The sequence below is a fragment of the Lemur catta genome, chromosome 15 (genome assembly GCF_020740605.2).
Source record: "Lemur catta isolate mLemCat1 chromosome 15, mLemCat1.pri, whole genome shotgun sequence".
In the NCBI taxonomy this organism is placed as follows: domain Eukaryota; kingdom Metazoa; phylum Chordata; class Mammalia; order Primates; family Lemuridae; genus Lemur; species Lemur catta.
The window spans coordinates 53,110,344-53,178,526 of NC_059142.1; the positions used below are offsets into that span (position 1 = coordinate 53,110,344).

A 68,183-nucleotide genomic window follows, 5' to 3' on the forward strand; every position below is an offset into this window, starting at 1 on the left:
CTCCCCCAAAACCCAGCTTCCAGTCTTTAGCCCTGTGTTCCTGATCAAACAGGAGAGGGGCCCACAGCCGTTCTAAGCCACAGTTTAGAGAGGGGCCCAGGAGTGGCGGAGACACAGGTGAGGGGCTGCCCTTGGGGGAGATTTCGAGAAGAAGGGCCGAGTCCAGAACTAGGGAGGGGAGACAGGTGAGGGCAGGTGGCGGGAAAAGACCAAGTGAGTGTGCACAGGTACAGCAAGAATGGGTCTGTTTAATGACACAGCTGGGTCTGGTTACAAACATCAAGATCTACAAAAGGACAGGCAGTTACGTGGATGGCGGCATGGGGATGGGACAGGGGGCGGGGGACACAGGCACAGTAGCCACAGCAGCAAAACATCCTTGAGGACGATACACGTGACCAAGGGGCACACGTAGGGCATCCCTGGCAAGGCTGACACGGATGGATGGACAGAGGAGGGGCGGGGAGGGCAGGGTGCTCGGCCCCCAGCGCTGAGGGTGAGACCCAGGCATCCGGTCCTGTCGTCCAGCTGCCAGAGCAGCCTGGATACCCCCAGGGCTGACTTCGTGGCAAAGGCAGGTGGAGCTGGCATTCGAGGTTTCTTAGTACTAAGTCCCCTTCTCCAGCGTGGCCACCCTGCCCAGAACTTCTGGGCCCCCTCTGTCTGCCCTGACCCATGCTGGGCAACTCAGTGAGCCAGATCCTTCGAGGGAGAGGGGGGAGCCAGAGCCTTTTGCCTGGAAGCGCAAAGTGGGGATGTGGGGAGCTGGTCAGAGAGGATGGGCTGGGTCTGGCAGGCAAGCCGGCTCACCCCAGCCCTGTCCATCCAGGCCAGACCCTTTCTGCACTGCTGTGGGGCATCCTCCTCTGCCAGAACACTTGGTTCTCTGCTCGCCCGGGACCCCTCTCTGCACCACACGTGGGTGGGCAGACCGAGGCTTCTGGGCCCCGCAGATACACATTATAGATATGTCCGTGTGTATATGTGTGTATATGTTTACATAGAGACTGTATATAGAATATATCTGTATATACGGTAGATGTGCGCGTGATGCTCTAGATGGTGACATGAAGACCTGCATGCTGGCCGGGCACATAGAAACGGGGCCGGTCTACCCCAGAGTGACTCCTGTCCCCGCTTCCCGCCAGCTGACCAGCGCTCAGCTAGGTCTCTCTCTAACAGTGAATAGAAAAGCTAAGAAGAGTGGGCCCGGCCTGCAAGGAGGAAGGGCCCCCGCCCGCCGCGCTGGGTCAGCATCCAGGCAGCCAGCACCGCCTCCCGGCAGCTCCAGGGGGACGGCAGCGTGGCAGAGGCCTCCTTCCGGGAAGTCGAGTCAGGGATTCCTCCAGCTTCCTTGGCACCCAGAAATGGAGGGTCAAGGAGGGTCTTCAGAACTCGGCCTTCTGCTCAAGGTGCTGCCAGGGAGGGGGTTGTGGGAGGGGCCCTACGGCCCCGAAGAGGGCAGTGTGGCCGGTGGGCTGTGGACGAAATAGGAAATGGAGGAAATAGGTTACGAGGAGCTGGGAAGGAGACCAGGGAAACTGGGGGGCCAGGGAGAGGGATCTGGGGATGGTGGGGCAGAGGCTTTCTGCTGAGACTTGGCACAGTGCAGTTGAAAGCAACCGTTAGACGGGAGTCCTAGGTCCCCCTCCTGCCACAGACCTACTGTGTGGCCTCAGGCACGTCTGTGGCCTGTCTGCGTGAGAATCAAGTGACATAAGCTGTAAAAGTTTAAAGTGTTTCACAAATTGCAAAGCACCATACAAATGTGAGCTCTTTTTCTACTAAATCTGGAATGTGGTGCCTTCTGTCCGGCCTCCTACCTCCCCTGGCCACCCGTCTGTCTGTCCATGTTCTCTGCACATGTACTTGCCACCCCCCGCGCCCGCCCACGCAGAGGCGCACACACCCTGAAGCAGAGACGGTTCTACAAACAGCGGCGCCGGCCCACCACTGCTCCCCTGATAAGACAAGCTGGACGGGGCTTTCTAGAACTCGGGTTTGTAACTCCATCCCACCCTCCGAGCCCATTTGGACCCTGGTAGTAGGTTGGGTCTGCAGGCCCAGGCCAGAGAGACACTCCTTCTTGGAGCCTCACCCATGGCCCTGGGAGGCCAGGAGTGGGGTTGAGGGTGCAAAGGGGTGAGGAACAAACCCAGGACCGGACAGCTGGGGCTCACCCCTGCGTGGGAGGCAGCTGGGGCTCACCCCTGCGTGGGAGGCAGCTGGGGCTCACCAGTCCCCTCTGTAGCCCATTCAGTCCACAAGGAGCAGAAATGGGGTGGAGGAGACTTCGGCAGTTTCCACACGTTTGGGGTTTGGCGAGCTCTAAGTCCCGGGGGTCCCGCTGGGGCAGAGAGGGGCAGGGTGGGGCGTCGCCTTAGCCATGTGTTTCTGATTCACTGGGGCTCGTGCCCAGCCAGCTCTCTATCCGGTCCCTCTAGGCCCCTATAAAAAAGCCTTTTTCTCTAGAAGCAGGAAGTCTTGTGTCCTGGCTGTAAACAAACTCTTCTTTGGCGGGAGAGCCTGCCCGGGGAGAGGGGTGGGAGGGCGAGCCCCTTCCTCTCCCTGGCCCTCCTCTGTCCCTGGCTCCTCTGGGTGACAGCTGGCGGGCAAGGGGTGGTAAGCCCAGCTCTTCAGGCTCTGCCAGTGCCCTCCTCTGGCAGGTAAAAATCTCTGCCTATTTCTCATCTACTCCAGGGTCTGGGATAGGCCAGGGCCCAGCTGTGCACATCTGGAGTTGGCCTCGCCACAGCCAGCAGTTTCCGAGGACTCCACTCTCTGGGGGCGGTGCCGATGCGGGGGAGGGGAGCAGGAGCACAAGGGCCAGTGCGGTCGCAGCAGGAAGGGCAGCTGGCCTGGCCTACCCGGCTGCCCTTGGGGGAGGCCCGTGAGCAGAAGTCCGGTAGCCCTGGGGGCCCGTGCAGAGCCCGGGAGGAGACGCCGCCTCTTCCATGGGAAACTGCTGGGAATGTTTCTCTACAACGCGTGTCCTGAGCCGCTGGCTGACCCCTGGTTCCCATTCCCGCCCCCGCTCCTCTCTTTTCCTACTCCAGCCCTGCCTCCACCCCTCCATTCAGCTCCCAGAACCAGCTGCCCCTTGGGGGCCCAGGGAGGCCGGAGCGTTTCCAGCTGTCACGTCTGGGGCTAGCCCTCCCCTCCTGCTCCAAGTCGGCTGGAGTCACTGAGGCCGGCCACCCTCCTCGAGCCATCTCTGGGCCCAGAACTGGAAGCCTGGCCTCCGGGTCAGCCTGGAAGTAAACAATCCCTTGCTAGCGTGCATGCGAGTGACACCCATGTAGGTCCTGCCTGGGCTTGGGCATGAGTGTGTGTGTACATGTCCTCGTGATCCTCCTGGCTCTAACCCTTGCTGAGGCAGAGGGCGGGCAGGAGCATTGGTCAGCGTCGGATGAAAAAACAGCCCCGTGTAATTGGTGCCCAGGGAGGAAGTGGCCGGAGCTGGCCCGGCTGCCTCTGAGCCTCATGGGCTAGCCTTCCCACCAGGAGCCTCTGGCGCCTCTCTGCCTGGGCAGCTGTGGCCTTGGGGGCTCCAGGCGCTCCCTGGCTCCCTGTTGGAGAATTTGCTGGGACTTTCGGCTCTGGGCAGCCAAGAGCAGAGCCGGCCTGAAGTCGGCGAGGGGGGGGGCGCGTCTCGAAGGCCTTTTCCTATTGCGCCTGTTCCTAATTGTCAGACCCCAGAGTTGGCCTGCCCCAAGTGTTCCTGCCCTGGTGGTCAGCCCCTGGGCCCCAGGAGAGATGGGAGACCTGGGGGACAGGAGAGGACACGGCAGGGAGGCTGCCCGGCCCACCCTCACCCGCCTCCTCACGTGCTGGCGTTGGGGACCTGCTGTACCCAGCCCACTTCCTTGTAGGCAGCAGTCACGTGGCTGTAGATGAGGCCACGCAGCTTGGTCCAGGCTCTCTGAGTCTCGGGTGGGAAGTCATTGGCAAATTCCTCGGCGATCACCTCCAGAATGACACCAGAGAGGATCTGGGGGCCAGGGGGGAAGGGGGAGTGAACGCTGGGCACCCTGCCCCTTCCCGCAGCCCCCAGGACCCCTGTGGCCAAGGGGATCATTCATAACACAACAGCCTGGCAGCTTTGGGACCAGACACTCTCAAGACAAGAGCTGTTCCGGACCCAGCCCCTTCGTCAGCTGCTGGGCATTGCCTCCCTCACAGACGGGGAAGAGGCTGGGCAGCCCAGTGGTCACCTCTGCTGCCCCAGGGAGCCCCCCAGAGCCTACAGGCTGCAGGTGCCTGGGGTGTGGGCCCTGTGGGGCTCTGGAACAGAGCAGGGCAGGCAGGGGGGGCCACAGCACCCATCCAGCGACATACCTTGAAGTACACGGGCTCCACCTTGTGCTTGAGGGCGTGGGCTTTGCCCACAAGGGCGAGCACAGAGGACACCTTGTCGGGGTCGTGCAGGTTCTCCACCACCGTGTTGAGGGCCCCCATGACCCGGCAGGCGTGCTTCCGCAGCTGGGGGCTCCGCTCCATCTCCAGGGGCTCCTCCATGTGCTTGAACTGGCTGAAGTACTGCTTGGCGGAGGGGAAGTTCACAAAGAACCTGGCAGGAGGGACGGGGTGGACACTGAGGGTGGGGGCTCCCTTGGGCCCCACCCTGATGCAGCCAGGATGGTGGTGGGGGTTGGGAGCTGGTGCAGCAGGAGCCGCCCCCCATGATGGTTTCCCTCAACACAGACCCCGCTCTACCCAAGCTGCTTTGCACAGGCCCCTCCCCGGCCCCACCACGTCTGCCGGCCAGGCGTGCTCAGGCTGCGCTTTCTCTCCCAGGCTCAGCCTTCCCTGCTCCTCACCTCCTTCCCAAACCCTACAGGCCCTGCACAGCCAAGAGGGTAAGAGCTTTCATTTGGGAATCACAAGTTTATCTGAAATTGTCAGATTCCCCCCCAGTGCTGCTTTCATTAGGTCACTCTCATGCTCAAAAACATTCAGTGGCTCCCCATGGTCTATCAGACAAAGTCAAAACTCCTTAACCGGGCATTCCGGGCTCCTTACAGACTGTCTGTCCCATACACATTTCTCCAACTTCGTGTCCACGCTCTTCCCTACACCCAAGCCCTGTCTGCTCTAGCTGAACAGCTTCACTTGCCATTGGTAAAGCATTCCTCGGGTGGGCCACACAGTGGATGCCTTCCTTACTCATTCCCTGTGTCAGACTAGTCTCTCCCTGGGTCCCCAGCCTGGCCTGGGGATACTACTTTCCCCTCAAGGCCATAGTGCCACTCAGGTGGCACTACTTGCCACCCTTTCAGTCTGTCAGACTGGATCCCAAACCCAAGTGCAGAAGCCAGGTCTCATGTACCCTCTGACCCCTGCCCTGGCTGAGGCCCCGCAGTGTGCAGAATGACGGTGACCTTTGTACCTCCTCCCCCAGGCGGGGCTGGGCACCATATGAGACACATGCACGGACTTAATACCTCGGAAAACGTACGGAGCGTATTGGACCTATTTCTTTGAGGTTGTTCCACAACTTTGGCATGTCCCCCTCTGTGTTCAGACAGCTGATAATTTGCCAAGCTAGCCCTTTGGCCGGGAGTCGAGTCTCAGATGTGAGGGCTGGAACGGATGCAGAGAGAGCATCTGGCGGGGCCGTCCCTCCCGGTGATGGGGCTGCCATTGGCGGGGGAGGTTCGGACAGTGACCGGGCACAGTCCTTGTGGAGACTTGGGAGGGCCCCTCTCAGAGGCCAACTGTGACCTTGGGCAAACCACTTCCCACCTCTCTGTCTGCAGAAGTGTGAGAGGAGTCCCTGCCCTTGCCGCTCAGCAGACACACTGGTGAGAGGACAAATGAGGCAACGGGTCTGAAAATATATTGGTTCTTTTCTCAAGAAGCATCGTAATGAGGGACAAATGGGAGAAACTCTTCTGAACTTAGATGAGCATCTCAGACTTTGGGGATTTTACAATAGCAATAGAAATAATGATATATATGTGCCTGGTATTTGAAAATTTGCAAAGCATCTCCACCTCTGTTATTGTATTTAACTGCCACAACTTAGCAGGTATTATGTCCATTTTACTGATGAGGAAATAACAGGGAACATTTATTGAGCACTTAGTATATGCTCTCACTAATCTTTGCAATATGCTCCTGAGGTCGACACTGTTTTTATCCCCATCTTATGGATAAGGAATTGACGCCCAAGGTTGCCCAGTAAAGGGAGGAGCCCAGGCATCTCTGCTTTGATGGCTTCCCCATCCTGCCTGGAGAGACTGCTGTGCCAGGGGGACCATGGCCAGGACCCAGGTGAATCTCCTGCCCCCATACTGAGCACTGGGTTATGGCCCTCAGGAATGACAGTCCCAGGGAGCCCCTACTTCTGGGCTGGGGAGCCTGGGGCCCACGTGCTCTTCTCCCTCCTCCTGGCTTCCACCCCCATCCCCCACCCGTCCCCTCTGTGTTCCCCCCACCCCACCCCACCCCACCCCATCTCAGCCTGTGCTGCCAGGGAGAAGCCTCAGCCCTGGGGAGTTTCTCAGCTCCCAGAGGCATCTGGGCTTCCAAGAGAGCCTGAAATAGGCTTGTCTGAGTGTGAGGGGGAAGGTGTCAGAGTTACAACCAGGAGGGAGGGTGGGTGTTCCCTCTTGCTCGCCTCCCTGGCAGGGAGTGGAAGTGTGGGGTCTGCCTCAGACCCCGAAGGTAACTCCTCCTCCACCCCCACCAACTTCTCCAGGTCCGGGTGCGGGGTGCGGCTGCCTCCTCCTTACCCTGCAGGCTGATACAGGCTGCCCAGGGCCTGGCCCAGTGCAGAGGGCAGATGTGAGAGCGATGGGTCAGAGGGCTGGATGGGTTTCAGGCTCTAGCTGGGGCCTTGTCCTTGAGGATGTGTGTGTCGTAAGTGGGAAGACAGGGCATTGTGACAAGACTGATAGGCCCAGGATCTGGGGAGGGACTTCGGGAGCCCTGAGAAGCTAATGCGTCCTGCCCTTACCTCCCTCTCCACCCCTCCCTCACTGGCCAGGCCCTGGGCAGGCAGCAGGAGGAGGGAAAAAGCAAGGCAAAGCTGTGGGACTTGGGGCTGAGACTATGTTAGGCCATGCTGTCCCCCGGGGCTGGGCTCTAGTCAACACAGAGGTGGGGTCAAGTGAAGTGTGGCGGACTAGATCTAGTTGCTAACGCAAACCTCAGGTTTTGGGGGCCTTTCTCTGAGCACAGAGCACATTGGTAAATACCTCCCCCAGCCCAGGCCCAGCCCCCTCTAAAAGTGAAGAACAGGGAGCCAGAGGGGGTGTAGAGGGAGAAAGGAAACCTCACCAAGAGCTCAGACTACCCAGAAACAGCCCTTCCCTCAGTGTTTTTCCTCTGCACACCCCCCACCACCCCGTCCCATTCCTGGGGAGGTTCAGGGGTGCCCAGGAGATGGATTGTGAACACATCCTCTACATATCCTCACCGGTAAATGGCAGGGGTTGGGGCAGGGAATCTCCAAGGTTCTGCGGACCCTGCCTTGGTTCCCCTTGGTGACCCATGTGTGCACCCCGAGGCCTGGGGGCCTGTAGGACACACATGGCTGCAAGCGGCTCTCCGAGGACGCAGTCTGGCGCGTCTGTGACTGCGCTGCCCACTGTGTGGTGTGTGGGTGCTCGAGTGTGTGGGGCTTCAGGATCCCGATCCCCTCTTGGGTTCCCGCCCCCCACCCCCCAGCTGTGTTTCTGGGCCTGGGAGCTGCTGAGGTAGCTGCCCCTTCCTCAGGAAAGCTCAGCTAACTCCTCAGAAGTGCTTCTTGCTCTTTTTCCTCCAAAATCTGTTTCTAAGTTGGAGGAATCAGGGCACATCAATAGGGAACTGGGTAGGTCCCAGGCTTGGGAGAGGCAGGAGTGGGGGTGGGGGGGAAATGGGAGCTGCAGACAGTGACCTGGGAGCCAGGCGTGCACTGAAGCTGTCCTTCCAGAGGCCAGGTTTCGCCCCATCTTCACAGAACAAGACTGCCCCGCTCTGTCCTAGATTTGACAGCTTCCCTCTGCCAAGGACAGGGGCCTCAGGGTGAGTGTGGTCTGGGGCCTCTCCGGCTGCACCCCAGGGACCAGCACGTGTGGGAAGAGCACGGATTTGTAGCTAGAGTCAGTAACTCGCTGGTGGGGCTTGAGGACATCGACCATGTAAGAGTGGTGTACGTGCACCTGTGTGTAGGTGTGTGAATAACAGTGCCTCTCTGTGGGTCCCTCAGAGGCATGTGGTGCCTGAAGGACCCCTGAGCCCAACACACAGCATTTCCTTCCTAGGTGGGGGTTTCAGGGCTGGGCCCTGTCTCCTGAAGCTTCTCTCTTCTCCCTCCTCCACCAAACTCAGCAGGGACTGTATCCTAGGGGACTGTTTGCTTCTCCACTCACCTGTGCCTCACCTGGGAGCTCCCTGCTGGCCCACCCTCCTGGCAGGAAGGCTGCAGCTGGGAAATCCGACCCCAGCGGTCTACTCCTTCTGACCTCTACTCTCTTGCTCTCTGCTCTGTTCTTCCAAGAGGCTTTGAACAGGGAAAGTGGCTGAGTTGGAGAGAGGGGTCTACTCCTCTTTGTCCCCCTTCTTGGCTGAGCCTCAGTTTTCTTGTCTCTAAAATGGGGACCCCCCACTACCCCCTTTGAAAGGGTGGTAAAACGTGTGCGCCTGACGACTTGGCGGGGTGGCTGTGGTCGCTGGTGAGGAGGGAACGGCCGCTGAGCCAGGAGTTCTGAGGGAGAGGAGAGGTGGGGGACCGAGGTGCCCTCCCGCGTCTGGCTCCTACTTCCTAGGGATCCCCGCGCCCGGGGCCAGGAAAGGTTCCACGGGGGCTTCGCCCACCCCAAGGCGCCCCGTGCCCGTGCCCGGCCAGCCCCGGGCCGGCCCGATCTTAGCTGGGGAGGTGGCGCTGAGCTCGGACCCGGGCCCAGCCTGCTTCTGCCCGGAGCCGCTGCCGCCCTCCCTGCCCTGGGCCCGGCCGGGCTGGGGCGACACCTACCTCACCAGGATGGCCACCCCCACGTCCTCGCAGTTGGCATAGAGCCGGGCCCACGTAGCCTGCACCGCCTTCCTCTCCGCCTCGGACAGCTCCTCGCTCCGCTCCCTGCGCTCGATCTCCATCTCGCCCGGCACTTTCTCCATGAGCGGGTGGCTCGGAGCTCAGCCCGGCTTCGCTCGGCGGCGGCGGCGGCGGCGGCGGGGCGCGGGGCGCGGGGCGCGGGGAGCCGGGCCGGCTGCGTGCGCGGCGGGCGGGCGAGGGGTAGAGCGCCGGAGGGAGGGAGCGTGTGTCTGTGCGCGCCGGGTGTCTGTGTGTGTGTGTGTGTGTGTGTGTGTGTGTGTGTGTGTGGTGTGCAGGGTATATGTGCGGGGGGCGGGGGACCGCGAGCGGGGGGCGGAGATGTGGTCTGCTGAAAAAATGTTTAAAAAAATAAATCCGCTCCGAACCCCCAAGCTCGTGTCGGCGAGCCGATTCCGGCAAGGTGAAGGCTGGGCGGGGTGGGGGCTACACGGCTGCCGCCCGCCCACCGCAAGGCCACGGCGGAGTTGGACGGCGGGGCGGGGCTGGGGGTAGGTGTGGCCGGTGTGCTGGGGGTCCCGGGAGGAAGGGGCGGTCGCGCGGCGCCGGGCGGCGCGGGCAGTACAGGAGTGCGCCCGGCTGGTGCGGGTCTAGGGGCACAGTGTCCCGGCTCCTGGCTGCGTGCGGTGTCGCGGGTGTGCGGGTGTGTACCCTTCACGCGGCGGGGAACTGACTCAAAGTCACACTCCTAGGCATTTGTGGCGCGGCTGGCCGCCGCCAGCCCGAGGGGGCGAACGCGAGCCCCGGCCTCTGGAGCCAGCCGCTGGGGGCCGCGGCGCCACTCCCAGAGCTCCGGACCCCTGGCTCTGGAGAAGTTACTGGGGTCGTCACCCTGCCCGCCTACCTCTCCCGCTGTCGGAACTTGAGCACACCTCCAACCCCCGGCGCCAAGGCCCTGTGCCCAGCTTCCCTTCCGGCCAACACCCCTTCCCCTCTGCACGCACGCGGTGGCGGCGGCCAGAAGTCCCTGGGTGGCTTTTTAATGACATAGATAGGCAAGAGCCAGGCGCTGCCCTGAATTCCGGCCCTGGCAGTGGCAGAGGGAGGTCCGAAGGAAAGGGCAGAGAGGACCTACTCTGGGAATGGCAGGGACAAATCCATCCTGGTGGGCCCTGCTCAGGGAGGTGTGAGTGAGATTGGGCAAGAGGCTGGGACTGCCTCAGAGAGCCCCAGGGTGCCTGCCCTGCAGCAGCTGCCTGGTCCACAGAAGCCTGAGGGCAGACTGGGCCTGCAGTGTCTGAAACACAAGTCACAGGACAGGTGGGGTGTGTCTGTTTCTTCCTCAGGCTCCCTGGTAACACTTGTCCTGCTCAAGACTTGCTGTCCCACTGCTTAAGCATTGCCAAGGGTTAGCTCTCCTCTTCAGCTTTGGCTCATGTATTTATTTTTAAAATCCAGTTTTAAGGTAGAGAACAAGGGAGGCAGTGAGAACCTGTCCAGGCCCAGCCCCTGCCCCAGCCCAGGCCCTTCCTGGAGCTCAGGGTTCAGATGCCTGCTGGGACTCCCGGGGCAGTTCCTCTGACACTGCCTCCACGTCTGTTAGGGAAGAAAAGCCTAATGCCTTTGGGGCTCTTGGAAGGGATGGAGGTGAGTGGATGGTTCGGGTTCTTACATTATTCTCAGACCCATGTCCCGGCGGCGTGGCAGTTGCTGGCTCCACTGAACTCCCCTGACAGTTTCCCAAAGCTGGGGTGGCAGTCCCCCAAGCTGCTGCCCAAGAGGTTTCCCTGGGATGTGGAAAGAAAATAGGAGAAATCTTAATTCTATTTCTTTTCATCTCATCCTTTACAAATTTTATGTAAGTCTTAAGGTGTAGGAATGTATTTGTGTCGTAGTCTGGCATCTAGTTTCTAAGTAGGTGCATGTATCTATTTTGTGAGTGCACACTTGTGCCTTTCACAGAAGAGGGTGTGTACTCGGAAGTTTGGAGGGATTGTCCACAGTAACTGAGCCAGCCCTTCGCTCTCTGGTCTCCCTTGTCTTTCTGCCTTCATCGTCTAATATTCTTCCCCTTTCTTCCTCTTCTCCTGATGCCTCCACGGTGACATCATTGTCCACTGCCACTCAACTTTCAGGTACTGGAAGATGCCACGTGCTCTCATGTCAGCAGCCTGGGCAGAGTCTTCTGCCTGAGGGTCCATCCTTCCCTGAGCACCTGCACATTCAGATGCCCCCAGCTCCTCCTTTAAACCTTTACCTGATGCTTGCAACTCCCAAAGTGCTCCTGAGTTACTCTATTGCAGTCATTTATTTAACCTGACAGAGCATTTATCTAGACTGTCAGCTCCTTGAGAGCAAGGCTCAGTCTTAACAACTCTGCGTTCTGAATACTTGCTCAGTGCCACGGTGCACACCTTGACCCTGCCACTGGAGGGGAGAACCTGGGCCCGGTGAGCTTAATCAGTCTTCACAAGGTCAGGCTGCTGACCCTACTAAGAAGCTTGAGCCTCCTAATCCATCCCCAACAGGAACCTCAGGACAGACGGCAGTGGCTGCTGAGAGCTGGCGGGGCCATTTTGGCCCCTCGCCTGTGGCTGTCTTCTGCAGACTTGGTCTGGGAGGGGATGGGGCAGCTGAGCCATGTGCACCACCCTCCTCCTGCTCAGCACCTTGGCCATGCTCTGGCGTCGCCGATTTGCCAACCGCGTCCAACCGTGAGAAACTGACTGGGCTATGGCTGGGGTGGGGGAGCAACTATTGAGTTGGGCTCCAGCCAAGCTGAAGGTGGGCAGGGGTTGCCTAGACCTCCAGGGGGCTGGGAGGGCACTTGCCAGGAACCCCTGCGAAGCTCAGAATGGAGGGAACTTGGAGCTTCCGAGACACCGAACTGCAGCCTCCAGTCCCATAGCTCAATGTGGCTAGGTCCCATGGAGGAGCAGGGAGTGGCTGGGCACTGGCCACAGCCCTTCCTGCCTGTTCTTGTCTCCCACAGAGAGCCCAGTGGCATGGATGGGGCAGTTATGGGCAGCAGCTTGGACACAGACCTCCAGTCCTCAGTCAGGTGAGGCAGAAAAGGGGTGGGGGTTGGGGAGGGAGGATGCTGTCAAGAAAGCTGTTACAAAGCTGTGCATGTCTGGGGGTGCATGTGTATGCGTGTGTGTGTGTGTGTGTGTGCACGCGCGTGTGCATATGCACTGTATCCTGGTCCTCGCCCTTGTTGCCCTGTTTCTGTATGCCTGGTAGGCAGGCTGGATGTCTGTTTTCTCCAGTCGGGAATGGGAACCCCCAGCCCCCTCCTCTGGACCAAAGCTGCTCTGCCTTGCTCCTCCAAGTGCGGGTGGTCCCCAGAAGCACCTTCTGTTGGAGGGTGCAGGGGAGTGGAGAGAGGGACAAGGCTGACCAGCTCTGCGGGCTCTGCTTGCCTTTCCTCGCCCTTCCCTTCCCCCTCCTCCTCCTCTGCCCCCACCCGCCTCAGCAGCTCCACTGCCTGAACCTCCAGCAGGATTCGCTGTCCAGTCCCCAATAGAAGGCGCAGGAGCAGCATGACATCATCAGTGTTGAGCGCCATTGGCTGGGCAGCCCCTGCGGGCAGGACGCTGTCTCCAGTGGCCAGGAAGTTAACTCTTCCCTAGGTTGAAGCCATGTGGCCTTTAGGGGGTGAAGTTGTGGGAACTTACAGAATTTTCCCTCCCTGGGTGACCAATGTCATTCTATGATAGAGGCTCCTATGCCCAAGGAAACACTGAAAAGAATCAGCCAATAATTTACTAAGTACCTATGTGTGAGATGTTCTTTTTGTGCCTTGGGACCCACCTAGCATGGGAGACCTGTCTGAAAAGTGACTCTTACTCTTTAGACAAGAGCAAAAAAAGATCCTGTGATGTCCTTGGGCTCCAGGGCCCACTGGCAGGAGGGTGTCTCCACACAGGGTGTTCTCAGATGGCGGGTACAGTAGCATGCATGCCTGTGACCCTTTATGTCTCTTTCTGAGGGGGGACCTGCCTGCAATGTGTCCCTTAGATATGTGGAAACTGCCAACTGAGAGAACTCAAGAGTCTTTCTGTTTCTTGTTGTCTTGGTCCTGGGATTCTCCCGGATTCTGTCAGAAGGCCCAGCGGGAAGCTGTGGGCATGCACAGGACACAGAGACATTTCTGGGACACCCTTCCTCAACTCGCTAGGCTAGCTGAGATCATCACAGTAGTGGCTGATTGATATTACTGATTAAATGGGCTGACATACAGAATGACTGTCACCGGGCTTCACCCACAGGAGACACTCAAATGCTGACTGGTCCTCACCATTGAGTTTGGGTCCAGGGTTGGGTGGCCAGAATTTAAGTCCTGGCTTCCTTCTCACTGAGAGACTTTGGGTAAATTGCATACTCATTTTATTTCTATGTAAACTGGGGTTAGTAACAGAGTGGTTGTGAAGTTTCTGTGAGGGCACAAAGTAATTGCTCAATGAATGCTAGCTAGCCGTTCTTTTGTTATTTTATACTTGATTGGTGCTTCGTTCTTCTCCAGACGGTTCTCATTTGTTAACTCACTTGGAAGTCTCCCTAACCCCTAAGGTTTGGCAGGATGTACTTTTTATCTCTTGTTAATGGTTGAGGAAACCAAGGGACTGCGAGATTTAAATGACTTGCTCAAGATCGTCCATCTAATTTGCAGCTTATGTGAAAGCATCAGGCCTCTGATTTTCAGGCAGTGTCTCTTCTACGTGAAATGGGCTGGACCTCCTGGCAGGGGAGGAAAGGCCAAATCAGAGGACCATCTGGCCAGGCCTGGCCTGGTGTGACTTAGCCAGAAGGAAGCAGTTGCCTATTAACTCCTTGGGACCCAGTTAACTGGAAAAATTGGTCTGACATGGAGGAATCACCTGCTGATTGTGGCTGCCAAGGAGGGCTGGCTGGGGGTGGCAGTGGGGTGACATTTCTGCTCTCCAGTTACACTGTCATCAATTCCAACTGGTTTCTTCTGTGCTCCTGCCCCTCAATATTACAGTGAATCACTAGGCATGGGGGTAGGAGGAAAAGGAGAGCAAGAAGCATGGGAAGGTCACCCCTTTCATTCCTGACTCCAGTGCTTTCCTCTGTTTAGGGAGAAAGAACCTCTGAAGTAACCCCTGACCTCTGCAGGTGGGGCTCAGCCCCAGAGACTGGGATCAGCTGGCCCAGGCAGGTAGGGCGGGGCTGGGATCTGGGAGGGCAGAGGGCAGGGCTGGGGACAAGGAAGGAAGAAATATTCAAGGCCTGGCCATATGGGAACACAGAAGGCAATCTTCAGCTCTTGCAGTCACTGAGGGACGTTAAGAGCAGGTGGGTGGACTCACGCCTTCAGCTCCTGCCTTGAGCCTGTTGTGTTCCAGGCCATGGGCAAGGGTTAGTTTGTAGCAAACCAGGTGTGGTCTCAACCACATTTTCTAGGCTTAGGGATGAGGTGGCCGTTGTGCTGGAGGCCTGAGGGCAGTGCTTGGGGACTTCTAAAGGAGAGATGGTGCTCTGGAATGTCCACTCTGAAACACAAGTCCCATCTCTGAGCATGAGAGAAAGTGATGGTCTGTTTTGGTTTTCTGTTTCAGCTCAGGTCCCAGTTTGTCCTGTAGCCCAGGAGGACGCTGTGGGAGCCGAATCAGCAGCAACAGGGAGACCAGGAAAGCAGCAGTGAGAAGGTAGACGCCTCCCTCCCAGGCCCTGGACCTGCCAGTCTTCGCTCCCCGTGAGGCCCTGGCTGTGGGGCTCCCGACCAAGACCTGGCTGGGGCTGGCACGAGGAGCAGAGATGCCCATTGCTCTTGGAGGAGTTCCCTTCTCTCTGAGGCTTCTCTGAGGGACTGCTGAGCCGGAGGAAGCCAGGTTAATTCCGGGACAGCCCTGGAGCCCAGGCAAGGGGCAGGAAAAGTGAGGAGTGAGGAGACTCCAAAACCAAGGGACAGCCAGTAACTCACATCTGCTGATCAAGGGCTTCCATGCACTCTCTGATTCAATCCTCGCAGTAACTCACACAGACTGGGAATATTATCTACATTTTATAAATGAGCAAACATGTAAAGAGGTTCAATTATTTGCTCTAAATCGCCTAGCTAGTAAGTGGGGGCACCAAGGCTCGCAGGGAAGCTGCAGAGCCCATGCTCTTAACCACCATGGCACGGCCTCCCTGACACCTAACAGTTTGCAGCTGCCTGGTGAAGGAGGGGGCGTCGGCCTGACTGCCTGTATGTCAGCCCAGGAGCTACTCTGTTAGACCTGGGGCTGGTGGTCCAGGGCTGTGCAAGTGTCGGTTTGCCGTGGTGGTACTCACCTCCTGTGGCATTGGCTTTTCCCCAGTCCCCAGAGCTCATCCTGGCACTGGCTGCTCTGCTGAAATTTTCAATAAGAAATGCCAGTTGGATCTGTGACACGTCTGCCTGCAGCTGGAGGGAAGCAACCAACAGCTTGTCCTCTGAATGTGTTCTGTGTTCGCGCGCGTGTGTTCCAAATGGGCAGTAGCATGTGGGAAGGGAAAACGCATGACACTTGTTTTTGTCAATTTGCTGACTGCTCAGTCACGGTCGCTGCCTCCTTTGCCCCCAGCTGCTCTGCCATTTCTCTGTCTTTACAACCCTGCCCGATCTTGAGCAGAGATAAAAGCAGATTTCCGCTTCTGCTCCCGAGATCCAGGCACAGACCCTGCAGGCAGCTGCTCCCGACTGTCTCACAGCCATTAATCTTGAAAAGCCCCCCCTTGCCTACGCATCTCTCCTCCCCATCCAGCCCCCCACTGCCAGGCCCAGCTGCGATGTCTCTCTGCCTGGCTGGCCCCTGCCCTTGACTTTCAGGCAGTAGGAGACGGAGGAGTTCTCTAGACAGCAGCACCTCAGCCGCCGCTCCACATCTGAAGAAAGGAAGGAAAACGGTGAGAGCTGCAGCAGATGAGAGGGAACCCACTCGGCAGCCACTCAGAATGATGGGGGAGGCGGCGCAGCCTTCTGGGGAGGGGCTGCTGGTACTGCAGGAGCCTGGGGTGTGTGCAGAGGCAGTTCTGTGGGAGCCTCTCAAAGTAGGGCAGGGAGGAGGCAGGGGGAGGTCACACTAGGGCAAGGAGCCTGTCAAAGCCAGGGTGCCCACCTGACCCAGGCCATGAGCCCGTGACCCCCTGTCTCAGCTCCTGTCAGCCTGTCTTTGTCCTGGGAGGCATCAGCCTTCCTGGTGACAGGACTGTCAGGCTGAGGGCCAGAGGGCCCTGTTCCCGGGACCTAGTCTGTGTTCCCTGATCCTGTCTTTGCATTCATTCTCTGGTCTACTTGCCATGTTCCTGTCACCTCATCCTTGCCGCCATTTCCAAGTTGCTCATCTCCTTCCACTGCTCTGAGGACTCCTCAGGCCAAGGTTATGGAGCTGGCACAGGGCCCAGACACACTCCACAAGGCGGTGCCCCTTTGCAGCACCGTAAGAACCTGTGCTGGAGATGGTGGCTCCTCCAGGTGTCCGTTCCAGATGAAGGATGGGGAGGAGAGAGGAAGGGGCTGCTGGGGCAGTGGGAGGATGTGGCTGCCTGGGCTTGGAGGTTGCCTGGGCCCTGGCAGCTGGGGTGCCATGTGGGCTGGGAGGGAGGGGCTCTGTCCCCCAGGGAGCAGGCTGGCTTTGGTGGGAGCAGATTGTGTTTACACCTTCCCCGCACACCCAGCCCACGCTCGCCTCTTATTCCCGGGGCCTCTCCCACCCTGGGCTCTCCGCGCAATCTGCACATTTGCAGCTACTGCTGCAGAAAGTTGCCTCCCTCAGCCTAGGACTCCACTACAGAAGGCACCCAGGACCCAGGCGTCCCTGCTTCAGCCCACTTGCTCCTGTCACAGGGGTTGCGGTGAAGCCTGTGGCAAGGGTGGACCTTTCAGTGGGGGAGTCACTTAAATCCCGACTATGACACTGTCCCCACAGAGGCTGAGTCTTCTCCCCTCCTGTTTCCTTGCAAAGAGCTGCTGCTTGGAAGTGGGAGCAGGACTGCTCGGGGGCTCGGTAGAGAGGGAGTTAAGGGCAACCAGAGAGACAGAGCTGAGGGAAAGAGCAAGGAATCTGGAGTCAGCCTGGATTTGAATCGTGACTCTACCACACCTCCTCTCTGTGGCCTTGGGTAGGTTTCTGAACAACTCTGTGCCTCAGTTTCCTCAGCTGTAAGAGGAGGTAAAAGGAGTACCTATCTCTTAGAGTTGTTGTAAGGGTTGATTTGCTAATGTGCATGAAGTGCTTAGCACGCTTAGTGTCCCATGCATGTGAGCTAGTACAATTATCTGTGAACTGTAAGTTACTGAACAGTGGTAGATTCAGAACAGCTGGAGTTCCTGCCCTCCTTGCCCTGCGGTCCTTCCTGCCCTGTCTCTCTGCACATATAGAGCCGGGCAATCGGCAATTCTGAGACAAACTAGAGCGTGGCAGAGGGTGGAACTGCTGGAGTGGGGGGAACATCCAGCAAGCCTGTACTAGGGGACCACCATGGCCGCTCTGTGTGCCCAGAGCCCTGCCCCAACCTCCAGTAGGGTCTTGGCCTGGGCACCTCCCCAACTGGCTCTGCCTCACGAGTGAGTCTCAGCCCCTCAAGAAGACAGGAGGTGGTTGCCCTGATGCTTTTCCTTCCTCCGTCTGAATGCTAATCTCTCTGCTGGTGGGAGCCTGAGTGACAGGGACAAGGCTGCTGGGAGCTGCAGGGTGGCCAAGGGCAGCAGCCAGGAGCAGGGAGGTGCTGCTGTCTGCTACTTCTGTGACTGAGACTCAGGGCTGCTGCCAGTCTCTCCTGGAGATTGGAGCATGACCAGAGAACTAATGAGGTAGCGGGGGTGTGGTGGGGGAGCAAGGGAAGTAGCCATAGCAGCTGCAGCAGCTGTTGCTGTCCTATGTCGCCCCAGGGTGCAGATGCGACCTTGGGGAATGCCCATCCACCCCAAATGTGGGCTTGCGTGTATGTGTGCACAGCACAGTCCTGGGCAAGGGCGCACAGCAGAGGCCCTGGTCCAAAACTCGATGGGCAAGGCGTGGTGCCTGATCCGAGGCAGACAAAATGTGGTGGGAGAGCAGCTGCCTCGGCTCCCGCAGCCCCTCTGCGGAGAGCCTGGTAGGAAGAAGCCCACGGTCTAGAGCTAGAGGAAAATAATGTTTCTTCATGAACCTCAAAAAAAGAGAATGGCTAAGTGGCTTACAGGGAAGCTTACGTTAATAAAATGGTGATCATACTAGTAACATGATTAATAATGGCTAACATGCATCAAACACTCATTATGACTAGGCAGTGTGCCAACTGCTTTATCTCATGCTTATGAGGCAGGAATGGTTGTTATCTTCATTATCCAATAAGGAAAGTGAAGTTCACAGAACTTGCTCAAGGTCACTCCCAGCTAGCAGTGAAACGAGGCCCTGTGCCTGGGAAATCTGATGCCAAAGCTCAGGGTAGAAAGGGCCTGAGTCTAGAGTCAAGGACTGTGAGGAAATTCTGGGTGTGACCTGCCTATAAGGGCACAAAGAATGGAGTTGTGGACCTGCCCTGGCCATGCCTGTGTTGGCCAGGGTCATTCCCACTGCTCTCTCTCACAAGAGCTCACGTTCAAAGGCAGATCAGACTCTGGGCCCCGAAAGGTTAGTCCTTGCCTGCCAGGTGAGTGGGGGAAGAGAGCTGCCTTTCTAGGACCCATCAGTCCTCCTCAGAGGAAGCGGTGGCCCTGGGCAGAGATGACAGACAACGAGGCCATCACTCACAGTCACTGCCACTGCCACTCTGTTGCCTCCTTTGGCCGGGGCGGGGCCCTGGGGAGAGGAGAGGATGGCAGCCAGTAGCCTGGCTGGTGTGGGGGCGCTGGAGAGGAAGGCTGTTTTATCTGTTTTGTCAGTGGGAGGGTCAGGGCATAGAGACCAAGAGGTGGCTTTGAGAGGGATCCACTGAGTCCTTGTACCTAAGGAGGACAGACCCTCTTTGTGGTACACATGTGCCCCCTAGTGGGGATTAAAACAAAAAAGAAAAAAAAAAAGATTTACTGACATACTCTGAGCCTATGAGCCTGGGCAGGAGGGGCCAGTCCTGTTCTATGTGAAAACACACACACACTTAACATTCATATGCAGACGCAGAAGCCATTCAAACTAAGCATTAAAAGAAATTAATTTGTTCATTTGGTTGTTTATTTAACAAGCACGTATTGGGAGCCTACAATGCGCAAACACTGTGTTATGTGTTGGGAGTGACAGAGTGATGAAAGAGACAGTCCCTGTCCTGCCGGTTGGTGCTGTAGACAGATCCCAGCCCGGGAAACCTAGCTCTGGCAGGTGCTCTGCCTGCTCACGTGACCTTTTGTTCTCTGCATCTCAGCTTCCCCATTCAATACACCTATGTTGAAACTGGGGGGGCTGGTGCCCAGGATGCAAAGGACTAATGACCTCCTCAGGAAAAGAACTGTCCAGTAAAGTGAAGGGGATGGATCAGATGATCTCTGGGGCTCCACAGATCTTCCCAATCAAAAGACACTATAATGGATGGTGTCTGGAGGTGCTGAGAAGCATCACGGAGTGCTTGTGTGCCAGGCACTGTGGTTACAGCAATGGATTAAGACTTTCTGCCACCGACAACCAGAAAACTGGGCCAAATGTAAGAAACAGACACTTGACGATAGACAGCACACAGGACAGCCACCCATGACTGCCTCAGCTTCTGCCTGGAGACATTCCCTGGCTTAGGAGGGGAAACCCAAGCAGACCACAGTGGTCTTGCTAAGATGAAGAAACAAAATGAGAGGTCAAGACAATGTGACTTTCATAAGGACATACACATAGGTCAATGGGATCCAAAAACAGACAGGATAAAGTAACTCAATGGAGAAAGAAAGGTCCTTCTAATAGCATACAAAAAACACTAACCATAAAAGAAAAATTGATAAATTGGGCTTTATCAAAATGAAACTTCTGCTCTTGGAAAGACTGGGGGTAAATATTTGCCAAACAAAAATCTGAGAAAGGACTTGTATCCAAAATATATAAAGAACTTTCACAATTTGATAATAAGAAGACAGCCCAATAAAGAAAGGGAGGAAAGGTTTTAATAGACACTGTACCAAAAGTTATACGTATGGCCAATAAACACATAGAAAGATAATCAACATCATAAATCATCAGGGAAATGCAAATCAAAAGCCCAGCAAGATACCACTACACACCCACTAGAGTGGTTAAAATTAAAGACTGACCATAGTAAGTGATGGTGAGGATGTGGGGCATCTTAACCCTGTAATACACTGCTGGGGGAGGGTAAAGTGCTACAAGCACTTGGGAGACCATATGGCAGTGTCTTACAAAGTTATCTAAGAGGAATGGAAACTTACATCCATAAAAAAGATTTTTCAAAAATGTTCACAGCTGTTTTATTAATAGTAACTCTAAACTGGAAAGAACTCAAATATCTATTAACATGTGAATGGATAAACAAACAGGTATGTTGATACAACAGAATAATACTAAGCTATAAAAAGGAAATGAACAACTGATGTAAGCAAGAACATGGGTAAACTAAGAGAAGCCAGACACAAAAGAGTACCTACAGTTTGATTACATTTTTTATAAAATTCTGAAACAGGCAGAACTAATTGATAGTGACAGAAAGCAGATCAGTGGTTGGCTGAGGTCAGGGTTGGATATGGGGACTGACTGTAAAAGGGTATGAAGGTGCTATTTGGAATGACAAAAATGTTCTCAACCTTAATTGAGATTGTGGTTACATGGAGTATATGCTTATTTAAAATGTGAACACACATTTTAAAGGGTTTCATTGTACGTAAATTATACCTCAATAAAGATGACCTAAAGAGTTCAAAACAAAACAAGAATGAAGATCTGATCCTTGTCTTGCTTACAGTCTAGTGGAAAAGCCAGATGTAAGAACAAATAAACAATGGGATGAGTGTTAGAAGTATGTTCAAGTAACAAGAACTCCCATTTATTGGGCGCTTACTTTGTGCCAGGTACTGTGCTAAGTGCTTGCGAAGCACTGTCTCAAAACAGTCCTGTGATGTTCAGATGATCATCCTCCTCCTCATTTTACAGATGAGAAAATGAGTGTTAGAGAGAGGTGAGGTAACATTTGCCCAAGGTTACTCAATAGCACAGGCAGGGCTGGGACTTTCCTCCAGGTCGGCCTGATGGTGGAACATGTGCTAGACTACCTGCCACAAGAAAGGTGCTACGAGGAAACCCCCTGGGGATTGTTGCAGCAGCCCAGCCAAGACTTCCGTAGAGGAGGCATTAAATATGAGTTGGAATTTGCTAAGCAGAAAAAAGGATGAAGGAGGGGAATTTCAAGGCAACAGGAACAAACAACACTTCAAGCAAAGGTTATGCAACAGTTATGAGAAGGCAGAGGTTTCTGGGAATGGAAAGACATGTCCAGGAAATAGCAGAGGAGGTCCGTGGAGTATTACATATTCTTCAAATTCATTTATTTTTATTTTTAAAAAATCCATTTTTAAGTAATAATCTAGAGGCAATGGCTCTGCCAAGCAGGTGACTGAAATGCATTGCTTTTCTTCCTGGACACTATTGGTAACACACAGAAACAATCCACAACTTCAAGGTTGTCTATTCGCAATAAACAGGGCTTATGCTGTCATATTTTTCTTTCTCTAGAAAGTTAAAGCCATGTTCAGTGATCCTAGATTTTTGAACAGGACTTATGGCACTGTTTTGTGGTCTTGAGAAGTCTTAGGAAAAAAAATCCTCTATGTTTTCATGATGTTGTTTCTAGGTGGATGAATCAAAATCACTGTAGTTAAGCAAAGACGTTCCACTGTCATAGTATAATGTTTTAGGAAACATAGCATAGTGGTTGATACCATTAGTTTTTAGGCTGTATTGTCTGAGTTCAGATCTCAATGCTTCCACTCAGAATTCTTTTAACCTTTCTGTACATTGGTTTCCTCAGCAGCAAAATGGGGGGATAGTGACAGTGTTTTTGTGAGAATCAAATGAGACAGTGCTTATAAAAGGTACTTACAGCAGTGCCTGGCACAAACATTTCATGGACATAAGCTGTTATTATTTCAGAAAGGAAATGTGCACACATCAGCTCATTTTCTGTATTTTGCCACGATCCATTCTTCCAGGCAATTATTATTGTAAAAAAAGATTTGGACAATGTTGCTATCATTTAGGCTGATTTGACTCTAACAGAACAGCCAACTTAAAATGACATAAACAATTAAGGAGATTTCTTTTCTAAATCTGACATTGTGTATTGTACTGAAACTAAGATGCCATTGCTGAGGCCGGGCGTGGTGGCTCACGCCTGTAATCCTAGCACTCTGGGAGGCCGAGGCGGGTGGATTGCTCGAGGTCAGGAGTTCAAGACCAGCCTTAGCAAGAGCAAGACCCCGTCTCTACTATAAAAAAAATAGAAAGAAATTATCTGGCCAACTAAATTATAGAAAAAAATTAGCCGGGCATGGTGGTGCATGCCTGTAGTCCCAGCTACTGGGGAGGCTGAGGCAGTAGGATAGCTTAAGCCCAGGAGTTTGAGGTTGCTGTGAGCTAGGCTGACGCCACGGCACTCCCTCTAGCCTGGGCAACAGAGCGAGACTCTGTCTCAAAAAAAAAAAAAAAAAGATGCCATTGCTCGTAAGATACAGCTCACATTAAAGGATATTAAAATGTAAAAATGTGTCTCTGAGTCAAAACAAGACATCTGAGGGTTGGGGGTTCAGGACTGGCAATTTCTGCCATTCAATAGCATCATGAGGGACTCGCGGTCTTTCTCCTTTCCAATCTGGCAGCCCTCGGCTGCCTACTCAGAGAAGCCTCACGGATGCAGGATGGCTACAGCAGACGCAAGCATCACACCTTCACAGTGTCCCAAAGCCAGAAGAAAGGATGTTGTTTTTAAAAGCAAGAAAATATTCCTAAACTTGACCAGAGTTGCACATCACAGACCTTTTCTTAAAACAATACCTGGCAAACGGAATAGATTTATCATGTTTGGTGCAAGATCTAAGCAAGATCTGCCCCTTGGGGCTGGAGGTGCGGTTTGCCCCTCTTGAAGCAGACCGCTGCTTCATAGCTGAACATAAGCTGAACAGCTTATGAATAGAATCTAGGTTCATAAGATGGAGGAAGAATAGGTGCAAGACGGCCACCAACAGTGCCGGCCATTCCTGTGGTATCGCTGGTGCAACTGTTCCAGATCTAAGTAGCCACACTGCTTGGAATACTACCCACCCTCCTTCATGTTCTTATTAATAAAATGAAAGATTCCTTTCTGGGTTAAGAAATTAACCTCAATATTCCAAAGACTCTGTTTTCTATTACTGTGGGTTTTGGATACCTGTCTTAAATCCTGTCAGTGACCACCCAAACACAGCAGTCCAGCTGAGTAGATTTTCTCCTTGGACTCAGAGCCCAGATCCTCCCTGAATAGCACTGGGGACTCCTGCTCTGTTCAGTTTGTGATCTACTTCTGTCACTTATCACTAGATTGTGACTCTTTCCATGTCAATAAATATAGATCTGCACTAGCCTCATATAATGGCTATATAATGATTCTAGTGTATGTGAAATTGAAATGTACTAGATTTCACTAGTAATGAGTGCAAATGAGATCACAGTAACATTAACACTTCAGTCTCAACAAGCTCTGAGTCCTTGCCTGCTCATTCAGGAATTCTGATGCATTCTTTGAAGTTTCCCCTGTTATTTCCGGATTGCCCACACAGTGTACTTCACATGTGCTCAGGCACAAGGCCTCTTATTGTATTTTGTTCCAGCGTCTTGGCCACTGCCCAACTGCCCTGGGACCCCCATCCACTGTGAGCCTGCTGCTGTTTCACTATGCACAACTGTGCTCTGCAGGGGAAGCAGTGCCCAGCCAGGTGTAAAAGCTACACAGTGGCCCATGGCAGGGTGAGGAGCTGTGAAGAATGGCCCTCACTGCACACTAAGTGGCAACTAGTTTGGGGCCCAGGACGGCCCTGCTGGAGCCCAGAGCCTCGCAGTCTTTCACACGTCAGCTCCTGCAGCCTCTCATCCTCACTCTTCCTGACACGAGGTGGCTCAAAGTGGTGGAGCAGGTGTCCATCAATTCTCCTTTCAACCTCATTTCTGATCTTGTCCCCAGCCACCCCTATGAACATACAAAAATCCTCTTCCTTCCTCTTTTGCGTCCTCCTTAAGGACCTTGTCTCAAGTCCTTAGATATAAGATCAGTTTACTCATGGTGCATTACAACTTACTGGTAAACATGTGAGCGCCACAGGCTGGGATCAAACCCTGACTCTGCCAGTTACTATTTGTGTGAATTTGGGCAAGTTACTTAATCTCTCAATGCTTCTGTTTCCTCATCTGTAAAATATGGATAGTGACCGTATTTCATGGTACAGTTGTGAGGATTAAATGAGTTCATATACATAAAGTAGTAACTGATGTAGTGAATGGCACCAAGTAAGTGCTATGAAGTATTAGCTATCCTTATACCTTGCCTAGAGCAGGACACCATCCCACTAGTTTCACAAGCAGTTTTTGGAAAATTTCACACTTAGAATTCCGTCTACAAGTCTCAGGTGAGAGGAACTTACTTTGCAGGGAGAGAAGACATTCTTCCTTTCAGTATTACACAAAATAATTTGTCTTCAAGGGTAAGATAGAGAAATCCAATGACCAAAGTTACTGCTGAATGATTATTTGCTAAATACTGACAGCACAGAGCAGGCCAACAACAAACCCAACACTGTAAAGACATTAAAAAGAGAGGGAAAAACAAAAAACAGGAAAACAAAAAAACCAGCTGGGCTTGATGGCTCACACCTGTAATCCTAGCACTTCAGGAGGCTGAGGCAGGAGGATGGCTTGAGCCCAGGAGTTTGAGGTTGCAGTGAGCTATGATGACACCACCGCACTTCATTCAGACTGGGTAACAGAGAAAGACTTTGTCTCAAAAAAAGAAAAAAAAAAACTAAAAGAGGTACCTCCTGTCTTTTAAGAGCTTTCAATCAAATTAAGGGAAGTAAACATAAATAAATGTGATAATTTGAAAATAAGTACCTGCAACATATTACCAAACACAGAATAACATAATCCACACCAAATGCCAAAGAGATCTATCTCTGCTATAATAATAATGGGTGGATGAGAATGGGGAGCGGGGAACGTAAAAAAGGCTCCATGGCCTTGCAAATGTAAAGTAACCTCCAAATAGGTGTAAATTCAGGCTCTGACTTCAGTTGTCTTTTGCCCTATTGCTATTAACATTTCAAAAACGAAGCCAGTGCGACTGCCTGAAAAATAACACTCAGAAGAGCAGTGGGTGTTGCAATGTTTTCCGTTCTTTTCACAATGTAATGTGTTACTCTTCCCGGTTTTTCCCCTTCTCAGAGTTACAGCCACACCCGGGCGGTGGGACACAGCGCCGGCGCCGGCTCCCCGTCGCGTCCCGGGTCCTCTGGGCGGACGCGGAGGCCCGGCCCGGCGCTCTCGGGCGCCCCCCGCCGCCCGCGCCTGGGCCTCGCCCGTCTGCCCCCAATTTTACCTGAGCGGGGCGTTGAACGATGCCCTCGGAATCTCTCTCCCCTTCACTAACCCGAACAACCACCCCAGTGACCCCTCTCAGCACCAGATAAAATCCGCAGAGTAATAAAAATGAAATTCGGCCGGGCCTCAGTTTCCTTATCGGTCCCTTCCCCCTCAAACTTTCTGCGCCTCCCCAGCGTCGGCCAGGGACAACTTGTTCACTCCGAAGCTCAGCGACCTTCGGGCAGAAGTGACCCTGCAGTGGTTCTCCACAATCAGGCTTCCCACCCCGAACCCTCTACTGCCCCTGGTGGCGGCCGCCATCTTACCTCCGGCTCCAGAGGCGCGCCAAGGGTGAGGCCAAGCAGGCTCCCCGCGGCGGTGGTTTTGAACTACACTTCCCATCAGCCTTTTCTTAACATCGCGGGAGCTCCAGCGAGACTGCCGGGAAGACTTGCGCGCAGGCGCAGTCTCGCGTTCTTTTTGGGGTCGACCGCGTGGCTGTTAGTCGTGGTGGCTCACGTCGGTTCTGAGCTTAGTTGGCAGCCTCGGCCTGCGGTGATGGTAAGGCTGTGGAGGTGTGGGAAAACGGGGACCTCCCCGACATGGCGCTGACACACTCGGCCTCCCCTTCGTCAGAGGCCAAGTGGTGACAGTGAGGCCGGTTTCTTTCTCGTAGGGTGGTTGGGTGAGAGGATTAACTGAGATGCTGGATGACAAAATGCTTTCCAGACGGCGAGAAACTGTACTGTGTGTGGGGAGAGAGCTCAAGCCGATCTTTGGCGTCGAAGGGCCCCTCCGGGCGCCGCCCGGCGCGCCCCACAGCCACGCGCGTGCTGAGCGAGGACGCCCGGGGCTCTCCCGTGTCCGCCCACGGGCAAACTATCTGACAGTGACAGTTCTTAATTCAACGTCAGCGCTGTTGACGTGTGCCTTGGCTCCACCTGGGGTGCCTTGAGGACAGCCCCAGTCAGTGGTTTTCATTTCACTTTATAGATAGTAATCAGTGGGATTGTAGACTTTCTTTGGAAATCTGTAGTTTTAATAACAAGCCCTTTTTCCTTCCCCGAAGGCCTTTGTTTGCCATCTGCAGAGATGGCGAGAAGCAGAGCGGCAGGTTGAAGCTTCAGAGTATGGACGGAGCCCTAAAATGAGTAAGAATGGGTGCAGGCACGACGTGAGTGGTCATCAGAAATGAGAAAACAGATAACTCTGCTGTCACAGACATCTGCCTTATACTTTGTTCTGAAGTTAAGTTCAAGCATATCAGTACATGTTGAAACAAAAGTCTAGTTAGGGTACGACGAAATCTACCCAGAATTCAAAATGCATGGTAAATATGAGGATTGTGCCTTTGTAATTAGGGGCCACTAGGTGTCACTGTTTGTAACCAGCATGGATGTCACTGCACAGGGCTCAAAGGGAGACGTGGAAAATGAGTTTCAGTTGGCTGGCATTTAGGAATATTTGTCACTGGTTGAGCTGAGGATGATTTAAAGTTATCCCTGTCTGAAATGACATCTTTTATGAGGAGTTCTGACTTACTGAGGCTCAGCTTTTTAATATAAATCTCGAGAAAATAAACACTTTAAGGTTGTTTCTGTTAGAATAAAGCATGTTATCCTTTTCTTTCAGATTAGAAGTGTTGCTTGTGGACTTTAAGAAAAAGCCATGTGAAAACTCATCATGAGTTGTTGACTGTCACGGAATCTTCACGATGACATTTCTGTAAATGGTAAGCACAGGTTAAGCTTTTAAGTACTGCTCTGTTAGATTCAGGGTTGCGTGGGCCTTCCAGGATTGTGCCCAAACAATGGAAGTAGTATGGAATTCTTTTTGCTAGGCTCCTTGCCAAGCAATCTCACAAACAGTATTTGTTATAACCACCGTGTGTTAGGTAAGTTTTTTCCCCACTTTGCTTTTGAGTAAATAAATGAGGCTTAGAGAATTCTCTTGTCCAAAGTTACACAACCAGTTATTGAGTTAGATTGGATTGATGGTTCTCAACTGGGGGTGGAGGGTGTTACTGGCATCTAGTGGATGCTGCTAAATACCCTGGAATGGTCAGGACGGCCCTCATGAGAAAGAATTTATTCACTCAAAATGTCGGTGAGGCTGAGGTTGAGAAACTCTCAGAACTGTATATTAGACTGGCTAGAGATCTGGGCTTTAGTCTGAGCAGATAACTTGTTTCTGCATTTGTAAAACAGGGTTAGTGGTTTCCAAACCTGACTGTATGTCAGAACCAGCTACAAAGTGTTAAAATTGTACACATTCCTGGGCCCCACCTTCAGCAACGGGTGAGAGTGGTTCTGGAGTGGAGCCCAGGAATCATGTGTGGCCAGTCCAAGAGCAGGTGTATGGGAACAATTAGATTATCTGATCTGCTTTTGGCTCAAGGATTTTATCAGAGCAAGATTATAGTGCTGGCTATTTTTAAGTAGCTCTTGGGACAGATCTCTAATCCTCTATCTTCAAAAACTGAAAGCCCACATACTTGTTCTGCAGGGTGATTTTGTATTATATATACAGGTGGGTGAACGGAAAGTGACCTTGTGATGTTTCCTCTTAGCAGCTGGTATTGTGTGTTGGCCTTCAGTAGGCTAGCTGAAACAATGAGTGATCTGAAATAAAATAGACAAGATTGAGAGTTCTCCTGAAGGAAGTAAAGCACAATTTGATTTAAGAAAATAGTTTGCGTGTGCTATGGCTGTCAGCGCCGTGGACTAGCAGATTGGTGGGAGCTGAGTGCATGATGATGTGAAGTTATCCCTGTCTGAAGGCAAAGAGAGGCCTTTCTGTGTGGAATGTGGATGTCTGAAACTCAGTTTCCCAGGTTTGTCTTACAGAAGACTTCGGCAATGATTTTAAAAATGGCTGAAAGTTACTCTGTATATCTTCTTGAGTAGATTTTTTTCTTTTTTAATTCTTTTCCTCATTGGGTGCAATCTCAGCCTCAGTTTCTGAGGCTGAAAAAGGATCCTGTAGCAGTTACACCTTGGCAGCTGCCCTGGCCCTGGCCCCGAAGGAGACTGTCTCGTGCGTGTAAGCACGAAAGACCTTCCATACAGGCTCAGGTGGGTGGTTCTTTTTCCTTCCCCTGCTTTGGACTTAAGCCTGTGCTAAGTGACAGGGAAACTTTAGCAGAGTCTTGTTTTCTTCACTAGGTGTCTGCAGTGTGAGCAAGAACTGTGAACTGCTTTTCCTGAGGCAAGTGAAATGATTCCTGCTGTTTGTAAGCTTTATGTTTATCTTTCATGTCCCTAAGAAGCCCCACAAGCCTATGATGTTTAGTTATCCCTGTCTGAAAGTCTTGACTGAGGGAAAATAATCTATTCTGAGGCTTAATGGTTTGGCCCTATATTTTTATTTTTTTTGCCACACCCACCCCACCATACTCTTAAAAGAAATTCAGGTATGTTAGGGGATCAAATTGAATGGATCCTCCCGCCCCAAAGAAACCTTCCCCGATACTGTGAGCCCAATCTAGTGCCTCAGCCCTCTGAAACTTGAATACCAAATGTGTCATTGCCCTGTTAATGCCCTAGCCCCTTGATTGATGGCTGTGAGGGTCCAGGCTGTAAGAGGTGGCTGAAATAGACAAGTAGCCAGGATTTGATTTATGCTCTTATTGTGGAATGAAAGAGTGCTTGTCACATTTCAAGAAAATGAATACGCTCTTTGTAACTGAGATGAGAATGTGAAATGTATGCCAGTTGCTGGCAGTAAGAATGCTTAACAACTTTGACCTTGCCTCTGCACCCGTGTCCTGACATTTAAGGGAGAAGGGGTACGTACTATGGCACTGGCAGAGCCATCTGGTTTCCAGGTGCTTTGTTAACACCAGGGAGCTCTCCTCTTAGATTCTATCTGCCGTGACTGGCATGGGGCTGCTCCTTGGGCAGCAGAGGCTGGCATATGAACAAGAAAGAAACAGTGGCACTTACGGGCTGGGTGCCTGGCTTCGTTCCCATTTACATGCCAGGCTTAAAGTGGACACAGATTGCCTTTCTTTTCTGTCAAAATTGGGAGGTGTGTTCAGACTCTTTAAGGTCACATTTTTGCTTGGTCACCAAAGAAGCTGTATTTGGGGTAAGATTTAATGAGTCTACAAACTGGCTTTAGCAGCTTACAGCCTGCAAGTAAAACAAAGTGAAAGAGCGTAGCAAGTGGGGAATATGTGCCTCCTTGGTTGTCATTTGCTTTTGAGTGGACTGGACTGCTCTACAGAACTCAAGTAAACCTTAAGGTTTGACTTTAAAATGTTTACATCCAGAGTGAGTTTGAATATAAATATCTCTAGTGCTTCGTGGGAATTCTTTTGAATTTTTTGATAGTGCCAGATTGTGCTGCCCACACATATGCCTAATCGTGGTTAGAATGAATGCTTCTGATTGCCTTTCTCCTGAATTAGTTGTTATAATGTAGCTTTCAGTTTTGAGTCACTCTTTTGGGCACATTTCAAGTTATTCTCTTTGGTTTTACAGGTTATCTGTCGGTGATGTCAGATGGGATCAGCACAGCCCTGCCTCTGCTGCCAATTGCTAAGGCCCCTAAAGTAATCTCCCCAAAAGAATCATTTAAGAGTTCTTCATCTTTAAAGGAATTCAAGTGACTGAGATTATCCCAGAAAACCTTTCGCGGTTAGCGAAATTAGAGTCCAACTAAGAATATTCAGACCTCCAGTTTGGGCGATCTGGGTATGATCTCACAAATCAACAGTTCTGCAATGATTGTAAATTGAAATTAATTAACGTTTATACTCTGTTAGGGGAGACTAAAGGGAAATGTATTTCCTATGAGATAATTGTGTGTTGGGTTTAAATTTTGAAGCACAAATAAAAGTTTTTTTAATTGACTCACTGGCATTGTGGATTTCAGATTGACTGAGAATGTCAGAATGATATTTTATTGTTACTCTGCAAACACATTTGTATGAGTTTTAGAGAATAATGCTTAACCCCAGTTATACAGTATGCCATCTGATATTTTCTGTTTTTTAGTTACCCACTAAATTGGTTTTGTGTTCCACTAATGGGTTGTCGCCCACAAACATTGCTTTAGTGCTTTTACTTGAACTCTAATGAAGGATTAATAAACGTTCTACCAGTATCTCCACAGAGTGGCTTCCAGGGATAGATCATGGTTCACACAGAACATCAGTGGTTTATTTCTTCATTTGAAATAGGGGTCAGAAAATTTCCAGTACTGGCTTACCAAGGCAGTGGGGTTTCTTTACTAGATCACCACAGTGTGATAATAGGATGGATTGTGAATGTCAGAGGAATGTCTCGCATGTCCCACATTTGACTATGTTTTTTTCAAACCTACTCTTCTCCATCGAAAGGAACATACCACTTTCCTGGAGACTGAGGGACTGTTTGGTGTTGCCAAGATAAAGTGAGCTGGAAGGCTTTGTCCTGGTGCCAGTAACTCTGAAATATCTCTAATTCCTCCTTTCCAGGCAGCAGGATGCTATGGTTTCCCCATGTAGCTGCTTTAGTAATTAAAGCCCAAATGTCCATTCTGTTGATCAGATGTCTCTGAATTTCTAAAGTAGTATTTTGTTTCTGGTGACTGAGTTAATCCCCATCCCTCTTGTTAAGTGTTCTGATAGAATCAGCTTTCCAGAAGCTAGCTTCTGGGCTCTGGTGAACTTACCAACATGGCCTGATGCCGCCTTGGGAAGTCTCTTGCCAGCTCTCCCTGTGGAGACCGCCCCACTCACTCCGCCCACCCGCCCCGCATGGTGTGGCATCTCAAACTATCCAAAGCCACTAGTTACCGAGACAGTAAATAATGGCTTTTACTGAAGCCATGATGTGAGAATGAGGGTTTATTACCTGGTAATGTTATCCTGTTGGTGACAAGATGGTGATATATCTCTAATAGGACTTCCCTCAGTGGCAGGAAGGCTACTGAGCAATTGTCCTCTATCAAGTACCAGTGTTCTTGGATTTGGAGAGTGATCTCCATCCTGAAAACTTGCATTACATATGATTTCTCTACTGTACCCAGGACAGAAAGACAAAGTGGTCATCCATCATTTATGCAGTTATCTAGTCTCATTACATTCTGCCTTTTCTCCCTCTACCACGGGGCAGAAGTCTATCATGTTCTCAGAAAGGCTCTTAGGAGGTGTCCTGGAGTTGAATCGCTTTGGCCTTTGTGTGGGGTGTGACACAGTAGTGGGCTGGGGCTTGTGTGTTTGCCTGTACTGCTGCTTCATCGTGGTCAACCAACAGGCCCCGAGTTGCTCTGCTGACGTTCCTAAAATCGCCTGGTACAAACCCAGCAAAGCAGTCCCTTTTCCCTTGGCCAAGGTTGGGATGTCTGTCTCAGACCTGGAGAGTTTTCTTGGTGAGCCAAGAGCAGGATAGGGTGTCTTGCATTGGACAGGCCTTGGTGATAGTCACAAATCTACTTGAGTGCCCTGTGTTGGGAACAAGGGGGGGCCGAAAAGTTAAAGGTGTTTGGCCACTTGAGAAGACCAGGGCCACAGCTCTTCCAGAAGCAGAGGGCTTGGTGCTTTGGGGTCAGCGCTGGTACAGTTGAAGGATGCCTGCCTTATGCAGGTCCCTCCACAGGGCGGCTTCCAGGAGCAGGTCATGGTTTGCATAGAATATCAGTGGCTTCTTTTTTCGTTCGAAATAGTGGTCAGAAAATTTCCGGTAGTTGCTTGTGATGAATCCATAGGCACTGACCTGGACAAGGGCAATCACTGGGTTAGTATTTACTGAGCTCCTATTGTGTGTAGACAGACTGAAGTGACATGAATTCACAAAGGTGTGTCCCCCTGCTGGGGTGTCTGGGTGAAGAGCAGATAATGTGTTTGAAAGGGCTTATCCCCATTTAACACATGGGAAACAGGCTCGGGGGGCTGTAACTAAACATGAGCTGGGTTTGGAACTCCAGGATAGAGGCAAGAGCCCATCACTGTAGTCCAGAGACTCCTGCATTAAAATGGGGAAGAGGCACAGGCCAGGGGCATGGCGTGGTGTTTGGCCCCCAGCTCTCGGACTGGCTTTAGCATATGCCTCCCCTTGAAAGCTGCTTCTCAACCTCTGCCTCCTTAAATGTCCATATGGGCACCATCCCATCGGGAATGTCTCATACGGTGATTTCAGAATTTCTGTATGTTTTTGTGTACGGGATGCTAAACCTGCTCCACCCCAGATGTCCCTATAAAAGGATGTCCTAGTTCTGTTGAGAAGATTTTGCTTTCACAAGGTTGATAATTTGCACCTTAAATACCATATTAAGTATCCGCCTTGGGGAAGATGGAGAAGGAAGCAGGTACTGGTGGGAGCCAAGGCAAGGCCAGCCCAGGGCCTGCCTTTAAATGACTGGATGGCAGGCGTGGAAGTGAGTGGCAGTGGCACTCCTGCAGCTGGGGAATCCCCTACAAGTAGAGGCCGAGAGTCCCAGGTCTGAGGGTGGCAGACCTCGGGTAAGGGAAAGCAAGTTTTATATCGAGTTCTGTTCACACCTGTGCTCTGCAGCCATGGCCACCTGAAAGAGAAGCCCTCTTACCTGGTCACAGGTATGCAAAGCTGTCAGCAGCATGAGGGCCCCAGTACTAGGCATATACAGGTCTCCAAAATTTGTGTTAATCAACTTTGATTTTAAAAACCTGGAAGAAAAAAGAGGTTAAAATTCGGGAAAGCTCACGCTTGACAACTACGACTTGGGAGGGGTGGGCGTTCTGGGGCAGGGCAGGGAAAGCGAAAGCATCAGGCTGTTTGTTCCCCAGGCTCCTCCCTGCCACTTGCCTTGGGCTGGCTGTGTTTGGGTCTCAAAGTGATGACAGGTCTGTTTCTATGGCCCCACTATTGCCATACACCTGTGGCTCCCCAGGCCCAGCCTATGCCTTTGTGAACAGTCCCTAGTAAAGAAATCTCCTTGAGTTATCCTGAGTTTCCCATCCATTTCCTGTTGGACTTGACCGATACAACACCACCTCCATCGAGGTGTTAAATAAAATAGTACATGAAAGAATAGAAAGTGCTTCGCACAAAGCACTCAGCGCAGGCGAGCTCTGGTTATTGGGTAGTGCAGGGGCTCTCAGGGACATGGATGTGGGGCAGGTGTGCAAGAGGGAAAGGATGGGCAAGCTGTTCTTCCCAGCACCCCACTTCCTTACCTCTCTGTCAGGTAGCTGATGAAGTCCGGATGTAGCAGCTTGAATTTACTGGCAGAGGCTTCCGGTCCGAAATAGGTGTGAGGCCTAGGATCCACGATAGAAGTGGACAGAGCGCCCGGGCCCATCGTATTGCAAGTGGGAGATGGAGGGGAGGGTCAAGGCTTTGGGGCGCCTGCGGTAGGGGCGGGGTTGGGAGTAGTAGCGGGAGAAGGGTGTGTAGAAGGTGGCCGGCAGCACGGTGGGGACCACATGTGGCTTCGCGCTCACCAGGACTTCAGTGGGTAGGGAGTAGGAGAGTGAGGAGGGGGGTGTGAACAGAGCGGGAGGAGTCGGGTAGGAGCAGTTAAAGTGGGGCTGGTGGGGGGGCGGGGGGAGGAGAGGGAAGTAGAGCGACTTGGGAGGGGGTGGGCGCTCCGGGGCAGGGCAGGGAAAGGAACAGGGAAAGCAGTGGTTCTGGGGGAGTGGTGCTGTAGGGGGCTGGAAAAAGGGAGGCTCCTTCAGAAAGTGGGGCACATAGGGGGCGATGTAGGATGGGATGGTCCGCATTGGCCCGATATAGGAGGCCGAGGTGGCAGGGCTGTGGGAGAGGGGCCTGGGCATGGGCACAGCAGGGGTTAGGGAAGGGTTTCGGGAGAGGGATTTAAAACCGGACTGGGAGGGAGATTTGGAGGCGGGTGGAGTGGGGTTTTGGGAAGACCCTCGGGGTACATGTTGGACATGAGGACTGGGGCTCAGGGAGGAAGCCCGGGAAGAGGGCTGGGAGCCATTCGGAGTCACAGAGTGCGCGGGGGCGCGGGAGGAGCCCCCTGAGCTGGAGTAGGGCTGCTGACCAGGAGGGGTGACAACATTGTTGGAGCGGGACTGGGAGGGGGACTGGGTAGGGGATGGAATGGGGGTGTGGGAGGGGGAGTTCATTGGTGTTGGGGAGGCTTATGTCCACCTGATGTCTCTGGGGCAGCCCCCCCAAGGCCTGGTCCCACCGTGTCACAAAGCCCAGGTCATGACCTGCAGCAGCACCAGAGTGATTGTTGGGTAATCACCAGGGCAGGGTGGTTGGGGGGCAGGGCAGGGCTGGCTTTTGAGGACTTAACCAGTAAGGACCACCTCGAAAGCTGCTCTCTGGGGGGTGGGTGAGATATCCCGAGAGCACCAGGATAAGTGGCTGGTCATCTGGGCTGCTTCAGTGGCATAAATTTCTATGGACTTGATCTCAGGGACAAGAAATTGTCTCAGAATCTCAGGGAGAAGGTTCAGATGAGGGTCAGGACACGGTTCAAAAGAGCTGGACCCAGGCCTGCCATGCAGGAAGGTGGGAGAGAGAAAACAAAGTGCCCTTTGTTCCCTCCCCTCCGGACACAGGGCCTACGGGGCCTGCTGTCCCATTTCCTGGGCATGGCCCTGGGAAGGTGCCCCCAGGAGGAGCAGTGTGGACTGGCCCCTACCCTTGGTTTCTAGAACAGTGTGCTTGGCAGGACAGCAGACTCTCGGGCCTGCGGGCGGCTGGGCTGGCTATGGAGGCAGCAGCCTGCAGCCGAGGAGCCCGCCTGCTGGCTCCATTCAGACACACTGCCCCTCCGGCCAGCAGCCCACCATGTCAGGAGGGTTACCGGGGATCTGTAGGGTCACCTGGGCTTTCCTGGGGGTAGATAAAAAGAGTATAGTTGCCCAAGGCTGAATTATATTGAATAATTGGGGATTATTGAATGCTTGGGATTTTCTTGCCGCTCTTCCCCCGAAACGGGCCCTGGGAGCAAGGGGAGACAACTGTGGCATCACCCACCCTATGTAGCATGCACCACCACCCGGCTGCTCACCTGTCCCCTTTATCACGGCCCTCGGGGACGGGCACACCCAGGATGGCTGATCTCAGCATCACGTAGTCACGTATGTCTGAGGGGATGAAGATGTAGCGCAGGTCCTGTAAGGACAGAGACAAGCCCAGAGGGCCACGAGGGCACGTTAAGCTCCTGCTCAGTGTGGACACCTGTCCCCCCCATCTTGGGTAGGCTGACTGGAGGATTTCCCTTATACACCTTTAATGTCCACTCTGAGGTACTGTGGCGGTTTCAATATGCGTTCACAACTTCTTAAATATTTCTCCCTGCCAGAGAGGAAGCCTATTTGCCATCCCCTTGAGTACGGTCTGGACTGAGTGACTAACACATAGGATTTTCTTAATAAATATTAAGTGGGTAGCCAGATGTGGTGACACACCTGTAGTCCCAGCTACTCGAGAGGCTGAGGCAGGAAGATGGCTTGAGCCCAGGAGCTTGAGGTTGCAGTGAGCTATGATGATGCCACTGCACTCTAGCTGGGCTGAGAGAGTGAGACTGTCTTAAAAACAAAGAAAGAAAGAAAGTAGAAAGTGATGATGTGGGACTTTGGAGACTAGGTCCTAAAAGGTGCTGCGGCTTCCTTGCTCTCTCGGCTCGCTCACTCTGGGTGAAGTTAACTGCCATGTCGTGAGGACACTCGAGTGGCCCATGGAGGGGCCCAGGTGGCAAGGTCTGGGAGTGTGCCATCTTGATGCTGGCACTAATCAAGTCTTCAGATGACCGTAACCCATCACCTGGAGACCCTGAGCCAAAACCACTCCTCCAAATTTCCTGACCTATTGAACTGTAAGATAATAAATGTTGTTTAAAGCCACCAAGTTTTGGCCGGACGTGGTGGCTCACGCCTGTAATCTTAGCACTCTGGGAGGCCAAGGCGGGAGGATCACTTAAGGTCGGGAGTTCAAGACCAGCCCAAGCAAGAGCGAGACCCTGTCTCTACTAAAAATAGAAAGAAATTAGCCAACCAACTAAAAATATATATAGAAAAAATTAGCCAGGCATGGTGGCACATGCCTGTAGTCCCAGCTACTTGGGAGGCTGAGGCAGGAGGATTGCTTGAGCCCAGGAGTTTGAGGTTGCTGTGAGCTATGATGACGCCACGGCACTCTAGCCTGGGCAACAGAGTGAGACTCTGTCTCAAAAAAAAAAAAAAAAAAAAGGCCACCAAATTTTGGAATCACTTGTTACACAGCAATAGATAACTCATATAGCCTTTGTGGCCACTGCCACATTTTGTTCTACCAGGAACTAAGAGAGGTTCTTTTTATGAGGACTCAGTGTGTACATACTAATTCCCTGGTCAGAGGAAGATTCTAGAAACCCAGCTCAGCCTCATCCAACACCACAGAACCCCTTTTCCTGGGATCTCCCTAACCCTGTATGTGACACCCAGAACACTTGAGGGGGGAAGTGTGAATTTATGGCAATAGGGTGTGGTTGAAAGAACCTGAAGGCCAGTCCAGATGGACTCGGATGTGGGCTCCCCAACTCACTAGCTGTCACCTGGGGCATGTCCCTCAATCTCTTTGACCCTCAGTTTCCTACACAGAGCTGTTAGAAAGAATTGGAGAGGTCACACACCATTCTTTGGGTGGGCAGTGTGAGGAAATGGAAACAGACCCTAGCACTGGGGTCAAAGGGGCCTGGATTTTGATGATTCTAGCCAGATGACCTTGGACATGTTCCCAAACCTCTTGGCGTCTCAGCTCTGCCACCTGGAACTGGGCACAATGATCCCATTCAAGGCTGCTGTGGTTGACCGTGTCTATGCCCTGTATGATGCTGGGAACAGAGGAGGTAATAATACCCTTCCCCTGCGCACAGCTAAGACTGGCTGATCTCCCCACGGGATGTGAGCTCTGGGGTGGGCAGTCGCTATTGGAATCCTGGCTCTATTGCCAATGTGCTGAATAAAAGGGCACTGAGCTTTAGTCACCAGTAAAGTGGGTTGGCATGGTACCTGTCAAGTGCCTGGCACACCATGAGCACTCAGTAAACATTAGCCGTTCACACGCCATGCTCCAGGTGTCCTGGCGAGTCCCTGAATGGATCCTCCTTCACCTCAGTGGTGCCATCTTGTGCAGCCACAATCCTGGCACAACCTCTCCATCCACGGGACTGGGGTTTGTGAACCCTGTGGTCCGCCCCACGGTCACTGTCAACCACAACGGCACGCCCACCGGGGGCCTCACCTGTCCTTGCGGCACAGAGGTGAAGCCGAGGCTCCAGTAAGAGATGAGGGAGTTCTTCATCGTGTTCACAGTGAAACCATAGAAAGAAGTCTTGGTGCCCACATCGTGCTCGAAGCCTTTGATCACAGCGCCATTGAGCCTGTGTGCGTCAGCACAGAGACCCATCAGTCTCTTTGTGGTTACAACATACTGTGTTTTACTTCCATCTCCACGGTTCTGCCTTCCTGTCCCCATGCGTCTGGATGGACACTCCTTCTGCCCATGGAAGCACCAGTGCCCGGTCACCAGCCTGACCCCCACTCTTCCAGACTTCAAGGGACAACGCCCTGTGAATAGGTAAATCTGGCCCTGGTGGCTCCTTCCTCCTGGGTCCGCTTGCACATGGGCACCCACACTCTGTCTTCAGGGCCGACTGTGTGCACACGCTTTCATCCATGCCCGTGTGCCCATCATGACTGCTGAGCTGCCTAAGGCCACTACAAACACAGCTGCCTTGACTCCCTGTCCCCAGGGAAGATGTGCCCCCAGGCTGGCTGGCCCCTGCCCCTCGTACCTGAACACATAGTCATGGGCGTCGATGTTCGCACCCTGGCGGGACCCATTGAGAATGCCACCGTTACCCACCACGGCACACCGGATGCAGCCTGGAGGTGGCTCCCTGGATGTGGCAAACAGCTCTGCACTTTCTGAGCCATTCAGAAGGCTCAGGGTGGAGGTGATGACTGGGAGGGGCGGACAGGGGTGGCCATGAGGGGACAGGCGGCAGGGTCATCTGGGGCCTCCCCCAGGCCTGAGCCCAGCCCCTCCTAAGAAGCACAGGGGGTGGGAGGAGAAGGAAATGGCAGAATGGGAGAGGACTGGAAGGGGGACGGTGAGGGAGGGGGACTTGGTGGGCCTTCAGTTTCTTAAGAACTCCAATAACTCATCCTCTCAAGACTCGGTATTTTCCAAAAAAAGAATCCAATGCCTGGGTGGGTAGAGGGTGGGGGTGGGGTGGGGGGAACAGATTGGTGTAACATGGAGAGGCCTCTGGGCCCAAACTGTGGTGGCTCCTGCAGCAGCAACCGTGAATGAGGCTGTTTGAGGCCCCATGGCCTCTGTCCTCAGCCACCACTGGACACTGGAGCTTTTCATGCCAGGGAGGTCCCGGGATGGTGAGAGCCACCGGGTAGGGGCAGCCCCAGCCCTCTCACAGACCCCTGGGTGCCTGGACAGAGGAGGGAGGTGAGGCAGGAGTCACACAGCTGGGAGCTCTGGGAGGAGAGGGGGACACAGGGAGGACCAGCCTGCCCTAGGGCCAAGAGCAGGAAGCTGAGGCAGAAGGCAGGATAGGAGGCAGCAGTGGCCGGTTACCTTGGCGAGAGAGCCCCTGCCAGCCGTAGGGGGCTTTGTGCTGGCTCAGGCTGTCCCAGAGCTCTGGGGTGAAGAGGCCCCCCCATAGGAGCACTGGAGTGGAGAGATCAAACAGCTTCTGGAAGCGGCGGTGCTGCTGAACGGCCAGGTGAAGTGGGTGTCGGCAGAGCTGGCTCTGTGGGTGGGAAGATGACAGGGCTGAGCCCTGCTAGGAGGGGGTTTGGGTGGAGGGGAGTCTCCCTGGGAGCTCGCAGACCCTGCAGTGGGCTTGGGAGAGAAGACCTGCCCTTCCCCTCCAGCTGGGGCCATCTCTGGATCTGCGGGCTGAGCTGGCAGGTGGCGGTCAGAGAACTTTCTGGACTTAGCTTGCCCAGCACTCCATCTCCTGGATGCCAGGTCTCCATGGTCTGATGGCTCTAGCCACATACTTCTTCACCCCACACTTGGGCAAACTTTGGGGCATTTTCCAGTGAATTGGTATGACCTGCCTGCCCCTTTGGCGGAGGAGTTCCAGCCTGGGTTAGGGGATCCGTCAGCCCGGATCCAAATCCTAGTTCTTTTTTTTTTGAGATAGAGTCTCACTCTGTTGCCCTGGCTAGAGTGCCGTGGCGTCATCATAGCTCACAGCAACCTCAAACTCCTGGGCTCAAGCGATCCTCCTGCCTCAGCCTCTCGAGTAGCAGGGACTACAGGCATGTGCCATCACGTCTGGCTAATCGTTTCTATTTTTAGTAGAGATGGGGGTCTCGCTCTTGCTCAGGCTGGTCTCGAACTCCTGACCTCTAGCGATCCTCCCGCCTCGGCCTCCCAGAGTGCTAGGATTACAGGCGTGAGCCACCGCGCCTGGCCCAAATCCTAGCTCTGGCAATACTCACTGTGAGATCTGTGTGTGCACAGGATGGTGGGGGGATTTATGGTCGCCTTTCTTCTAGTTGGTGCCTATGCTGGGTTGAATAGTGTCCCTCCCAAATTCATGTCCACCCACAGTCTCAGAATGTGACCTTATTTGAAAAAAGAGTCTTTGTAGATGTAATTCATTAGGATGAGGTCCCATGGGTTTAGGTTGGGCCCTAAGACTAGATCCTTATAAGGAGGCCCCGTGTTGATGGGGGCAGAGGTTGGAGTGATGCGGCCACAAACCAAAGAATGCCTGGAGCCACCAGGAGCTGGGAAGAGGCCTGGGAGGCTTTCTTAGTGCCTTCAACGGGAGTGTGGCCCTGCCAGCACCTTGGTCTCAGACTTCCAGCCTCCAGAACAGTGAAAGAATAAATTTCTGTTGTTTCAGGCACTCCCAGTCAATCTGTGACCATTTACTCCTACAGTCCTAGGAAAGGAATGCAGCACCTTTTCAATGGGGGGCCTTGAGGGAGGGAGTGGTGACTAAACAAACAGCCTCCTGCCTTGTCTGCTGCAATCCCAGACGTCAGAATCCCGCACATAGGTGACCTGGGTAGGGCTACTGTTGCTACTGAATGGGGCTCATTGTTAAGTCTTTGATAAAGGACAAAACAGGAAGTAGCTGTACAGTAATTTCTGCTATAATGCAACACACGAGTACCTAAAAGGTCAGCATACTATGCAACACTGTGCAATCAAAACCACAGGGTTTAGGCTGGGCACAGTCGCTAACGCCTGTAATCCTAGCACCTTGGGAGGCCAACGTGGGAGGTTCGCTTGAGGCTAAGAGTTAGAGATCAGCCTGGGTAATAGCAAATTGAGACCTATCTCTACAAAAAGAAATTTTTTTAAATTAGCCACGTATGGTGGCCCATGCCTGTAGTCCCAGCTACTCAGGAGGCTCAGGCGGGAGGATCGCTTGAGCCCAGGAGTTGGAGGTTGCGATGAGCTATGATCACACCACTGCACTCTAGCCTGGGGCAACAGAGCAAGAGTCCCCGTCTCTAAAAACAAACAAGCAAACAAACGAAAACCCCAGGGGCCAGGGGCTTGTGGGAGCATGAGATAAGTAAGTGGCACAACACTGAAAAACCTTGTCAGTAATGCATAAAACCAAAGACAAAAACCTAAGAAAGACAGAGCACAGTTTGACACATGTTCCATGGTTAAGAAACAAATACTTGAGGTTTGCTGGTGGAAGTGGGCATTGGAAGGGAGCAGCTTGTGAGCTATTGTGACATGGTGGAAGGAAGGCTGTCTGAAAACCGGAAGGGAAGGTGTACTGCCAGGCTCGGCGGGCGGGTGAGCCCCTAACACACTCAGCGAAGCTGACGGCTATCTCAGGTGTACAAGCGTGTGCTATTGTGTAGTCCTACGTGGCTCTGTTCAGCTGGGCATGGTTTTCTGTGTTTACCTAGTGTTGTCACTGACAAAATTGCTCACAAACAACTGTGAAATTTGTTGGATGCTCAAATTGTTTCCTAATACATTAATCTCATTGGAACAAATTAACAATTTCAAAACAAGAATTATAGCAGAACTGACTATAATGATTTCATTATCGAATTTATCACAGGGGTGATAAATTGGGGGCCTCTTTACAGAACTCCAGGAGAAAAACCTTGAGGTCTGTGCTTCACCTGGGTACCTGGCTTGTCTCTATCTCGTGGATATGGTGGCAAGGTTTCCCTCTTAGCTCTGACCACCAGGAAGCTCAGAGCTAGATATATGGCCCATCCTTCCACCTTGTGGCACACTTTTCCTGCACTTATCTCACATTGTCTTTTTTTCTTACCTTTTCCTCTACTAGTTTCCTTATCCTAACCTACTTTATGTTTTTGCCTTGTTATATGTGTCGAACAGCCACCTCAAATCCTTTCTTTTAAATCAGGTAGGAATATATGTCAGTTAGCATCGAACAGTTCAAGGCGGAAAGGACTTTACTTATTTATTTTTTTTTTGAGACAGAGTCTCACTCTGCGGTCCGGGCTAGAGTGCCGTGGCATCAGCCTAGCTCACAGCAACCTCAAACTCCTGGGTTCAAGCGACCCTTCTGCCTCAGCCTTCCCAGTAGCTGGGAGTATAGGCATGCGCCACCATGCCTGGCTAATTTTTTCTATATAAATTTTTAGCTGGCCAGATAATTTCTTTCTATTTTTAGTAGAGACGGGGTCTCGCTTTTGTTCAGGCTGGTCTGGAACTTCTGACCTCGAGTGATCCTCCCACCTCGGCCTCCCAGAGTGCTAGGATTACAGGCGTGGGCCACTGTGCCTGGCCATGGAAAGGACTTTAGGAAACTTAAAGATAACCTGGTCCAAGCACTCATAAGATGCTTGAGGCCTCTCTTCAGCCTGCCGGCCAAGTGTCCCTTAGCCTCTGTTTTTTGTTTATTTGTTTGTTTTGAGACAAGGTCTTGCTCTGTCACCCTGGGTAGAGTGCAGTGGCATCATCATAGCTCTCTGCAGCCTTAAACTCCTGGGCTCAATTGATCCTCCTGCCTCAGCCTCCCTAGTAGCTGGAACAATAGGCACTTGTCACCATGCATGGCTAATTTTTCTATTTTTTGTAGAGACAGGGTCTTACTCTTGCTCAGGTTGGCCTCAAAGTCCTGGCCTCAAGGGATTCTCCTGTGTCAGCCTCCCAAAGTGCTAGGACTACAGACATGAGCCACAGTGCCAGGCTGAAAATCCTAAGACTTGCAAGACCTTTTCAGCTGGCTACACCCTGCAGGTACATATTTATCCATCCTTCCCTGGTATTGGGATGCAGGAACCCTAGTGCCCCAGCTGAGAAGCCCTGCATGGATGGATGCTCAGCTCTGTGCTTGGAGTGTTCCACAGAGCCCAGCGATCTTGTGAGAATGTTCTCGTTTGTTTTCCTTTCCCCTCCTCCCTGCTAACCTGAGGATGTTCAAAACTGCCACAGAGCAGCCGACCACTGTACCTTTCTGGTCCTGGACTTTGATGCTTTGGGTCCAAAGAATGCTTGAGATGACGTGGTATCCCTGGGGAGGGAGAAGGCAGAAGTAAAGCAGAGGTCAGCAGGTCCAGCCTACCCCTTGGAAGCTTCTGGACTGACTGACTCCCTCAGCTCTAGGGGCTGACAAGTCTGTCAGGGTCCAAAATGTGTTTGTTCTTTTGATCCTTCTACTTCCATGCTCTTATTCTTGCCATGTCTCTTTCTTTAGGCACATGAAATACTGTCAGTTTATTTACTGCATCTATTTATTACTAGAAAGCATTGCCAGGTCCCTGGAATTGTGACTGTCTGCGGGGTCTCCCTGCCGAGGGCCCACAGCAGGCGTTAGGTCTGAGATGACTCGGGTCCCCTCCTCCTTTGGGTGGGCTGTGCCCACCGCTCCTGCGGGACAGTCGTGGTAAATGGCATGGCTCCTGCTGTGGTTTGACTGTGTCCCCCAGAGCTCATGTGTTAGAAACTTAATTCCCAATGCTGCAGTGTTAAGAGTTGGGACGTTTAAGGGGTGATTAGGTCGGGAGTGCCCTAGGCACTCCACAATGGCACCAGTGGATTGTTGCCATTGTCTCGGGAGTGAGTTCCTGATAAAGGCTGGGTTCAGCCCCCTTCTCTCTTGAGCATGCTTACTCTCTTGCCTTTCTGCCCACCACGTGCAAGGATGTGGCAAGAAGGCCCTCCCCGGGTGCAGGTCCTTCCGACCTTGGATTTCCCAGCCTCCAGAACTGTGAGTCAAACAAATCTCCATTGTTTATGAATTGCTAAGTCTCAGGCATCCTGTTATAGCAGCACAAAATGGACCAAGACAGCTCTGAAGCCTGACGCCCTGGGTTTGCATCCTGGCTCCACCTCTTGGCAGCTGTATGGTCTTGGGCCCGTCCCTATATAACAGAGATAATCATATCAGGCGCATCTGCTTGTTGGGAGGGTTCAGAGAGTCTGTGTTATTGAATCTAAAAAGTGCCCTCTAAATGTTAGCTAAAGGAGGAAGGGAAAGGACCTTGTTGTGTCAACCCCTCTTATCAGTGTCCCTTCTGGAGGGAGGTGAGGGGTTAATGTTACTGCCCACCCCCAATTCCCAGGCACAAGGTGGCCCCTGCATCAGGGCAGAGGGAAAATAGGAAGGAAGGAATAAGGGCCTTTGCCCACCCAAAAGGGTGGCTAAGGTTCTCCCAACCCTCCCCTCGCCCAGCAGCCACAGGGAGCAGTGGAGCAGGGCTTTGGGTTAGCAGTTTGCAAGGGAAACAAAGGCCTCTTGTTACTTGCCTCTAGGTGCTGAGACAGCTGAGCCACAAGGGAGCCTGTAACCTGCCTCCCTTTGGTTTCCTAGCTTCCCCATAAGACCCTGGAGGAACAGCCCAGAAAGAGCAGGGTTGACCCCTTTCCTCCTTGGACAGGCCAGTTGTCTACCCATATAATCTGGTAGTTCTTCCCCAAGAGCACAATGTGACCTCCTCTGGGAAGGAGCTGCTCAGCCAGGTTGCCTCTGAGAACCCCCAGGGAGGTTTGAAAAACACCAATGCCCAGGCCCCACCCCTGAGATTCTGACCTGATTGACCGGGGTGAGGTGTGGACATCGGTGATTCCAATCCCCATGCCCCTACCCCCAACCAGAGGATTCCACTGTGCAGCCAGGCTTGGGAGGCTGATGGCGGAGAGTTGGGGCAGAGTTGAGGCAGGAGGGTAGAGCTGCAGGGGAGGTGATGGGGACCCCAACAATTCAGTTTTGCTGCCTTGAACCCCCAGCCTCAGGGAGGCTTGACGAATCTTCAGAGCATCATTTGTGCTCAGTGACTTCTTCCAGCCCCTGCCTCTCAGGAATCCAGAGCTTCCAGATACCTGCCTGGGGCTCCGGGAAGGGAGTGGGGAAGGGGCCAGCTCGCACATGCCCTCTGGGAAGTTTGATTAGCCTGAGGAGAAGTAAGAACGCTGTAGTGCATTTTTCATAAAACTAAATTAACTCAATGAAAGTTAGATCATATCCCTAGGAATTTTTGGCCCTAAAGTGTCCCCTTTTTTAAAAAAACAAAATCAACAAAATAACATTGGTAAGAGACAGTAACTGGCAGCCCTACGTGGATGACCCTCACTCCCTGCTCGGTTAAAAACCGTTTTTAAAGAAAACAGTTCTAGAGATCCCCACATCTGGGAACCACTGATCCAGATCCTGCCCTGAGTAAATCCCCAGATTGGATTCCACTCTCCCACCTGCAACAAGAGCACAGAGCCCCTTCCTCCGGCTCTGTACACCCTGTCCCAGCGGCCTTCCTTTCCAGGCCTGCGGTCCCTCACTGGGGAAGCTCACATGGCCTGCGGGCCCTGCACAGAATGATATCGCTGTCCCGGACTAACTGTCCACCTCCTACAGCAAGGCTGAGTCCTGACCTACCCAGGTGTAAGCTACGGTGCAAACACCTGGCCAGAAGTAGCAAGGAAATGGCCAGGTTCTTGGGTCATACTAAATTTTGAAAGGATGAAAGATCTTAAAAAAAAAACAAAAAACCCAGCTTTGTTCGGGTATAAATGGGCATACAATTACAATAAACCCGTTATTTAAAGTTGTATTAGGTACTTTTAAAGGATGTTTAGTTTGTGAGCTTTTAAAAATTTTATAGGAAAATAAATTTACTTCTTATAGTTATGAAGGCTGAGAAGTCCACGGTTGGGAGGCCACATCTTGGTGAGGGTCTTTTTGCTGGTGGGGACTCTCTGCAGAGTTCCGAGGTGGCACAGGGCATCACATGGCCAGGGTGATAAAAGTGCTAGCTCATATCTCTCTCCCCTTTTTTTTTTTAAAGCAGGGTCTCGCTCTGTCACCCAGGTTGGAGTGCAGTGGCCAGATCACAGCTCACCGCAGCCTCAAACTCCTGACCTCAAGTGATCCTTCTGTCTCAGCCTCTCAGGTAGCTAAGACTACAGATGCACACCACCATGCCTGGCTAATTTTTAAATTTTTATTTTTTCGTAGAGATCAGGGTCTCACTGTGTTGCTCAGGCTGGTCTTGAACTCCTGGCCTAAAGCAACCGTCCTGCCTCATCCTCCCAAAGTGCTGGGATTACAGGCACGAGCCATTGTGCCCAGCCTCTCTTCCTCTTTTAAAAAAATTATATTTAAATGACACATAATAATTGTACATATTTATGGGGTACAGGGTGATATTTCAATACATGTATACAACGTGTAATGATCAAATCAGGCTAATTAGCATACCAATCACCTCAAGAATTTATCATTTCTTTCTGTTGGGATACTTTGTGTTTTTAAACATCTTTACGTAACATTGACAAGGATCTATTTTCTTTATGCCTTCAACCCTTTTCAGCCCTCGTTCCGCAATTTCTGACTGCGAGGAGATTTAGTAACTTCAGGTATCACTTGCTAGCGCGGGCGCCCTTTGTTTGAGATGACCGGGCTCCTAATCGTCGCAAGCTGTTTCATATTGCTTTACAACTTTGGATGTGTCCTCTGACTTCATCTCCTGAGAGCAGATGCTAATTTTGTTTTCACCCCGTTATGCCTCCAGCAAGGTTTGGGGAGGAGCGCGCAGGTGGGGACGCGCCGGGAAGGGAAAGGCTGGGCCCAGAGGCCTCTGCAGGGGGCTGTGGGCGCCTTTCCGGCCTCCCAGGCCCACGCTCCGTCCCGCACCGCGCTCTGGCACCGCGCTCAACCGTTTTGAGGCTCCTACCGCGACGGAAGCATCACCTGCCAAAGGCAGGCTCTCAGGTTTCTCCCCGTGGGCATTAATAAAAGCAAGGTGTCCAGGGCGAGCCGGAGGGGGCGCAGCGCAGGAGGCGCAAGGAGGGAACTTGGATGGAACTCCAACTCCGTCCGTTCCCCAGGGAGCCCACCTTGTCGCCCGATCGCGCCCAGACGGAGCTTATCAAAATTAACAGCCGAGCAAACCGAGGCCCGGACAGAAGGGAGCGGGCGCGGGGAGCGCAGAGACCAGAGCCAGTGGGAAAGGCGACAGGCCACGGCCGGGAGACTTAGGTCCCTGCCCAAAAGGTAGAGTCTGGAAAAAAGGTGTGACGTTAGCGAGGGACAGTTCCCGACAAAAAAGGAACTTTTTATTGGACTCAGGAGACCTTGCCAAATTTGGACCATAGAAAGTGTTTCTAATCAGGCCCAGAGGGAATTAACCAACCACTGTATCCCGGACAGGTCGCCAGTGCGCAGGGGGCGAGGTCTCTCTTGCACCCAGGCAGGGGCCGTAGGGTCCTGGCCGCGCGAAGTTAACCTAGGCGGCGGCTCTGGAGACAAAGGGCCACGGCCCGAGTCCCCTCTGTGAGCCACCCCAGAGGGGTGGACGCGGAGGGAGGGTTGAAGGCTGCGGGCGGCGCCTCCCCCGCGCCCTGCTCGCCCCCTGCGCCCTCCGGGTCAGCGCGCGGCAGCCCTACCTGGCTCCGGACCGGGGCTCCAGGTACCGCTGCACCGCCGAGGAGTACAGGGCGAAGAGGATCCCAGAGCAGGCAGCCGCGAGCAGGAGCAGCCGCCAGAAGAGCGGGCCGCGCAGGAGCCCCATGCAGCCTCCGGGGACCCGCCGCTGTCCTGAGCGGAGGGGAGAGGCCCGCGTGAGCCGGCTGGGCTCACAGAGGCGGCCGCCCGCCCCGCCCCGCCCCGCCGCGCCCTGCCCAACCCCGGCCCCCGCGGCTCCTCCCGCCCTACAGCTCCCTCTGCCCGGCCAGGCCGCCAGACGCCGTCGCACCCCCGGGGGCTTCGCGGCGGGTCCCGGAGGCTGGAGTGCGCCCCTGGCGCCCGGAGCCGCGCGCGCCCGTCGGCCGCTGCCTCCTGCCCCGGGAACTTCGACAGCGGCCGCTCCTGCAGCTGCGTTCCCGCCAGCCCGGGACTGGGCAGGGCTCTTTCCCCGCATTGTCAAGGGCTGGCGCTCCCGGTCTGGGGGACAGGCCGGGCGCGGGGAGACGCCGCCACCTGCCGCGTTGGCTGCGCACTGCGCGCTCCGGCCCGGGCTCCAGACTTCCCGAGGCCAGTGGGCTGTAGCCGTGAAGCGACATGCCCGGTTCCGCTGGGAAGGATCCTCAGACCTGTTAGTTTGGGCCCTCGCGCCTCCAGTCCTTCCAGAACTGGGGGCGTAATAAGGGACTGGTTCACCTGAATTGGAGGTGCAGGGATGAGGTAGGGAGCCTGCGGTGATGGGACCAGGTTGAGAATCAGGCCCTTCAACCACATTTCATTCCTGTTACAAAATGAGGCCAACCAGGAGAGCACCGCAGCAGAGAAACCAGCTGAAAGGTCTAGCAGGGCTCCAGGGTACCCAGGAAGGGGTGGGGAAGCTCAGGCACCCAGGCAGTAAGCAGGTCCCAGGCACCCAGACACCCAGGTCCAGGGTCTTTGGCCCCAGAAACCTATGAAATGCCCCAGACCCCAAGAGTCTGCAAGGATGAGAGGGACCTCATGCTTGTCCACATGTCCACATGCTTTCTGCTCTTAACTCTTTTGGGATTTGTTTGTTTGGCTTTGAGACAGGGTCTCACTTTTTTGCCTGGGGTTGTGTGCAGTAGCACCATAATAGCTCGCTGCAACCCACCAGCATCTGGGCCCAAGTGATCTTGCTGCCTCATCCTCAGGAGCAGCTTGGACTACAGACACACCACCACTCTCTGCTAAATTAATTAATTCATTAATTAATTTTTGTAAAGATAAAGTCTCGCTGTTTTGCCCAGGCTGGTCTCAAACTCTTGGCCTGAAGTGATCCTTTCACCTTGGCCCCCCCAAGTGCTAGGATTACAGGCATGAGTCACTGCTCCTGACCTCACCTGTTCTTCATGTATCCAAGAAAGTCTGGTTGCAGCAACAGGTATCTGTCCAATTGCAAGGCATCTAGAAAAGCATCCTGGGGCCTGTGCCTGTGATCAGAAATGGGTCCTTGAGGTCATTCCCACTCAGTTTGTCTGCCTGGTCTGGTGTGGGCTGAGTCAAGGTCGCTGGAGGTCACTCACATCGGGCCAGTCCTTTCCCTTACCCCAAGACTGCTGAGCAGTGAGTGGGACATACTTGCTACCCTGCTGATAGGCATGACTTGGCATTTGTGGTTTCATTTGTCAAACTCCCTGTGGATGGGAATTGTCCCTTGATCATCACCTTCTCACCTTTCCTCAGTGGTTAATAAAACCTCAGACCCTCTCTCTGAGCCCATAAATCCCCCTCCTACCTCTGCCTCTTAGGAATTTCCTCACTCTCTACTTCATGGAGAGAAGGGGCATCATTAGGTAGTAATTTCTTTACCTTTCCATCTTCAAACCTACGAACTTGACCCCACCGTAGCCCAGCCTCTACTGCCTGGACTTAGGGTGGAGGAGGTGCACTCCTCCTGCGTGGGAGTTAGTGATCCAGGTCCACCTCCTTGGCCTTGTCACTCCAAGACCTTAAATGGCAATACCCCAGCACCCCAAAGCCTCTTATCTGCCCCCCTGGAGTTCTTCTTCCTCCCACCCCTCAGCTCTTGCTTTAGCAGCCATCCCACCGCCTCTGCAGGGGCCTTATCCCAGTGTATAAACATGCCCTCAAACAGCTTGTCCTAAAAAGCAAAGCAAAACAAACAAAAACTCCGTTGAGCTGGCACGCTTCTTAGCTACTCTCTTTTCTTTTCATCCAAGTTCTTGGTGGGGACAAATCTACTCTGTCTCCACTTCTGCCTGCGTCCAGCTTCCTCACCTACCCTGCCTCTGCAGCCAGTGAGCGTCGTCATTCCAAACCAAGCAGGCGGTTTCCAGTTCCCCGGGCGGTTGCGGTTGCGTCTTCCTCTCTGACTTTGACTCTGAGCTCCTCATAATCTCCAGCTGGGAGCACTTTGCTCTCAACAACCAGCTCTGTGTCAGTGACTCTGGAGCCAGTCTCTGGCTCAGGCTCAGACCTTCTCATTGGCCGCACACCCGTTCAGTTCTCTAAGGGCCACGCCTGGAGACTCGAGTTTCTTAGGGGCACCTCACCTTCATCTTCCTGGGACCATTTCTTCTTCTGCAGCCTCTCTCTCAATGGCTGGCATCACATCCCCTGTCACCTTTGTGCTTCACGCCTCTCACCCCACCCCACAAACGCTGGTCATTCATCAAGTGGTGGCCATTTTCTTTCTCAAATTAGCACATACATGACAGGGAGGCCACCTCTTTTTTTATTTTTTAAATTTTTATTTATTTATTTATTTATTTTTTATTTCAGAATATTACGGGGGTACAAACGTTTAGGTTACATATATTGCCTTTGCACCGCCCGAGTCAGAGCTTCAAGCAGGTCCATCCCCCAGACGGTGCGCACCGCACCCATTAGGTGCAGGCCCCCTCTTAATACTCTGAATATCTAAGAGTTTGGTTTTGTTTCTTAACTTTATTTATAAATTTACTTAGGCATTCCAATTCAACTTGAAAAAGAAATGGAGAAACACATTCTATTCATGCAACAAAATATCACATGTATCCCATAAATATGTACAAATATTATGTAACAGTAAAAAAAAGAAAAGAAATGAAGAAGAAACCCAAGCGTTCATCAACAAATGAATGGAAGGCGCACTGTCTGGAGAATGAGAACAGACGCGCTTGGGACTCTGACTCGGGGGGATGGGTGGGACATGGAAAATGTATATAACCTAAACTTATGTACCCCCATGATGAGCTGAAATAAAAAGGAAAAAAAATAAAAAAATAATAATAATAAAAAAAAAAGAAAAAAAAACAAATGAATGGATAAACAAAACGTGGCATAGCCGTACAGTAGAATGTTCTTTAGCCTGAAATAGAAAGGAAATTTTCACACATGCTACGACATGGATGAACGTGGAGGTCATAACACTAAACAAAATGAGCCGGTTGCAAAAGGCAAATATTGCATGTGAGATGCACTCACAGGATGTCCCCAGATTAGTCAGATTCGCAGAGACAGAATACAGAACGGTGGTTGCCAGGGGCTGGGGAAAGGGTGAATAGAGAGCTGTTGTTTAATGGGTTTACAGTTTCAGTTTTTGCAAGATGAAAAGAGTTCTGGAGATTGGTTGCCCAATAATGTGAATGTTCTTAACACTACTGAACAGAACACTTGAAAATGGTTAAGATGGCAAATTTTATGTTATGTGTATCTTACCACAATTTTTTAAATGCAAAAGAAAAAAAGAAATGGAGAAAAGGTTGAATTTCTAGCAAATTGATTTTCCACTCAGATCTTATTTTTATGAATATGGATTCACTTTTGTTTGTCACTACAGAGTGAATTCACTGGGGACAGAGCTAAGGACATATTTTCAGGAGGAGTATGACGTAATGGAGTGTGTGTATCCGTAGGCTAAGTAACTTGCTTACGTGTGAGTGCACTGAATAGACTCGGCTAAATATTGTATAGTAGTCATCTGTCAACTACCCGTCAGCTGTGTTTTGGGTTCTTTGTTTTAAGTATTATATATATGTCAGTTTCAAATCATGGCATGGGGTTTGAATGCTAAGTCCTTGCTTTACTTTTTTTTTTTTCTTTTAGAGACAGGGTCTTACTCTGTCACCCAGGCTGGGGTACAATGGTGAGATCATAGCTCACTGCAACCTCCAACTCCTGGGCTCCTCCTGCCTCAGCCTCCCAAGTAGCTGGGACTACAGGCATGTGCCACCATGCCCGGCTAATTTTTTTTATATATATATACATTTTTAGCTGTCCAGATCATTTCTTTCTATTTTTAGTAGAGACGGGGGTCTCGGTCTTGCTCAGGCTGGTCTCGAACTCCTGAACTCTAGTGATCCTCCCGCCTCGGCCTCCCAGAGTGCTAGGATTACAGGCGTGAGGCACCGCGCTCGGCCGCCATTCACCTGTTGAAGGACACTTATGTTCTTTCCAGTTTGGGTTTTGAATAAAGCTGCTATAAACAATCTTATACGGGTTATTGTGTGAACATAAATCTTATTTCTCTGGGACAAATGCTCAGGAGTGCAATTGCTAGGTTGTATGGCAGTTAGTTGCATATTTAGTTTTTTTAAAGAAACTGCCAAATAGTTTTCCAGAGTGGTTGTGCCATTTTACATTTCCACTAGCAATGTATGAGTGATCCACTTTCTCCACATCTTCACCAGCATTTGGGGTTATCATTATTTTTTATTTTAACTGTTTGGACACATATGTAGTGGTATTTCATTGTGGTTTTAATTTGCACTTTTCTAGTGGCTAATGATGTTAAACATATTTTTATGTGTTTATTTACCATCTCTTCATCCTCTTCAGTGAACAGTTTGTTCATGATTTTTGTCCATTTTCTATTTTTTTTAACTTTCAAGTTTTGAGAGTTCTTAATATATTCTAGATGCTAGTTTTTTGTCAGGTGTGTGGCTTGCCAATATTTTCTCCCTGTCTATAATTTGTCTTTTCATGTTCTTAACAGGGTCTTTCTAGAGCAAAAGTTTTAAAATTTTGATGAAGTCAAATTCAGCAATTTTTCTTTCTATGGATTGTGTTTTTGGTGTCAAGTCTAAGAACTCTTTGCAGAGCCCTAGGTCTCAAGTATTTTCTTCTATTTTTTTCAAGAGTTTCATAGAATTACATTTTACATTCAAGTCAGTGATCCCTTTTGAGTTAATTTTTTATAAGCTATAAGGTGTAGGTTGAGGTTCATTTATTTTGTGTATGGGTATCCAATTACTCTGGTACCATTTGTTGAAAAGGGCATACTTTTTGTTGAAAAGCTATTTGAGTAATTTTCTTAACCTAATACAGCTTTTCCCTCACCCACCTCCTTTGTGCTGTTATTGAAAAATATATTACATTTCTATATGTTATAAGACTACTAATACATTATTTTATATAATTGCTTTTAAAATTAGTTAAGGGAAGAAAGGAGAAAATAGATTATACTGTATAATTATAAATACAATTGACCCTTAAACAATATGGGCTTGAACTGTACAGGTCCACTTATATGTGGCTTTTTCCCAACCAAACTCAATGAAAAAATGCAGTATTTTCAGGATCCAAAACCTGAGCATATGGAGGGCTAATTTTTCATATATGCAGGTTTTGTAGGGCTGACTGAGGGACTTGAGTATGCATGGATTTGGTCATGTGGGTGGTCCTAGAACCAATCTCCCATAAATACTGAAGGATGACTATATAAATTAATTATAGGCTATATAATTATAAAATTATATGGTATTTTGTAATTACATAATTACATTTATGGGTGTTTTTGTTTTTTGTTTCAGGTCTATTTTTTCAAAATATTAAGGGAGCACAAATGTTTTAGGTTACATGGATCACTTTTATAATGCTTGAGTCCCAGCTAAAGGTGTGTCTGTCCCCCAAATAGTGTTCGTGTACCTGTTAGGTAGGTTTTTGCCCCTCTCCTCTTCCCCCCTCCCCCCCAGGCTGATTTACACTGAATTTTACTTCCCTCTGTGCACTTCTGTGCTCATCAGTTAGTTCCAATTAAATAGTGAGTACATGTGGTGTTTGATTTTCCATTCTTGAGACACTTGACTTAGGTCTCCAGTTCCATCCAGATTGTTGCAAAAGGTATTGATTCATCTTTTTATGGCTGAGTAGTAATTCATGGTATACGTATACCACATTTTATTAATCCACTCATGAATTGATTGGCACTTGGTTTGATTCCACATCTTTGTAGTTGTGAATTGTGCTGCCATAAACATTCAAGTGCAGGTGTCTTTTTGATGAAAAAGTCTTTTTTTTCTTTGTGTGAATACCCAATAGTGGGATTGCTTGATCAAATGTTAGGTCTACTTTGAGTTCTTGAAGAATATCCATACTGTTTTCCATAGAGTTTGTAATACTTTGCAGTTCCACAAATAGTGTATAAGTATTCTTTTCTCTCTGCATCCACACCAGCATCTATGGTTTTTGGGCTTCCTGATAAATGCCATTCTAACTGGGGTAAGGTGATATCTCATTGTGATTTTAATTTGCAGGGCCGGGCGCGGTGGCTCATGCCTGTAATCCTAGCTCTGGGAGGCCGAGGCGGGTGGATTGCTCAAGGTCAGGAGTTCGAGACCAGCCTGAGCAAGAGTGAGACCCCATCTCTACTAAAGATAGAAAGAAATTATCTGGCCAACTAAAAATATATACAAAAAATTAGCCGGGCATGGTGGCTCATGCCTGTAGTCCCAGCTACTCGGGAGGCTGAGGCAGTAGGATCGCTTAAGCCCAGGAGTGTGAGGTTGCTGTGAGCTAGGCTGATGCCACGGCACTCACTCTAGCCCGGGCAACAGAGCGAGACTCTGTCTCAAAAAAAAAAAAAATAATTTGCATTTCCCTGATGATTAGTGACACTGAGCATTTTTTCATATGTTTATTGGCCACTTGTCTTTTTCTTTTGAGAAGCTTCTGTTCATGTCTTTTGCCCAGTGTTTAATAGGGTTGTTTTTTTCTGACTGATTTGCTTGAGTTATTTATAAATTCTGGTTATTAGCCCTTTATTGGATGTGTAACTTGCCAATATTTTCTCCCAATCTGCAGGTTGTCTGTTTGCTCTGTTGATTGTTTCCTTAGCTGTGCAGAAGATTTTTAGTTTAACCAAATCCCATTTATTAATATTTGTTGTTGCCATGATTGCCATTGGGGTCTTTTTCATAAATTCTTTGCCTAGGCCAATATCTAGAAGAGTTTTACCTCCATTTCCCTCTAGAATTCTTATGGTTTCATTCCTTAGATCTAAGTCTTTTATCCAACTTGAATTAATTTTTGTGAGTGGTGAGAGGTAGGGGTCCTGTTTCATTCTTCTGCCTGTGGCTATCCAATTTTCCCAGGACCATTTATTGAATAGGGCTTCTTTTCCACAGTGTAGTTTGTTGTCTGCTTTGTCAAATATCAGTTGATTGTAGGTACATGGTTTTATATCTGGTTCTCTGTTCTGTTCCATTGGTCTATATCTCTATTTTTGTACCAATACCATGCTCTTTTGGTTACTATAGCCTTGTAGTATAGTTTGAAGTCTGGCAATGTGATGCCTCCAGATTTGTTCTTTTTGCTTAAGATTGCTTTGGCTATTCAGGCTCTTTTATGGTTCCAAACAAAGTATAGAATTATTTTTTCTAGATCTGTGAAGTATAACTTTGGTAATTTGATGGGGATTTCATTGAATTTGTAAATCACTATGGATAATGTGGACATTTTAACAATGTTTATTCTATCTATCCATGATCATGCTATGTTTTCCCATTTGTTTGTATCCTCTGTGATGTCTTTCCTCGGAGTTTTGTAGTCCTCATTATAGAGATCTTTTACTTCCTTGGTTAAGTATATTCCTAGCATTTTATTTTCTTTGTAGCTATTGTGAATGGTATTGAGTCTTTGATTTGACTCTGGGCTTTAGTGTTACTAGTCTATAGAAATGCTACTGATTTATGTACATTGCTTTGTTCCTGGTGTATTTGACTTACCATTTGCATTCAGTGCAAAGAATTTCCTATAAGGTGTGTTTGCTAACAATAAATTCTCTCACTTTTTGTTTACTTGGAAATATCTTTATTTCACCTTCATCTTTGAAAGTTAACTTGCTAGATATAGGAATCTTGGTTGACAGTTTTTTCTTTGAATATTTGTGATGTTATCCCACTGCCTTCTTGCCTCCACTGTTTCTTTTGAGAAGTCTGCTGGTAATATTATTGGGGTACCCTTGTAAGTGATAAGTAATTTTTCTCTAGGTGCTTTCAAGATTTTCTCCTCGTCTTTGACTTTCTACATTTTACTATGATGTATCTGTGGATCTCTTTGCATTTGTTGAGCTTCCTGGTTGTGTAAGTTAGTGTTTTTCAATAAATTTGTCAGTTATTATTTCTTTCAAAAAAAAATTTCTCGTTCTTTCTATCTTTCCTCTCCTTCTGGTACTTCCAGAATGTTTATGTTGGTGTATTTCATGATGTCCCATGTTTCTCTGAGGCTTTGTTCACTTTTCTTCATTCGTTTTTCTCTCTGTTCTTCAGATCCCATAAACTCTATAGATCTATCTTCCAGTTTGCTAATTCCTTCTTCTGACAGGTCAAATCTATTGTTGAACCTCTCTAGTGAATTTTTCATTTTAGTATTATTGTGTCTTCAAATTCCAGAATTTCCTATTATATATATATTTTATCTTTTTATTAATAATCTCTATTTGATGCAACATTGTCATTGTACCTTCCTTTACTTCTTTAATCATGTTTCCTTTAGTTCTTTCAGCATATTTATAATGGCTACTTTTAGTTCATGTTGGCTAAATCTTACATCTGGCCACTCCCACAGTCAATCTCCTTGCCTGCTTTTTTCCCAGTACAAGGGTTATACATTCCTGCTTCTTTGCTTATGTCTTGTATTTTATTGGAAACTGGACATTTTATATAAGATGTTGTAGCAACTCTAGGTACTAGTAAACCGCCCCCCTCCCCATCTCCCACTTGTTTTTTCTTTGCTTCTTTGTTTGGTGGTGACTGGCCGGGTTGTTTTGGTGAAGTCTGTCTCCCCACCCCCTGCAATGTTAAACCTCTGGTGTTCCTCTGCAGGGAGGTGCAGTTTGGGGTAAGTTCACAGTCATCTTGGGAAGACAGTGGTTTTGGCTAGATTTTCTTCATCTCTTTCCCTGACCACACCCAGTTGTTAAACTCCACTAATTGCCAGCTGTTTGTGCTATTGTTTGTAATGCCCTGGGGCAGAAATTGCTCTGTAGACCAATTCAGTCAAATTGAGACTCCTCTGAAGGAATCATTCCTGATTAGTGTTTGACTTTCATTCTGACAGCAGGAGGCTCCTCCCACTTATCTCCCCCCACCCCCCCACCCCCCCCCCCCCCCCACCCCCGCTCTTTCCTGCAAACTAACTGGCTTACACTTTAGCCTGTATGTTCGTTCAATCTACTAATTGTTATAGACCAGAGCGAGAAAGTCAACCACGAAAGACTGATTGAAATTTAGTGAGTCTTTATTAGCTGGCCAGCGGCACGCTCTCCCGCAGGGAATCCCACCGAGCTCGGAGTGTGGCCCTGAGCACGGGTTTTGTGACAACTTATATACCCTTCACCATTGCACCATATGAACATTAAACATATACACCTTGGGACATCTTAGGCAACAATTTCCAACTTCAAGGTTATGAGATCGTCTAAAGACCCTCCGGTCCTGTCTGATTAACTATTTTAAACAATCGAGTAAAAAGCAAGCAGGTTTACAGAAGCAGATAGCATCAGTTAGAACAAAGTACAATTTCCTACAACCTAAATAAGCATTGTAAAAATGTTATAGCTGGGCAGTATTTGTTAAATCGACTCCCCCTTCCCTTGGACCTAGGACCTGCCTTAGGTCACTTTGATTATTCACCCATTGTACTATGCTAGCAGGTAATCATCAACACAGTCAATAATCCCGAGACCTTTCTTTTCTCTGCATCTGGGGTGGGCTCTGGCCTTCCGCCCAACTGGAGAGACCAGAATTTAAGTCTGCTTATCACACTAATCGCCTCCCAATTGCCTTTTACCACAAGCCCCACTACTTTTGAGAGCACACTTAGGCTTGAACTTCACCCTCTGTTGCAACTGAAGCCAGTTCCATTGGGAAGAGATTAGGACCTATCTGTTTTATAGCCTGCTTCTCCCCCAGGCAAAATTTCTAAAATCAGGGCTCTGAGGCTGCAGTGGAGACCCTGGTGTGCTTCCTCTAAATGATACCTCGGTTTTAGGGTTTGAGCACCAGGTGGAAATGAGGCAGTAGCCTCAGGTCTTCTTGGCTTGCCTCTCGTGGGATGGAACCATTGCCCCACAAACTCCAGTATCCTCAGTGGTATCGTGCCCCTAGTAGACTCTCTGTAGGGGCTAAGGAGAAGGAGGGAGTCCTTACCTCTTGGTCTATCTTGCCCTTAAGTTACCCTCAGCAATAGGTAACTGGGGGCAGGATGTGAAATGCTGATGTCCTGCCTCCCCCAGGAATAAAGCCCTCTGACTGGGAGCTGGGGCGGGGGAGCCCTCAGTTCCTGGCTGCAACAATCTGAGGTGGAGTTTTTTTTCTCATGGAGCTGGGAGTAAGGAGAGAGAGTGCAGTTCAAATAAGGATGGTATTTGGTTCGAATACCACAGACATCAAATTTTAGCAGCTTTTCTTGAATAGATGTTTCTTCATTTGCTGTATACCCTTAGGATCATTTCCAGATACATTATTTTATTTTTAATTTTTTTTTTGGAAACAAGGTCTTGCTCTGTTGCCCAGGGTGTGCAGTGGCTAGATTATAGGTCATTGTTACCTGGAATTCCTGGACTCAAGTGATCCTCCTGCCTCAGCCTCCCAAGTAGTTAGAACTACAGATGCACACGACCGCACCCCACTAACTTTTTTTATTTTATGTAGAGATGGGGTTCTCAAACTCCTGGCCTCAAGGGATCCTCCCACCTTGGCCTCCCAAAGTGCTGAGATTACAGATGTGAATCACCACACCTGGCCTCCAGATATTTTAAGTGGTTGTCTTTTTACACTTCTTATATGTTTCACTGGGGAGTTGGTCTGCAGAGTTCCTCATGCTAGAAGTGAATCTCTTGCAATGGTTTTTGATTTTAATGTTAGCTTCATTGTTGATTTGTCATCTTACATTCTATTTTCTGAATCAGGAAAATTTGAATATGAACTGGATATTTGGTGAGTCTAAGGAATTGTTAACTTTTATTTATTTAATTAATTAATTAATTTTTTGAGGCAGAATCTCACTCTGTTGCCCAGGATAGAGTTGAGTGCCATGGAGTCAGCCTAGCTCACTGCAACCTCAAACTTTTGGGCTTAAGCGATCCTCGTGCCTCAGCCTCTGAGTAGCTGGGATTACAGGTGTGTGCCACCACACCTGGCTAATTTTTATTTTTTGTTTCCATTTTTAGTTGCCTGGCTAAATTTTTTCTATTTTTAGTAGAGACGGAGTCTCGCTTTTGCTCAGGCTGGTCTAGAACTCCTGACCTCCAGCAATCCACCCGCCTCGACCTCTCAGAGTGCTAGGATTACAGGTGTGAGCCACCACGCCGGGCCAGGAATTGTTAACTTTTAAATGTGTGATAATAGCATTGTGGTTATTCTTTTAAAGAGTTCTTATTTATAATAAGAATGTAAAATATTTCAGTAATACTGAAATACACTGAAATATTTACAGATGAAACAATATGTCGGATTCTGTAAAAATAATCAAGTTCAGGCTATAAGTGGGGTCTGGGTGGGGAACACAGATGGAATAAAATTGGGTATGAGTCGATAACTGTTGGAGCTGCGTGATGGGGACATGCGGTTCATTACAATGTTCTGTCTACTTTCATGTACGTTTGAAGTTTTCCATAATGAAAAGCTATTTTTTTTCTTTTGTTTACATCTGAAATACGCATCGTTAGAAAATATAAAACTATAAGGTTATCATTACCTTGAATTAAAATCTTTAAAAGTATATATACATGTTTTTCACTTAAGATGGACTATGGATTATGGTTTTGCAAAACCAAGAGATCAAAACTTCAAATACTCTATGTTCTGAAACAATCATGTGTAAGCATCTTTGTAAAAACATATTTTTACTAAAATCAGTTTATTTCTCAGCCTCTGAAATGGCATGAATTTCAAGCAAGTTCCTATTCAAAATTTATTGGATGTTCTAATTATGTATCAGAGGCTGGTTTTTTGTCATTTCAATCAAACCATTTTTAGATGATTATTTTATAAAAAAAAAGCAATGATGAAAATTGTTCCAGTTGTATTTCAAGAATTTATAAAAAGGCAATTTCATGCATTGAATTGAAGCTGCATAGAAATTGAGTTTGCAAAAGGAAAATGCAGTTGATGACTAAATTTTGAATATGAGCCAGGATGTTCTAGATCAGTCAGAAAATGGATTAGCACTTGTGATTCACACAATTAGAGCCTAATGCTTATCAGGATTGAAAAAAGTTTCCATTTTATATTTTTCTATAGACCCATTAATGAGAAGTTTTTTTGAACTTCTTGAAAATGTCAACTTTTTGAAAAAAATAAATGTTATTTTGTTATGAATGAGAAACTAATTTTGACAATAGCTATTTAATTTGCCTACTTGTATCACACAGTACAAGTGATAAAATTTTGCACAATTCTAATTGGTCTTGGTAACAATAGGAAACAAAAATATTAAAATTATGAAACTTAAAACTATTTCATCATTAACCTTAATTGTGCTGCCATAAATATCGTACATATGATAATTCATTAACTATTTCAAAATAAATAGTAGTAATTTATAATTTTTCTGTCTATGATGCTTGTATTACAATTGTTCACAGTGTTTTTAAAAATTAATTTGGAATCCAAATTGAACCCATTGAATTGAATCTTGATCCTAAATATTTTTCAAATCTGTGCCCACCTCTCCAACCCTACTAATCCACTTGGATTACAACTGTCTTCTAATTCACTTCCCTGCCTCCCATCTTGTCCTCCCAAATTCACCTTCTACTCAGCTAGCTGCCAGTGTGATTTACATAAAATACAGATCTGGCGATATCTCAAATCATCAATGAAAGTAATTCCATAAAATTTTCCGGAATCAAAGGACATGACTTTCCAGAGTGAAGGGGTCCCCAATGCCGAGAAAAGACTCCACAAGATTCCAGAGATGGAAAAACAGGTCACAATTAAAAAGATCAAGAATGGCTTTAAGTTTCTCAAAGGCAAAACCAAAGGCTAGAAAGCCATGGAGCCTTGAGAGCTTTGAAGGAAAATTTTACAACCTAGAACTCTGTATCTGGCCAAACCGTCAATGCCATGGAGGAATAGGCTTTCTCAGAGTTAATGTCTTCAGAACTTTTCCTCTCTCACACTCCCTTTCAAAAGCCACCGGAGGACCTGCTCAACCAACATGAGAACGTACACTAGGAAGAAGTCATGCGGCACAAAGAGGAGATTCGGCAGGAAGAGAGTTGCCAGGACGACGGTGACACGTGGGCCAGATGAGGAAGACATACAGGTCAAATTGCAAGAAGTCAGAAGTCCAGGGAGAGAATTCTTCTTTGAAATAAGGAAACAGATGGAATCTCGAGTGTGAATTAACAGCTTGACTGGATATTCAGACGACTGGCAGAAAATTGGGGATGGAATTACTGAGGAGTGCGTGGAAAACAAAGCAAATCCCCAAACATAGCAGGTGTTAATGTCGGGAGGGAGAAGCTGTGCAAGGGAAGAAAAGTACTTACGGGTCCCTACGTGGCCCAGCTGCGGGTGGCATTTACACAGTGCAATCACAGGAACACTGGAGTCTAGACTAACCGAAATTATAGAATGATTAAGTTGGAAATGTTGGTGTGACATTACACACATATATAATATAAATTATTAAAGCGTATGTATCATAGGGCAGGGGCTATAATACTGGTTTTCATCCATGGTTCCAGGCTTATGACCCCCATAGCCTTTGTCACAGTCTTTTCTTAAAATGCTGGGGCACTTTAGGCTTCAGAAGCAGGCCTCAGAAGACAGAATCTCTCCCTCTGAACTCCTCTTGCCTTCCTTTCACCTGCTCCGATTTCTCCCCAAGGCAGTCCTAGCAACTAAAAATATACTCTAATCTTCCCCGGCCTCTGGCTGTAAAGAAATTCTCTGCTCTGCCTTGTCTGATCGTGAGTCATAAGACCCCCGTTTCAGAAGGGGTCCTGCCCCACACCCTGGAGGAAGGACGCTGCACAGAGAGGCCAAGGAAGAATCTGGACAGACAGGCCTTGCTGTGTGTCCCCACCCAGCCCATTCGTGTTGAATCACACCCTTTTCATCCGATCTCATTTCTGCCTTTTACCAGCTTGAGGTGCAGTGTACAAACTTTACCTCAACTAGGTCCTTTACCCTCCCCCATTTATAATACATTTTTTTTTTTTAAGATAGGATCTTCCTATGTTGCCCAGGAATTCCGGGGCTCAAATGATCCTTCTGCCTCAGCCTCCAGGGTGGAGGGGACTGCAGGGGCGCACCACTGAGCCCGCCTGTGTGTGGTACAACTGTCTACAACGCTGCTTCTGCGCACATTTAGAGCCGCTTCAGATAATGTCATAATTTTTGCTTTAACCATCAAACATAATTTAGAACACTCAAGGGGAGAACGATAGTCTATTATTAATATATTTACCCATATTTGGACTCTTGCCATTGTTCTTTCTTCAATCTCAATGTTCCCTGTTTCCTTATTTCATCATTTCCTTTCTGTTTGAAGAACTTCCTTCAGTTATTCTCTCAGGGTAGTTCTGCTGGGGACAAGTCTCTTGGTTTTCTTCATCTTGTCTGGGCTCGACTCTGTTCCTTGGGCTGCTCTACCCTTGCGCCAATACCACCATGCCTTCATTGCGATGGGGGTCTCTGGGCAGGAGGGCCTCCAGAAACATCCTCCAGGGGGGTGTTTCTTCAGCATTGTCCTGGCTATTCTCAACCTTTTGCATTTCCACATGCATTTCAGAATGAACTTGTTATTTCTGCAAAGATCCTGTTGGGCTTTGATCCAGATCACGTTACATCTATAATTTGGGTAGATGTGATATGTTAACGATATTGGATCTTTCAATCTATGAACATTGTGTATGGTTCCATGTATTTGGGTTCTTTAATTTCTCAATAATAGTTTGTAGTTTTCAGCATAGAGTTGGGCATATTTTTCCTTAGATTTATTCCTAGGTGTTTGATGCTTTTTAATGTTATTGTAAATAATGTTATTTTTAAATTTTCATTTCTTATTTGTTAGTTGCTGACAGATAGAAATACAATGGTTTATTTAATTGTATCTTGAGATCTTGCTAAATTCACTTATTAATTATAATAATTTTTAGATTATTTTGGATTTTCCCTATGTGTACAATCATATCATTAAGACACTATGTCTTTTCAATCCTTATACATTTTATGCCTTTTTTTTGCCTTGTTGCAATAGCTGGACATCCAATTTAATGTTAAGTAGTAGTGGTAGTAACTGGCATCTTTATCTTTTTCCCAATTTCTGGGGGGCAGTTTTCAATATTCTGCCTTTTGGAATGATATTTGTTGTCAACTTAATTTTTTTGCTAGCTGTTCTTTATCGGCTTAAAGAAGTTATCCTCTATTTTTTGCTTGTGAAAAATTTTATTTTATTATGTTTATTGTGAGACAAGGTCTTGTTGCTCTATTGCCTGGACTAGAGCGTACAGTGGTGTCATCACAGTTCACTGTAACCTCAAACTCCTGACCTCAAGCAATCTTCCCACCTTGGCCTACCAAAGTGATAGGACTATAGGCATGAGCTACCAAGCCCCCTCTTAGTTTGCTAAAAATTTAAAAATCATGAATGGGTGTTGAATTTTGTCAAATGCATCTTCTATATCAATTGAGATTATCATATTAATTTTCTTTTTCCTGTATTAATGTGGATTGCTTTTTTCCATCCCATATTTTTAAATTGAAGGATAGTTTATGTACAGTGAAATACACACATCTTACAGTGCAGTTCAATGGATTCTGACAATTGAATGCACGTATGTAACACAAACCCCATCAAAATATAGACATTCCCAATACTTGAAAAAGTTCCCTCATGACCTTCCAGTCAATCCACCACTCCCTCTATAGACAAGCACACTTCTGATTTCTTTCAGTAGAAGTTAGTTTTGACTGTTCTCAAACTTCATAAAAATGTAATCATACAGCATGTATTCTTTGTGACTGCACGCTTCAGTGGTTTGTTCTCTTTTATAGTAAGTGTTTATTCCATTGTATAAACACACTACACATTTTTAGTCTATTCTGTTGATGGACATTTGGGTTGTTTGCAGTTTCTGGCTATTATTAATGAATCTGCTATGAATATTGTTGTACAAATCTTTGTGTGTACATGTGTTAATTTCCCTGGGGTAAATATCTAGAGGTGGAATTTCTGTTACAAGGAAGGTATATGTTTAAACTTTAGAAGAAAATGCCTGACTTGCTTCCAAAACGGGTTTGCATTTGTGCCTTTAGTTTTGTCAGTTCTTGCTTCATGTAATTTCAAGCTCTGTTATGCATTAAGGATTGTTCTATATTATTGGTGTTTTGACCATTTTATTATCATAATATATCCCTCTTTATTTCTGGTTATATTCCTTATACAAAAGTCTACCTTTTTTGACATTAATATAGCCATGCCAGCATTTTTATTATTAGTGTTTGCATGGTATATTTTTTTCATTCTTTTACTTTTAATCTATCTTTGTCTTTATATTTAATGGGCATCTTGTAAACAGCATATGGTTAGTCTTGCTTTTTTTAATAAATAATTAAAAAACCTCCCATGAATTTTCAGATTTAAAAATTCATTAAATGACCTGAAAAAAGACAGTAGTCTTTGTTGAAATCCAAATAATTGGTACACAGGGAAAAAATAAATTAAAAAGATATGTTATAAAACAACAAGTAAGAGACTTGGAGGACAGACAGAGCCCAAGGTGAAAAGGGAACACAAGGGAAGGTGGAGAAAACAGATACATTAGCAAGTCGGATGATAAAGATTTTCTTGCTCTGATAAAAAGAGAGTTGGGTTAGCAGATTAGAAAGGCTTACTTATCTGCAAAGATAAATGTCTAGACCTACCCTGGTGAAATTCCTGAATTCCAAGGAGAAAAAGGAAATACTACAAGCCTCCAGTGGCAAAAGCAGGTTCTTTAAAAGGGTTAAGAGAATTAGCCTAGCACTGGACTCTCTCGTTCCAGCACTAGAGGTTGGAAGCTAATAGGGTAGGAGAAAGAGGTTCCTGTGAGCTGTGGGGGTTTATAAATTCATCAGTTCCCGCAGCCAGAGGCTATGTGTGTCTCCACGCCCAGTCAAGCACCGTGATGAGTGATTGTGCTCTGGTTGTGTAAATGGTGTCTGCCTAAGCTCGAAACCTACCTATTCCCTTATCCCAAACACCTTTCTTAGCAAGCCTCTCTTTCGTACCCAAATCATATTACCTGACACGGTTCTTCTGATTTCATTAGTCCCTAACTCTGAGACACTGATACTTGCTGCGGTTATCTGACAACCCCAAACAACAACCAATGCCAGGTAAGTATGATGCATCCATGAGAGAGGAATTCTCCACCCAGGATCTGGGTTTGGTTATGCCAAGAGATTGTCTTTCATCTACCCCCACACTCGGAAGGAGTGTGGTGCCTACACGGAGTGGAAGGGCATGCAGAACCATGTTCCTTCCTGCCCTCAAGCTCGGCTAATGGTAGAAACTATGTCATGCATCACCCTGGCTGTGCTATTTGCATAGAGATCTTGAGAAAGCCGGAGCGTGTGCGTGTGTGTATGTGTGTGTGTGTGTGTGAAGGGGGTCAGGACAACGCCTCTGGTTTCCTGGTTCCCAGGTGCCAGCACAGCACTGCTCTTCATGCCTGCCCAGAATGTGACAGAATGCCACATTTTAGTATAAATCGATTTGCAAACAATTTTGTGGACAAGTATAAACCCTTAAGCTTGATAAGGTGTAATTTTCTCCTGTGAGCATGAGTGTTTGACTTTAACCTTTCCTGTAAATACCGGTCAACAGGACATGTAAGGACTGCCATGGGATCAGAGTGGATAGGACACCAGCCCCTAAGTACACCTCGGAACTTCCCTTACTAACACAAACATCTGTCCTGGTTCTTACTTCCTCTTGATCTCTCTCATGCACTCTTGACCCGGGAAGAAATTCTGCATCTTCTTGCCGGCTGTCATTTTCATAAACTTCAAAAAACTCCAAATGATTCCTCACTACAAAAAGAGCAAGAACAAAAACCGTTGACCCAGAAGCAACTGGGTGGAACAGAGGTAGACAACGCGGGAATTGTGAGCAGTACTTATACTTTAACCTTTTAAATCCTCTACAACAGCTGAATTAGTCGCATAAGCCCCAGGACTGTGAGGAGGGAGGAGCAATGTTAATTAATGGTAGATCAGTTGGAAACTGTGTGAGTACCTGCATCGGTGACTCCTGAAAGAAGGAAGGGAAAGAGAGTGAGGATAATGAGATGAATTATGCCACAAACTCAACGGACAAATCTCGATGTGCCCGTCGGTAAAACACTCTGTTCCTGGCCAGTCTTCGAATCCTTCCAAATGCACTCTTTGTGGGAAGAGGACCTGGCTGGAGGCCTTAGAGTTTGGAAACATGAATTTGCACTTGGGGTTCTCGGTCTAAACTGGAATGAGTCAACGAAAAGAGTGGGAGCTGTGTATTATGACAGCTCCTCTCATTGAACTGGTTGTGTGTTCCTGTTAAAATTTTATTTCAAATTTATAAGAGAACTAGGCTTCCAAGTAAGCCAGTTTAAAATTTATTTCTAGTAGAGTTTTCACAGCAAGAAAGAGAGACTAGATAATATCATGAGACCAGGAATAAGAAAGGCATGTCTGGTTAGGTGGCAGAACTAGAGTCAGCTGTGTGGGTTACAAACCACCCAGAAAGGCCTCCAGCTTTAGGCTGCCTTTCCCAAAGCAGAGCCCGAGCCAGAGATTTGTGGTTTGTTGAGGGAGGACTCTTCAGGAAACACCCGTAAGGGAGAGAAGAAAGGGACAATCCAGGTGAGGTCTCAGGTAAAGTCTCACGTCTCACCTTGGCCTGACCCATGAGGACTTCAAGCATAAGTCATAGGCCGGGCGCGGTGGCTCACGCCTGTAATCCTAGCACTCTGGGAGGCTGAGGCGGGCGGATTGTTTGAGCTCAGGAGTTCGAGACCAGCCTGAGCAACAGTGAGACACCTGTTCTACTAAAAATAGAAAGAAATTATATGGACAGCTAAAAATATATATAGAAAAATTAGCCAGGCATGATGGCGCATGCCTGTAGTCCCAGCTACTCGGGAGGCTGAGGCAGGAGGATCGCTTGAGCCCAGGAGTTGGTGGTTGTTGTGAGCTAGGCTGACGCCACGGCACTCTAGCCTGGGCAAGAGAGTGAGACTCTGTCTCAGAAAAAAAAAAAACAAAAAAAACAAAAGCATAAGTCATACCACAGAGTTGTTCTGCCAGCTTTTGAGCCTCTTCAGCGAGGCTTCAGCTTCCCCGGAGTGGGGGCAGGGGGCAGTGTCCCAGGTGTGTCAGGGCGAGAGGCTCCCATTCTCCCCAGGAGCCACCAGAGAAGGTCACAGGTGTCAACCATTAGCGTGGGCACCAGTGCACTGGCTGATGACGGGGGCTGGGCGGGTCCCCTACAACAGTCTGTTATTCATGTCAAGCTGGAGTTCTGCTTCTGACAGTATATCAGAAAGTTACTCAACCATAGTGTGAGAAATGCTAACTCAAGAGAATTCAGTTTTTTCAGGCTCAAGACAGTTTTCTTTCTCAGCAGCATGTACCTTGCTCCTCCTTCCCCGGTTCTTATATGTGCATTTGGGCTGGGTCCTAGAAGGTGCCTCTAATTGCTCCACGTTCTCTGGCCGTGATTTTTGGTAAGCCTCTAGAGCACATGTTAATAAAAGCAGCTGTAGCTGATGGATGCTAAATGATCATGCGTTGTATTTTTTTTCCCTTCCTGCCCAAAATGTAAGATAATCTATCAGATGTGTCTAGTGATGTGTGATGGGGAAGGGGGGGGATTTCATTCTTTACATCTTTATTAGAGAGGGTCTTATGGACTAAAGCATTTTTAAAGGTTCTCCTCATTTCCCAGGAAGATAGATAACACTTTTATTGCATTTTTCAGCGTGCATAATTCAGTGGATCGTTCAATACAGTCACAAAGTTGTGAAACTATAGCCACTATCTTCCTGCTCCGTATTCTCATAGCTGCCTGTTCCTGCCCCGCTCTCCAGTTTAACTGCCTGTCTTCTACAGCAACTGTAAGTCTGCGAGGGCAGGGACTGTCTGCCTCCTTCATCACTGTTTCCGGCACCTCGCTCAGTTTGGCACACAGCAGGCACCGAATAGAAATCTAAGTAAGTGAATAAGGCTGAGCAGGGTTGAAATAGCGACCCCTGCAAAATTCACGCCGGCTCAGAACCTGTGACTATGACCTTATTCGGACACGGGGTCTTTGCAGATGTAATCAGGCTAAAACGAGGGCATACTGGATTTGTTCGGGCCCTAATCTGATGACCGCAGTCCTTATAAGAAGAGGGAAATTTGGGCAGGGACACACTCAGGGAAGACGGTGGAGGCGGAGGTGGGGGTGACGGCTCTGCAAGACAAGGAAGGCCAAGGATTGCCGGGAGCCACAAGGGGCTAGGAGAGGCATGGCCCAGGCTCTCCAGAAGGGCTTCCAAAAGGGCCGAGGGGTGGGGACGGGCAGGCGCACCGCACGAGCCAGCGACCCTACGGCCAGCGGGCCAATTCCCTTGCTGGACCCGGCAGGCCTGGGGAGGGAGGAGCTAACAGTGCCCGTCCAGGACAACCAAAGCCCGCTTC

General features: G+C 49.6%; 4 protein-coding genes, 1 long non-coding RNA gene and 3 other non-coding genes across 15 annotated transcripts; 5 read left to right on the forward strand and 3 right to left on the reverse strand.

Annotated features, from left to right (window-relative positions):
• Positions 1-228: 228 nt before the first annotated feature.
• On the reverse strand, positions 229-15,869 carry CYGB (cytoglobin). 3 transcript variants are annotated; one of them, XM_045525757.1, is made up of 5 exons: positions 15,281-15,869; positions 10,653-10,767; positions 4,339-4,570; positions 3,854-3,991; positions 229-1,478 (listed from the first exon to the last, which is right to left on the reverse strand). In XM_045525757.1, exons 1-5 carry the CDS (start codon positions 15,318-15,320, stop codon positions 1,389-1,391), a joined length of 615 nt encoding a protein of 204 aa, XP_045381713.1. In that variant the 5' UTR covers positions 15,321-15,869; the 3' UTR covers positions 229-1,388. The 3 variants fall into 3 exon arrangements, with proteins under 3 accessions (XP_045381713.1, XP_045381714.1, XP_045381715.1); XM_045525758.1 differs by lacking the exons at positions 10,653-10,767; positions 15,281-15,869 and adding an exon at positions 8,963-9,485; XM_045525759.1 differs by lacking the exons at positions 10,653-10,767; positions 15,281-15,869 and adding an exon at positions 8,963-9,485 and having other exon boundaries at positions 3,828-3,991.
• Positions 9,605-15,302, forward strand: PRCD (photoreceptor disc component). The gene is made up of 5 exons (XM_045525760.1): positions 9,605-11,115; positions 11,509-11,694; positions 11,973-12,041; positions 14,082-14,162; positions 14,563-15,302. The coding sequence occupies exons 2-4, from the start codon at positions 11,621-11,623 to the stop codon at positions 14,101-14,103; spliced, it is 165 nt and encodes a 54-aa protein (XP_045381716.1). The 5' UTR covers positions 9,605-11,115; positions 11,509-11,620; the 3' UTR covers positions 14,104-14,162; positions 14,563-15,302.
• A 10,053-nt stretch (positions 15,870-25,922) lies between the features above and the next one.
• LOC123620493 lies at positions 25,923-28,691 on the forward strand. 6 transcript variants are annotated; one of them, XR_006728863.1, is made up of 5 exons: positions 25,923-26,043; positions 26,552-27,214; positions 28,052-28,315; positions 28,389-28,556; positions 28,647-28,691. It is a non-coding gene; the product is annotated as an uncharacterized LOC123620493 (long non-coding RNA). The 6 variants fall into 6 exon arrangements; XR_006728862.1 differs by having other exon boundaries at positions 25,924-26,043; positions 28,434-28,556; XR_006728860.1 differs by lacking the exon at positions 28,052-28,315 and having other exon boundaries at positions 25,934-26,043; positions 26,552-26,812; positions 27,115-27,214; positions 28,434-28,556.
• On the forward strand, positions 26,957-27,034 carry LOC123621388. Its single transcript, XR_006729116.1, has one exon. It is a non-coding gene; the product is annotated as a small nucleolar RNA R38 (small nucleolar RNA).
• LOC123621390 lies at positions 28,224-28,307 on the forward strand. The gene has a single exon (XR_006729118.1). It is a non-coding gene; the product is annotated as a small nucleolar RNA R38 (small nucleolar RNA).
• A 63-nt stretch (positions 28,692-28,754) lies between the features above and the next one.
• Positions 28,755-28,827, forward strand: LOC123621389. The gene has a single exon (XR_006729117.1). It is a non-coding gene; the product is annotated as a small nucleolar RNA R38 (small nucleolar RNA).
• A 1,798-nt stretch (positions 28,828-30,625) lies between these two features.
• ST6GALNAC2 (ST6 N-acetylgalactosaminide alpha-2,6-sialyltransferase 2) lies at positions 30,626-47,597 on the reverse strand. The gene is made up of 10 exons (XM_045525754.1): positions 47,579-47,597; positions 47,271-47,421; positions 42,843-42,903; positions 39,003-39,177; positions 38,203-38,371; positions 37,650-37,788; positions 35,437-35,540; positions 33,623-33,706; positions 33,013-33,112; positions 30,626-32,183 (listed from the first exon to the last, which is right to left on the reverse strand). The coding sequence occupies exons 2-10, from the start codon at positions 47,393-47,395 to the stop codon at positions 32,016-32,018; spliced, it is 1,125 nt and encodes a 374-aa protein (XP_045381710.1). The 5' UTR covers positions 47,396-47,421; positions 47,579-47,597; the 3' UTR covers positions 30,626-32,015.
• Positions 33,707-35,430, reverse strand: LOC123620490 (extensin). The gene has a single exon (XM_045525756.1). The coding sequence runs from the start codon at positions 34,535-34,537 to the stop codon at positions 33,707-33,709; it is 831 nt and encodes a 276-aa protein (XP_045381712.1). The 5' UTR covers positions 34,538-35,430.
• Positions 47,598-68,183: the final 20,586 nt, after the last annotated feature.

Excerpts from the sequence above, each read along its gene's own strand:
- PRCD (XM_045525760.1), top strand. The coding sequence starts at position 11,621 with ATGTGCACCACCCTCCTCCTGCTCAGCACCTTGGCCATGCTCTGGCGT. Across the intron at positions 11,695-11,972 it reads TTTGCCAACCGCGTCCAACC|AGAGCCCAGTGGCATGGATG; the intron begins GTGAGAAACTGA and ends TGTCTCCCACAG. Across the intron at positions 12,042-14,081 it reads GACCTCCAGTCCTCAGTCAG|GGAGAAAGAACCTCTGAAGT; the intron begins GTGAGGCAGAAA and ends TCCTCTGTTTAG.
- CYGB (XM_045525757.1), bottom strand. The coding sequence starts at position 15,320 with ATGAGCTCTGGGGACTGGGGAAAAGCCAATGCCACAGGAG. Across the intron at positions 4,571-10,652 it reads GACATGGGTCTGAGAATAAT|GTTCTTTGTGAACTTCCCCT; the intron begins GTAAGAACCCGA and ends CCCTCCTGCCAG. Across the intron at positions 3,992-4,338 it reads TGGAGCCCGTGTACTTCAAG|ATCCTCTCTGGTGTCATTCT; the intron begins GTATGTCGCTGG and ends CCTGGCCCCCAG.
- ST6GALNAC2 (XM_045525754.1), bottom strand. The coding sequence starts at position 47,395 with ATGGGGCTCCTGCGCGGCCCGCTCTTCTGGCGGCTGCTCCTGCTCGCG. Across the intron at positions 33,707-35,436 it reads GGCCGTGATAAAGGGGACAG|GCCTCACACCTATTTCGGAC; the intron begins GTGAGCAGCCGG and ends CGTGGATCCTAG. Across the intron at positions 33,113-33,622 it reads ATCAGCTACCTGACAGAGAG|GTTTTTAAAATCAAAGTTGA; the intron begins GTAAGGAAGTGG and ends TTTTTCTTCCAG.
- LOC123620490 (XM_045525756.1), bottom strand. The coding sequence starts at position 34,537 with ATGAACTCCCCCTCCCACACCCCCATTCCATCCCCTACCCAGTCCCCC.